The sequence below is a fragment of the Carassius auratus genome, chromosome 16 (genome assembly GCF_003368295.1).
Source record: "Carassius auratus strain Wakin chromosome 16, ASM336829v1, whole genome shotgun sequence".
NCBI lineage: Eukaryota > Metazoa > Chordata > Actinopteri > Cypriniformes > Cyprinidae > Carassius > Carassius auratus.
This window is the reverse complement of record NC_039258.1, coordinates 2038662-2092500: the sequence shown is the minus strand read 5'-3', so window position 1 is coordinate 2092500 and position 53839 is coordinate 2038662. Positions and strand designations below refer to the sequence as shown.

Below are 53839 nucleotides of genomic sequence, written 5' to 3'. Positions count from 1 at the left end.
ATATCCATATAATTCTATTCTATCATAAAGTCATGTGAGTTTTATGTGCAAAGGCTGTGCCTCATGGCTAAACAAATATATAATCTATAGAAATGGTATCATTTTCTGTGAGTTGGTGGTGATAATGTTAACAAGGCCATGACTGCTGACACAGGCTAAAGGTTCCCCAGCAACCAGAAGCTTATCAGGAGCACACTCTTACTGTGATCACAGTGGCCTTTAGCACAGCACTTAACCTCTGCTGCTGGAGAGGAGAGTCTGCTATTAGTGCACTGCAGATCGCTCTGAATGCAAACTATCCACTGCATGAAAACTGACAAGTAAAAACTGATCAACAAAGAACAGAAATGTCATTTAATTTTCTGCAGTCAAGAAGGGCTGTTTCATTGTTGTTTCCACAGCTTAGCTTCCCATATTGCTCATATATCAATTTAAAAACAGTTTGCATGACTATAAGTAAGGATATTTTAATACAGTAGGTTACTGACAATTCTTTTTTTTAACTACTTTACATATAAATAACGAATGTATTTACAAATTAATGAATTAATTAAATAATGAATTGTCTTTTTACATTTAATTGTGTAAATATGCAAACTATTCAAAATGTTCGTATTAACTTTTTTTGCATTTAATCATAAAGTTAGAACTATTAACTTACTATAACACCAATAAGACTAACACTATAAGCATATGGCGTATTAAACCATGAAAAAACACCATTCAATTAATCAGCATTAAAAAAAAATAATAGTTTGAAAACCGTATCATAAATACTAATTGCATACATACTCACATTTTTCTATGCATTCAGTAACTTTACCATAGCTTATCAGTGTGCAACAATAAGGAAAATTCCCAAATAAAGAGGAAAATCAGACATTAATATCATAAAAGTGGCCAGAATTGGGTGCAGAGAAATCTTAGTAGTGTTTTTTCGCTGTTTTCGCTCATGCAAGAAAGAGCCAATCAGTGACAGAAAACCGAAATTGGTTGACAGTGTAAATGTGACCTGTGTATGAACATTAATACTTCAGGTTGACTGTGATGCATCGAAAATGTCTTATTTGAATAGCAGGCTGTGCTGCTGGCTCACCGCCCGACCGTTTTTGTGTATTGCTGAGTTTCATTTCGCTTGAGAGATCGAAGCTTTTCTTTATGGCTTGAGTGCGACCTTTGTCACCCCCTGTGAATTAGCTAGAAGCGTATCAGCTGCGCCGGGCTTTTTCTCGACTGTCCTATTAGCTGAGTAAAGCAAAGCGGGGGTCACCTTTAAGTAACCTTATCTTGTAATTGGGTTCAAGGTTAAGTGACCTGGGAGCAGAGAGGTCCAGGGTTAAGGTTGGGGTGACAGAGAGGGAGGGAGCATTTAATCACAATTGGGGGAAAAAAATCAAGGAGCAGGATTCAACTGTCTGGGTCAGACCAGATCTGACCGCGGGGTGAAGGGAAGTTGTCAAGCAGCCCATATTCAAGCCAAGGTCCTCGAAGCTTTTAACCTTAGCACAAATCGATACGGGCAGCGACGGGCTAATATTTATCTTGCAGATGGGAGTATTAAACGAGGCCTTTGCCAGAGCTTCCCTCGGTGGACCAGTAGCATCCTGAAGCTCCTCTAATTGAAATGTATGCGGGAAAACGGGCGGTGAATGAAAAACAGCCCTGACAGCTTTTCGCTCCAGCAACTGCCCCACATTAGCTGCCCTCGAGGAGATGAATGACCAGCGGCGCAGGCTCAGCTGAAGCGGCCCATAGACCCGTCCACTGCCAAGGGCAGGGAAATTGGCCAGAGTAAAGAGCTTGTAAATAACCAGTCATAAACATCTGCCTTATAAGCACGGCCATCCACATGGAGTTTTTCATCTACCCATCGAGCTTGGATAAGCTGTGCAGTATGACTATAAAGAGAAACATACAAATATATATTTTTACATTGTGATTTTGAATGTGTGTTACTGTATAAGTTGCATCCTCTTTTTCCTCATTCCTCATTTGCTTTAAAATTAAATATAATATAATATAATATTTCTAATAAGAATAATATAATATAGTATAATATATTATAGCATAATATAATATTCCTAATAAAAGTTTTGAATAAATGTTTGAAAGTGCCAGCTTGATGAATTTTCAATGCATATTAATAATATAATTATTAACTAAAACTAAAATCATAAAAACATTTCCATTACTTGAAATAAAACAAATATTAACTGACATAAGATAAAATATAAAAAGCTAGTTTATTTAGCTAGTTGCTAATAGTTTATCACTTTCATTTAGTTTGTACTAATGTACTAAAATAACTAAAATAAAAAATAAAATAATATTTTCGAAAAAAGTATATAGACATTTTAAATTACATTTACAAATTACAAAACATACAACAAAATTAATACAGCTTTAAAAATCAAAATGAAAAAGGAAAATATAAAAACATAAACTAATTCAAAATATAATAAAAATTAATTATATATCAATGATATAAAATGGCTTAATTATTTTCAGTATTTTAAACATTGTAATATTTTGTTTTTTGCATTGTACATTTAAAGCAATAATAGTGTGGTCTAAACTATTACTGATTTTTTTTTAAATGCACAAGGATTGTATTCTTTGCACCTATGCTGGTACTTCAGATGTGGCTCTGAGGGAAGATGTGCTTACTTTGTGTATAAATATATATGTGGATAGCTCTCATATAGCTGTTGCAAGGCATGCAAAACTGAACGCCAGCTAAGAGCTTTAAGAAAACACTTATTGATTTTATTGTAATTCACACTATTCTAAAGACACATTGCCTATGCGACAGCAGTCCAATATTAATGCACATCTGCAATGCATGTTTACTATGAAGCAAAGTTATTGATTGTTGTGTTTAACACACATTTAACTGTACATTGTAAAAACAGGCCCTATAATCCCATAAACTGTTTAATAATTCAGAGATGTTATTATGTTTGTGCAAATGCAATACTTTCGATTATTCTGTCCTCTGACAATTTTCTTTAAACACCCTCTCTCTTCTTTTTCCCCTTCAATTTATTGGCTGCCATCTCTGACCCGAAAAGTGACCCCTATCTTAAACACATTTCAATGCAGCCAACAAAATTAATCTGACAGATAAATCACAGTCTAACAAATAGCGGGGAAGACAAGGTCAAAGTCACAAAGGGAATATAAAATTAGGCTAGAATCAGTGTAGCATTAAAAAAATCTCCTCCATCTGAAAATATCTGAAGGTTAAAAAATGATGAGACAGATATTCTGGACTGGTAGTACCGGTTTGCCGTCTGCTGTCTCTGGTCTGTTAATAGGCTGGGTCATTTTAAACCACTAGTACAGCTAGCAGCTGATTTGATTTGTATGACAAGTCAAGCAATCGAGCATATTTTCAATGACCTTTGAACTGCAAGCTTTCCAGTTGGCTGCGTGGGGATGCCACCTTCACTTGACCCCTCACTCTACACAGCCATTTCATGCTCATATGAGAAAACAGGGCCCACACAGCACGTCTAAAAGAGACGGTGTTTCATCTATAAACCTGCTTCTATTCGTTAAAGGCACAATATGTAATATTTTTTTATTAAACTATCTAGAACAATTATTAACATAACTATCTAGAACACTTCACAATATTTTGAAGACTTGTGTAGTTATATAAAATATCCCAAATGTTTCAAAGACCGTTTAAATCTAGAGAAATAAGCCATTTTAACTAGTGACACGAACCATGTCGATTGTGTCACCTGCCAATGACGTCATAACCCCTCGATTTCCGTTTTTGTTTGTAGAAAACATTGAAACATCAAAGACACTTTAATACGTTGTGCGTTTTAATAGACCGGTGACGACCGCACAGAGTAGTATTAGAACTTTCAAATGTATCTAGTATGATAAAACAGCGCTGCTTTTTCCGGTAGGAGCGGAAGCGGTCGATTGTGGCATAATAAAAGCTCCGCTGCTTTCGAGCCGTGTCACGCACTCACGTCTCACCCGGCTTCATTCTGCTATATTAATAAATCATTAGCTCATCCATGAACATGATTTTTTGCCCGAGTCCCTTCGGGTTGCATCGACTGTGGGGATGAAGACGACATCTCCTATGATTCCACACTCAGTCACTGCGTCATCAAACTACGCCTTTGTTTCTTTGTTTTGTTTTGAATACGCACCCTCTAGTGGTGAAAAAATGTCATATTGTGCCATATAAATACTTTTTACAAAAAACTTTAGTACACTTTTTCATTGTTATCTTTCAAAGGTTTATAAAACAAAGATCATTGCAGTACTTAATTTAATTTATTTAAAAAGAAAATATGTGCATGGCTGGATTTTAATAATAACTGCACCAGCCAGTGTTATTTTAGCATGAGAGAGAGTTTTTATTAATATTTTTATGTGTGTGTCAGTGTTTGTGTGTATATATATTTTCTTAATTCTGTTGTTTTTTTATATATTTAGTTGTATTTCTATTTAGTTTTTATTCTTTTATTACATTTATTATAATATAATTAATATACGTTTTAATATTTTAGTGAATTTTAAGAACATTTTGGTCAATTGTCCTTGATTTTCAGCAATTTTTCATATAAAAGCAACAAAAGTCCAAAAGTCTGTCAACTAGATTACTAAATGGAATATAAAAATAAATATCCTCTAATAATTTTCTACATTTTAAAATTTTAGGTTTTGTACAAAATGGTCAAAATTATTATTATTTTATTTTTTGCACCAAATATCTAGGTAGACCCTACACTTTATTTGCAAAAGATGGACTTTGTTCCCATTTCATTCACATTATTTAGAACATTTTGAACAATATTTGAAATGCACCTGCACTTAGAAGTCATTTCTTTAGGAATAAAATTTTAGTCTGTTTTTGACAAAGCCATCTTATATTCATTTTATGTGAACTATTCCAAGTTAATGAGGTGATGTGCTGTGATGAGACAGGACTGTGTGCAGCTTCTGTTCAGCAACCCAAAGAATACCCTCCTCACTTTACATCTGAAGGGATTAAAGGGGCTTCCTGTCCCATGACTGACCTTAAAAGCCAATCCAGATGTCCTACAGCCCTCGAGACAAAGAACTCAGGTGACATGTCTTATCTTGAGGGCACTCGAGCTCCTCTTTTAAAGAGGCGGTTCTTTTAAGTGCTCCGTCATCCTGGCAAATGCCTTTTGAATTATTGCACAAGTTTCTCACTTGCTTGTCTGCAAACACCGTAATTGTCCGGGAGACAGCATTATGCATTCAGAACGGCTTCGGAGGTTTTGCTGGGTTTAACAGTGACACATCTCTGAATATTAGATAAAGGGAAAGGCCACACAAATAGAAGCTCAAAGAGCAGTTAATGCTCATGAAGAGATTGAGGGATTAGGTGATCCTCAGGCGCAGATTTTATGCTGAGCTCATTGTTTAGTTTCTAAAAAAAGACTCATAAATGGAGGACACAAAGACAAATATGTAGAAACAAATCTGCAGAATCTTTTATACACTTTTCTTCTTCAAATGTCTCTTATAGTCACTAAGGCTGCATTTATTTGTGCAAAAAATGCATTAAAAACAGCAATATTGTGACATATTTCTATAATTAAATATAGCTGTTTTCTTTGGAAACTTGTTTTTGCCATGGAAAAAAAAAAGTTAACTGCAACTTTTTATCTCAGAATTCTGACTTTTTTTTCTTCTCACAACTGTGAGATATAAACTTTTAATTACAGTTACAGTTTACAGCATCATTACTCCAGTCTTCAGTCTAATATGCTGATTTGCTGCTTTAGAAACATTTTTTATTATTATCAATGCTAAAAAAAAGTTGTTCCGCCTAATATTTTTCTTTTTTGCCACAATATAAAACTCTTAACTGTCACTTTTGATAAATAGAATTCAGGCTTGCTAAATAAAAGTATTAATTTCTTAAAATAAAATAAAAAAAATCTACTGACCCGAAAATTTTGTATATCCTTCTCAAATCATGCAAAAAAAATAAAAACAATAGATTGTTTTTTTTTCAAGATTTTGTTTTCAAGTCTTTTTTTACCGTTCAGTTTATGTCGATGCCATTTTTTTTATTTTAATATACTGTTGCAGTTACACATTTCACATTAATATTTCAATTAACATTTTTGTTTCTGTGAACAATTTCAGTGCTGTTTCGAGTGCTGTAGTTTTCCTCATCCCACATATTTCTATTTTCCCGGCCCTTCAAATTCCCCTTGTTCAGTTCATAACATCATTCTACCCCTCCAATTCTCCTCGCTTCTCTTCCTTTCTCAGTATAAGGTTGTCAGAGTTTTTTGGGATCCAGTGAGCTGTGAAATCGCACAAATTGCTGTTGCTTTACGTCTGGCCCGGTGACAGAAAGAGAAAGAGGAGGAGGAGAGAGAAGAGAGATTTTCTGCTCCAACACTTCTGAACCTTTCCTGCCCCCCGTAATCACACACAGACACAGAAGCACACGCACAGCTGCAAAACTGCATCACCCATAACCCCCCCCACCTCCATCTCTAATCCACTCCATCATAAGAGCCCCCCCTCCACCCCTGTTTCCACTCCACAACACCTCCACCACTTTGCTTTAGAATCCGGGTCACTTCACTGAACAACCACACGAAGCCTGGAGAGTGATAAAACCTTCTGACATGCTACGGCATCCTCTGATAAGACCAACACTTCCACCAACTACAAGTGTCACTAGCACTAACACGGGGGAAAGTGTGATGTTTCAGATTTGTATTTGCGAAAAAAAAAAACATTTGTAAATAATGAGGCTGCTGGTGCATTTTGAAAAGAAATAAGAATTAACTCACCAAAACAAAAACATGTATTTAGTCACCCCCAAGTTGTTACAAACCATTATGATGGTATTATTCTTATGTCGAACAAAAAATTTAATGCTAAAAGTACTATGGCATGTTGTTTTCCACACAATGAAAGTGAAATGCTATTGAGCTCCAAAAAAAAATAAATAAATAAATAAATTAAAAAAATAAATAAAAATACATGAAATTAATACAATTACAATGAATTAATAAAATGCATATAATTTTTTTTTTTTGTTTGACAGCTATCTGTTATCATTCACCATTATATCAAAGGTATATGGAAAGCTCTCTCTGGTAAACTTTTCCACATGAAAAGGGTTTTTTTTTTTTTAAATGACATGAGGATTCATTTGAAATGTACATATTTAGTGAAGCAAATGTCTTATATTCTTCATCTATATTACTACCTGTTACAGTAACACAATAACGCATATATTCAGTACCGCAGAATGCACGGGCCAAGTGGGTCTGTTTGCATCTGGTACATATTCTCAAAGTAATCTGCTTTGACAGCTGTTTGGACGATGCTATCGACACACACTCAAAGTAATAATCAATATTTGCGAAGGTGGAGGAATGAAGATTTCAAACCTGCAATAGTTGTATGTCCGTGAGATGGTCAGCTTTGTGTCCACTGCTCTCTGGTCAGATTTATACTTCCCTCTTGTGGTGGATTAGCGACACTGCAATTGCAACTTTTTTTGAGTGAGATTTTTTTTTACTTACAGCCTACTTATTAAGGTAGTCTTGCTAACTACTGTTTAAAGAGGTTTCAGAAACTCTTTATCGTTGTAAACTCAGATTAACGTCTCTTGGCTTTTTAGTTTTCGTTAGTATCTTTCTTAACGCTTCTCCTCACCTCAAACGTGCGAACCTCGCACGTTACACTCCGTTTGAACATTTATCTACATTTGACGTATATAAATTTAGCTTCAACCTTTCTCCTCTGTGTCCCTGATATCAATTTAAAACAAGTTTAAAATATCCAAATGAAGTGACTATTTCAAAGTTCTCCGCTGGGAGGCGCTGTGTTGTGGCTCTAAAACTTCTTTGTGCCTCTGATCAGGAGAGAGAAGTTTTTTGTTTGTTTGTTTGTTTATTTTTAATGCATCAGCTTTACAACCAAACAAGGAAAATAATCACATTCCAAAAAAAAATCCAATCTTATTCAGTCTTGCTTGAGCATAACAAAAAGTAGCACAACAACACAAAAATAATTAATTCATTCATAGTGTCAAAATAAACCAAACTGAGCCAGAAGGAAAAATAAAAGGAAAATAGACCTAAATAGGCTACATAGGATACATAAAAAAGAGCTTTTAAATTAAATTATACTAATCCAAAAGAGAAGTCAATTTAAGGGCTTTCTTGTTTTTATAAAATTTTAAAGATTTATGTAAGATTTTTACATCATTAGGCTATACCATTAAATAAAGTTGGATAGAAGAAAGAAGTTATATGCCGTTTGCCATAAGAATGACACAATCGTTTAATTATATATAGCCTACATGAGCTCTGCACTTGTTGCATGCTGAAGAGTACTTGAAAGAGACGGATTTTCTCTGCAGCTTTTTTTGAAGTGACTCTAGAAGCATGTGTGAGGATAACATAATCAACTGAACGTTAAGTAATCTAACAAACATAAAGTAAAACAAACTACACGATCTACGGTAGTTTCATCTTTCTTACAAACCTACCTAGAATTCCAAGAAAAAAGGTAAGAAGGAAGTCACAGATATGCTACAGCACCATGGACAGTACCCAACACACAGACAAAGCTCCGATGATCCGTCAGGAATTGTCCATGTATGTCACATGCCTTAAATGCAGCATATGTTGTATGAGTGAGTACTGAAGATGTCTTTAGAGACTTACAGCACTGAATGAGTCATATCATGAGAAGTCAAATGTTCCCTGATCTTTTTCCTTGCAGTTGTGGTGCAGTCATGAAAAGCGGGATATACACATTTTTTCCTAAAACACCAGAAAAACATATCATTACTCCAGTTTCTAATGACAAAAGAAAGATATGGGTATAATGCACCAAAGGATTTAATCATCAGGCATTAACCCTAATAACACACAACATATGGGATAATTAATCCTGTTACATACACCACCAACAATATGGCTTTTTTTCATACTTAATTTTCACATCAATGTGGTTGTGTTGTGCAATCACAACCTTGTAACATATGGAGAATATATGGAGAAATGCCATATAGGTGAAGACAACTCCACATAAGGTGGAACAGGCTTTATTTGGCATTTCATAGTACAGTATGTTGTGTGTCAATAGAATATTATACACAACATTATACACAGTGATACATATTACACAACTCAGTGATTATTATTGTAATCTGCCGTTGAATATAAGTTGTTCCAGTTGTTTGACTTTATTGATAAAATAATGTGGGGGGAAATGTGTCAATTTCTTCTCTTTTTTTGCACGTCTGGTAATAAGAGGGAGCTGATTTAAAATAAATAAATAAAAATCCTTTAAACAACAAACGCAAAACCAACAAAAGAAAGAAAGTAAAGTAAAAATAGTAAATTAATCTTTTATGCAAGACTCTTTCACGATTTAATTCATGTCTGACCTCAGACAGAATGAAAACCTCATCAAAGTGAGATTTTACTCACTTTTGAGTACAAATTAGTAACGCTGTGCTGACGTCCATCACAAGAACTGAAGGACGCGAGTCACGCGACAAATCAACGATATCTCTGAAAGCGATCCATGACATTAAGCGTGTCTGTGAGTCTCGGTTTGACATTTATGTTTTTATCCTACCTTTATATATTGTCTTAATTGCTGATGTCATACCAGAACCAGTAATCATTTGTAATGATTTCGCGATGTTTCGCATTAGATCAGATTTCACAGTCCTCGTGCATTGTTTGTTTGGGATAAGAACACACGTGGCTCAGACAGTCAACGGATGCCTGTCTGAAAATAAGCCTATACTTGGATGTTGTTGGATACTTGCTCATTCTAAATGTTTAAATGACTTAATGCTTTGTTCTAAATTAGGCCTATTTTTTTTTTTTTTTTTGGTGCTCCATATTTTTCCTTCAGTTTTGCACAAAGCCGGTAAGCTTTCTTATTATTTCATTTCATTCAGTTTTGTTTCTAAGCATGTTTAAAGCTAACTCACACACTGCTACTGCACCAGTGACTGTTGCAGGAGACCAGTTTACCCAGATAAAAACAAGGAATAGAGTAAAATCATAGGACCACCACCTTCCCAACCTTATCATCTTAATTTACAGGCTCTTTTGTTTTAGTTTATATATAAAACTCACACAAGGTTTTCATTTACATGCTAAATAATTAGAAATTGGATGGCTGAGCAGATGGGGAGGGTTGTAAGACTTACCAATGTACTTCTGGACTCTTTTGTACTATGCACAACATGGCACAAAAAAGAGGGAAAAAAAAAACTATGACAATAGTCAGGGGCTTTTAATTAGCTCTTTTAAATTGCATTGCATTCTAAGTGTTTAACATTGAATTGAAGTGGTGATATAATGTATGCACACAATTTATTCCAAATACAAACCCGAGATTAAAACTAGTACATAGTTATTTGACATTAGAAATTAAAGTACATTAATTAGCAGATAATATAAAAATATTATATGTGAGACATTCATAGCAAAACTACAATTACAGATTAAAAATAACAACCTTATGTAGGCCTATATATACCTTTCAATATCCAGATGTCGTCTTTTTTTCAACATCTCTACCTTATATACTCATCTTTGACTTCACACCTTTGTGCACTCAGCTGTGTTCCTGCAGGGGTTATTTTCAGTTTCAGTAGACTTTACATTTTGAGACGTCAGAATGTCCTGTGTTTGCACCATTTTACAGAAAAATGGCCAGCTTTTGTGTCTCTGCATGTCTAGAACAAATATAAAGTACTTGCAAGATACAGATTATGATGCATGATCCCCAGAAATGTAATGGTTTGTTTATAATATCTCATTTTATTGTATGATGATTGTTATTGTATGCTGATTCGTGCATTAAAGATATAACTAAACTGCTCATTTTAGAGCACATTTGTTGTGTTTAAAGGAATAGTAGTTTGGAAATTTCTGCCATCAGAAATGATGATAAAGATGCACTTCATTTCATTTGTTTATTATTATCGCTAGAAACAGGTGTCCTATTTGGAAAAGCATTGACACCATTGAAAGGGTGTCCTTTTTAACTTATTTTAATACATTTGGTTCATTCTTACATTTAATTCATTATTTAAAGCTTTATTTGCATAAAAAGTCCCCCATGAATAGCTTTGCACCAGCTGTAACCAATGGCAGAGTTTGGCAGCTGGCCTGTTTAGAGCCTGTCAGCTGTCTCAGCTGCCCCCAGAAGTGACAGTCGGCTCTCTGTATAGACTATCTAACTGTTGCAAAATATTTTAATGTCATTGGGGGAGGTCATCTTTAGCTTGATGAGGGGGCTGGTCAACAGGGGTTCATATATGCCTCTGCAATGGAGCAAGTGGAGACTTGCATTATATGGTGGACAAAGGGCCCTTTTTGAAGTTCTAGAGCTATCTGTACACCAATTTAAATGGTATAGTCCAATTTGAACACCCCTCCATATCAAGTTTAAAATGGAAGTGCCTCTTTTGCAGTGTTTGCTGGGAAGAAGAAGTACAGTCAGGATTGGGGCTATGAAGACGAAGTTGGCAATCTGAAGAGGTAAGATGAGTTGTGTTCTCCAATGCCCAGGTCACTAATGGATGCATGGGTTCATTTGGGCTGTACACTGGCCCTGATGCATGCCAGTTTTTGGATTTTTCAGATCATGGCATGGTGTCTGTATAGGGTGAAAATAGATATCATGGTTAGCATAAACACGGAGATATGGAGGGAGCTGCTAGGGGGCGCTATAACAGGGTGGACAGCAGCTGGCTGAAGGCTGCTCCAAATGGGCTTCAGACTCTTTAAAATACTCACATTGGTTGGGAAAACACAGGAAGATGTTCTATTTTGTGTTTTAGCTTGATAACGATGGTCTGCAATTGTTTTGACTGTATCCCTTGGGCAATTTGACATGCAGGCAATGCTGTAGAAAAGAAAGAGAGGAAGCATGTTAATGATGGTGCTTGATGAATAAAAGCATGTAAGTTATAGATACTATTATGTATTTGTGTGATTTTGGAAGACAATTTTGATAAATTAGCTTCTCTGAGTGAACTGTTAAAGAGCTTTAAAGATGGCCGCTCCTCAGAGTAGAGAATGCTGTTGGGACTGGTTTCTTCATGAATCATTAGACGCACTGTGGTGGTTATCACTGTGTTCATGGATATAAAACAGTTTTCAAATAAAACTTCAGGGGAAAAATTAATATTTACAGTTAAGTAATTAATAATCAAAGTTATGGTTTTGTTAACTGAAAGGAACCTTGAACCGATTTTTATTTATTTATTATTTATAAGTCTAGAGAATGGGACTAGTTAATTGCATAGTATGGACTAGTCTCCGATTAGTAACTTTAGAGGGCCTTTGTTCAGTTTTTGACATGGACTATACCACTTTTTACAGTACCTCCACCACCAATGTCTGGGTGACATTTAAAAAAGACGTATTAAATTCAGCGGCTTCAGTGGTGTAGACTGAAGAGAGTCAGTCTCAGCTAACCTTTTGATGTGATAGTCCCGGGTTCAAGTGCACCACTCTATGGGCCTCATTCATGAAACGAGCAGAACAAATTTGTGTGTAAATTGTTCATAAAGCCGTTCTGACACAGACTTTCGAACTCATGAAAATATTCATATTTTCAAAATGTTAGTTGGTACGAAAGAGATGTACAACTGCTCATGTGTTAATGGTGTGTAAAATGTTCTGTGTTCTTTTTGGCAAACTGATGACACTGTGTTTTGATGCACTGCCATCATAACATTTTTATTTGCTCCGTATTTCTTTTTTTCTTTTGGAGCTGAGGCTATGGTTGATTACTGTTCATCTTTGGGTAAAAAAACGCTGTTTGTCACTGTCACCAGCCATCCATTCAATGGGACGAATGCTACACTGACCAACCATCCTACTTGTGCAATGACTGAGCATCAATCAAGAAATTAATATTACGCTTAACATTGATTTATGGTTTGTTAAGATGGGACAAAATTTGGCCGAGATACAACTATTTGAAAATCTGGAATCTGAGGATGCAAAAAATTTATTACGTTTTGATATATTTACATTTAAGAAATTTACAAAATAACATCATCTTGACTTAAAATGCTAAAGATTTTTGGCATAAAAGAAAAGTAAAAAATTTTGACCCATACAATGTATTTTTGGCTATTGCTACAAATATACCCCAGCGACTTATATACTCACAAATATACTGGAGCTAAACCTCAGAAAGTAGTCCAGAATGTTCCTGGATTTGTAACACGTACACATGTTCAACTATCGAATATGATGTTTATGAAGCATTTGTGAATCTGGAGGAGAGTTTTCAGGAAGGTCTGATTTATGGGCAGATTACTTTGATTTACTAACATTCACACAAGTTTCATGAATAACTCCCTATGTTATTATACTGTTAAAATACAAAAATAATGAGGTGCAAATAGTGTCCGAAATATAATAAGTTACACTTATTGCAAAGATTGCTGCTGGTCCAGTAAAGCATTGTTTCAGTCATTTGATGTAAATCCTGTATGGTAGAGGATGTGATCACAGGCTGTAACCTGTTAGTGTAAATCCTGGATAAGCTAGAGGTGTTTCCAACAAATAGTACCCTATCATTTAAAACCTTGATTGTGCACATGTGTGTGGATGTGGGAAAACATTTAGAGCCCCCAAGGATTCCTAGTCCAGGCCTGTCTACTGTACTATAGCCATTCTTCTGAAGAATAATGCTGTAATATTCCTGTGAAGTCATATTATTTATTGAGCCATAATGTACTTTGACATCAAAAAACATTGATAACGTGGATGTCACTGTTTAATTGCTTTAACTTGTAATTCTTGTATTTTGCCATGCCAATATATATATATATATATATTTCATAACCGTTTATGCTTCTTCAGAGTTATAATTCCATAGTATTGGCTTTCATAAGAAGTCATATTCTTTGAGCCATGAAGTGATATAAAAAAACTTTGATAACCTGATAAATTGATACTAGATCTTGCTTGTATGTTTTTACAAGAAAAAAATAATTTTAACAGATATTTTAACATTAAATGTTCATTTTGTTCACATTTTAAGTAGTAATCCGTGTCACTGGAAACCTTTTGTCATGTCTTGATTTTTTAATAATATTTTTTTTTTAATCTAAAAATGAAAATTACTGCCCCCTCTGGATGAATCGAGGTTAAACATATTGGGAAGATGTCTATAGACGGTCAAAACTGTGAGGTATGAAGTTGCCGAGAGGTGGAAATGGGGCTTCCGGATTCGTTATAGCCTGTTGCTTCTCTGAAAGTTCTTTTCGAGTTTTAACAAAAATTAACTATAACTAATACAGGTGCTTCTCAATAAATTAGAATGTTGACAAAAAGTTAATGTATTTCAGTAATTCAACTAAAAATTGTGAAACTCATGTATTTAATAAATTCAATGCACACAGACTGAAGTAGTTTAAGTCGTTGGTTCTTTTAATTGTGATGATTTTGGTTCACATTTAACAAAAACCCGCCAATTCACAACAAATTAGAATACTTCATAAAACCAATTTAGTGAATTGTTGGCCTTCTGGAAAGTATGTTCATTTACTGTACATGTACTCAATACTTGGTAGGGGCTCCTTTTGATTTAATTACTGCCTCAATTCAGCATGGCATGGAGGTGATCAGTTTGTAGCACTGCTGAGGTGGTGTGAAGCCCAGGTTTCTTTGACAGTGGCCTTCAGCTCATCTGCATTGTTTGGTCTCTTGTTTCTCATTTCTCCTAGATTCCTTCTGGGGATTTAGATTTCTTGGTAAATGGGTGCAGTGACTTTGGTTTTCAAAAAACACAATGAACAAACACAAGCAGATGACACTGATCCCAAATCATCACAGACTGTGGAAACTTAACACTGGACTTCAAGCAAATTGGTCTATTAGCTTCTCCACCCTTCCTCCAGACCTTGGTTTCCAAATGAAATAGAAAACTTCCTCTCATCTGAAAAAAGGACTTTGGACCAACAGTCCATTTCTTCTTCTCCTTAAGATGCCTCTGACGTTGTCTGAGGTACAGGAGTGGTTTTATAAGAGGAATTCAACAACTGTAGCCAAATTCCTTGACACTTCTGTGTGTGGTGGCTCTTGATGCCTTGACCTCAGCCTCAGTCCATTCCTTGTGATGTTCTCTGAAATTCTTGGATCCAGTTGACAATCCTCATAAGGATGCGGTTCTCTCGGTTGGTTGTGCATGTTTTTCTTCCACACTTTTTAGTTCCACTCAGCTTTCTGTTAACATGCTTGGATACAGTATTCTGTGAACAGCCAGCTTATTGGCAATGCATTTTTGTGAATTACACTGTAACCTGTTAGTGTAATTCCTGGATAAGCTACAGGTGTTTCCAACAAATAGTACCCTATCATTTAAAACCTTGATTGTGCACGTGTGTGTGGATGTGGGAAAACATTTAGAGCCCCCAAGGATTCCTAGTCCAGGCCTGTCTACTGTACTATAGCCATTCTTCTGAAGAATAATGCTGTAATATTCCTGTGAAGTCGTATTATTTATTGAGCCATAATGTACTTTGACATCAAAAAACATTGATAACGTGGATGTCACTGTTTAATTGCTTTAACTTGTAATTCAGATATTTATTCCCATGCCAAAAAAAAAATAAAAAATTATAATCGTATGCTGCTTCAGAGTTATAATTCCATAGTATTGGCTTTCATAAATTATATTCTTTGAGCCATGAAGTGATATAAAAAACTTTAATAACCGATGAATTGATACTAGATCTTGCTCATATAAAATGTGTTTGTACAAGAAATAATAATAATAATTTTAACAGATATTTTGACATTAAATGTTCATTTTGTTCACATTTTAAGTAGTAATCAGTGTCAGTGGAAACCTTTTGTCACGTCTTGATTTTTGTAATTTTTTTTTTTTAATCTAATAATGAAAATTACTGCCCCCTCTGGATGAATTGAGGATAGTCAAAACTGAGGTATGAAGCTGAAGTTGCCAAGAGGGTCTGGCTGCAGACATATGGGCGAGTGGAGCTCCACTCAAGAGCGGAAATACGTCACCTCCACTAGGGACGCCGCCGCCATGTTGGACCGGGCCACACTTTCCGTAGAATTACGTCGCCTCCACTAATGACGCGGCCGCCATGTTGGTCCGGGTAACACTTTACGTAGAATTACGTCGCCTCCATGGGGGCGAGTGGAGCTCCATTTAAGAGGGAAAATATGTCACTACCACCAAACTTTCGTTTTGTATTACTTGTTATATACACGTATAAAGGGTGCTTTGCCAGTTATGTCACCTCTTTGTACGTAATGTTAATATGTTCTGTACTTTTATCTTTGTTACTTTTACCTAGTAGAAAAAAAATATATATATATACTAATCTTTTACGGTTTATGACAAGACAGCATTTTTTTTACCCCCCCCCCCAGCAATTTGCACTACAGACATCAATTTGTTCATGTTTGTTTTACCAGTGTACAACTGCCAATGTAACATTCCATACATTTTAGAAAGTTAACCTTATGTTTTTAATATTTAGCAGTGACAAATAAATGAAATATTAAATAAATTATTTAAATAATACCTCAACCAGAATTATGTGTGTTGAATTTTGTATTTTAATCAAAATAACAACATATACAAAATAACCACAGTAAAATAATGAAGAATAACTTCCACAATTTAGAAGTTTTAATGGTTTTTGAGTAATAATAATAATTAACACATCTTACACTACATTGAAAACACATGAACTGCAAGTGACCATAATTGTTACTTTAATAACACAATGTGTTCACATGCACGCACACTTTACTCTTCAAGACCTCCATTGTCTGTGAAGCAATCCCAGCTACAGTAGCCAGGGTGGTCATCTGAGGAGTAAAACCCCAAAAGCACTCCCTGTTGCCCATTTTCCTGGTGACCAGCCCCACAGTCTTTGTGAAGCTGGCTGCACTGTAGGCGACTGCACCTAGAGATTATGTACGGCTTTCTGTACTTTAGATAGTGTCTCTTTAAATTTCTTCACTGCACCGGTTCAGTATCAACAAAAAAAAGGGTAATGTTGAGGAAATGGAAGAGAGTGAGATTACTTAGTCTAATTATTATAGCCACAAAACAAGAGGGTCAACCACACTTACTGAAGTCACCATCAAGCCAGCTGAAGTGTGCCTCCTGTTAAATATGCTCCTGACTGACAGTGTAATTAAATCTCTGGCATGAACAATTACGTCAGATGGGTCAAGTTTAATTACAATATTGACATTTAATTATCATTAATGTTAAAGCAATTTACTTGTTGCTAAAGGTGCCTGGTCCACCACAGTTGTGCTTTGTTGTTCTGATGCATCTGATTGCTGGGCTGGGGACACAAAGAAGACATGAGCACAGCAAAACTGGAACAATACTATGTCTGTGTGCTGACGTTAGGTAAATTCAACACAGAATAGTACTGCATCATTCTCCTACGACAGTCCCAAAGCAGACAAGGTGATGGTGCTCAGAAGTTCCAGTCTCTATTTGTGGAGGTGTTATGAGGATGGATAACACTTGATATACATTTGATCTGAAACAAAAAAATAAAACAATAGAATAACAGAACAACAAAATAGAAAAAATAAATATGTTAATGTCACATGTAAAAAGACCTTGACTTCTAAGGTGGCAACATACATTTAAAATGTAAAGAGTGCTGCATCTTCCATGCCAATCCTATCCCTGGAGGTGAATGAAAAATTAAATATGAAAACAACCACCTCATATGACCTTTTTAAAATTATACAACAAATGCTAAAGGAATACACATACAAAACGATCGTGTCCTTTCATTATCCACTACGTTATTTTACCACAAGCCACCAAAAACTAAGTTACACCTATGCTATCCATCATGTACTGAAGGTAAAAATGTAAAGAGCAAAAAATTAACAAATAAGTTTATCAGAAATGTATTATCCAAACTGTACTTCCCCAGTCAACTGAAAAGAAAGTATGTTCTTCAAGAATTTATTGAAGAAGAGGCAAAGAAAATAAGGAAGCTTTATTTTACTTATCCAGTTCTTCCTAAAGCCAAAGAAGTAACATTTAAAATTCTAAAGGACATTTATCCATCTAATCACTTCCTACAAGAAAGATTTAATTGGGAGAACAATTCATGCGGGTTCTGTGAGAAAGATATTGAAACTGTTGATCATATGTTTTTGAAATGTGAATCTGTACAGACTTTTTGGCTGGAATTTCAAAACTGGCTTCATTTCAAACAGATATCAATACACCCTTTGACTGTGATCTCAGTTAAGGTTGGAGTATTGTTGAAGGAAAAGATCCTAGACTTTTTGATAAATAACTTAATTGCTTTGTGCAAATACTAGATTCATAGATAAGTAGATAAGTAAGATAAGTATGTTTTTAAAGGTTAAACCTCACTTCAGCGGATAGAAGAATGAACTAAAGATATTTGCAAAGTCTCTTCATTACAGGATTGACAGGAATGCCCAGAAACTCTTGTATGCTTTGAACTTGTTTTTGTTGTTAGAATAAGACCCTAAGACATCTTTCTTTTTCTTTCCGTTATTTATTCTGTTTTATCTTATGGTGTGATTATTGTTATTTGTTATTTTTTCCATCTTTTTTCTTTCTATTTGGCTGTATCGACACTAATAATATGTGTTCAGTTGTTGAAATGTGGGGTAAAGGTTTGTAATTGAACTTGATAACTTAATAAAAAAACACATTGGACAGAAACATTGATCTATAAATTACTATATGTGGTGATATATGATCAGTGGCCAGACATCAACATTGCTCGCGATATAAATCTATAAATCCATAGTGTTTAGTATTCTTATGTTACTAATTTCACGTAAGCCCTGTGCGTTTTTCTTACACTGCGCGTTACAACAGCGTCAGTTCACCATTTTAGCGATGCAGAGATAAAATTACCTGAGTTTAAGTTTGAAGTACTCCCGGCGACGCCATCTTGATGTTTTCAAGTGGAGGTGACGTATTTCCGGTTTGAGAGTGGAGCTCCACTCGCCCATGGTCTGCAGCCAGACCCTTCTCGAAGTTGCTGTGAGGTGGAAATGCGGCTTCCGGTTTCCGTTATAGCCTGTTGCTTCTCTGAAAGTTATTTTTGAGTTTTAACAAAAATTAACTATAACTAATATACTTTTATGACCATACTGTTTAGCTTCTGACTATGCAATAATATTCAGATGAAAAGTCATATAATTTAACAAGCCAGAATGTACTTTGACATCAAAAAACCTTTAACCTAACAAGGTTTAGAATTTTTTTTTTCTCACCACTCTCTACAAAAAAGAAAAGTAAAAAAAAAAATTCTAATAATAATATTTAGAATGCTGTGTAAAACATCTGATACTACCAAGATTATCAGTAGTCATTCTTACAAATTAAACGGACATCTGATCTGGATCTTTCCGAATATGCTTTGCTAGAAGTCACTGAATTAACTAAAAGTTCTTTCCTTTTTTCCAGGTACTTGGAAAAAGAAAACAAGATCTCCATTTGGGACATCCATTTTTCTCACTGCAATGTAAGAATTATTTGACACTCATTCATTGTTAAAGTGAAAATATGACCTTTTCCTCCAAGCACAATGCACATTATTTTGTTACCTACTGAATTAAATCTGCTGCCATTCTATAAAAAAAACAAACCCACACAAAGCCCAGCTTGCAGCACGCATCTGTCATGAACTTGACTCTCTCACAGCTGTTCAAATGGCAGCTGACACGCACAGTTGCCCGACAGCCTCTCCTTTCACCGTACAATATATACATCCTTAGCTCATTCTTCAGTGGGGTTTTCTCACTTAACTAGAAAAGTCACAACAAGATATACCTGCTTCCTATATTTTTACACACTCACCACCTCATTCATGAACCACGAGTGGAATGAATAGAACATTTTTATGTGATTGCCTGTAAGAATAGTTTTACTATCTACACACAGTGTGTTTGGTGTCTGAGGCCTATAAACTATTTTTCACGCGTATTATATTTTTTTTGACTCATGCATTAATATTAGACTAGTCAAAGTCAGAATTTCCTCTTTTTTACACAGACAAACCAAATGATCTTTAATTTACTCATCTGCTTCCCTAGTTATTCATTCTTGTCTACAAGTGACAAGATCCATAGCTGAACTTGGCAGAACGCATTGCAGCCATTTTCCATGCAGGGTGTGTGCGTGTTCTTCAGAAAGAGGATTGCGGAAAAGCTGCATACTTTTTTTTTCCCCTTCTAAACCAATCAGCATTGCTGTGGTATGAGTCACTCCCACACCCTTCCCTTTTATGACAAAGAGGGGAGGGGCTGTTTCTCAGACCGGACAGTGAAATGGTGGCTGCTTGTACAAACAGCAGCAGCACCACTAGGAACTGAGCAGCTACAGACACATTTACAGGTAAGATGCGTAGCTTAAAACATTCTCCTGCTTCTAGGTTTTACTAAACATGCATCCTGACACATGAAAATGAAATTCTATTGCTGCCTCATGTATCTGAACGATGCTGTTTGTCTAACCTTGCTCTTGAGCTAATTGTGTTAGCCTGTTTACAAGCCATCCTGCCATTCATTCAGCCTAGAAACCTATTTTACCAACCCGACAAAGATGAACTGAATATTATAGAAAAACTCTTGCTTTTAGAAAATCTTTTCATTTATAGAAAAGAAAAACTTGAGTGAACCCACAAGTATGACATCATTCATTATGCCACATGGTTGAATGGGTATGACAAGCACAACATGCTTATCAACTGCATTGTTTTAGTTGTAGAATTACAAGTTTAGTTTGTTTTCCTGTGCAAACCGGTTTTTGATTACTATTAAATCATGTGTGGAATTGAGTCAGTTCTTCCTGTGAACTTCCATTCCTAAAGCACAAAGATTTATAAATAAACCGAATGTTGCTATATAAGTAGGATTAGATCTTTTATAGTATATAACTTTGTATAGTTTAAGATAGAACTTTGAAAATGTTGAAAACTTCCACCCCGGACACCGCAGATTCAGAACTGGACAGCAACCTTTTACAGTCAAAGAAAGAGAAAACATAATCCTATTAGAAAACCTACCACGGTCTTTTAAGGTGGAATTTAATGATCAGTAAACCTCACAAGTAACCAATTTAGGACACTCTTCATAGGCTTCTCAAATAAAAGTTCTAGAGAATTCACTCATTTCCAAGCTAACAGCATGATACACTAATATGCATTTACAATAAGAAATCTGCACAAATACTAAGTAAAATAGTCCGTTTGAATTGCACTGAACTTTTTTATAATTTAATGAAATGGAAAATTTACTCAAAAAGATATATCAGTATAAATTTTAATAAATAAAGGTGATTTCACAATGCATTTCTCACTGCAAATTCAGTGTCAAGATATTAGGCAATTATGAGGTATGAGATTTCAGTACATTTTACAAGAAAATACTATTTTAGTTCCTGCTTTTATTTGCAGTATCATTATGGTCTGTGCTGTTTTTAAATGGTTTATTAAAAACAAGTTTTCCTTTCATTTCAGTATCAGCCGAGACTGAAAGCCTAGAAGAACCAAAGATTCAGACCCATCTATGGCAGAAAAACAGCAGATCAAAGCGACTGCGGTCAAAGTGCTGTGCTATGTGGAGAAGATCTCCTCCTTCGCCTCCAACATAGACCCTCTCTTTGGGATTGTGACCTCAGTGGTTGGGGTGGTTAGGAAAGGCCTTGGGGATGAGGAGGACAATGAGATGGACAAGGACTTCAAACAGATCCATCAGAAGCTGGAAACCATCTCAGAGAAGAACAAGCAGACCCTGCGGCAGATCCGCATCGACGAAATCAACGAGACTTATGGTAAACATGAGGAAATCATCAAGCATCAGTACACGGCTTTCAACAACATGCTGGAAAAGGTTAAACTGGACCCTGACAACTCAGATCGTCACATGAAGGATTTTGTGAAGATCTATGAGAATGATAAGATGGATCTCAGCTTAGATACGTATTACCGTGGAGTGAAGGGTGCCGCTCTGTTTGGGAAGCCCATGCTGCAGGTTTACCTGGAGAACTGCCAAAGAAACAAAAAGGTGATGGAGGCCCGTTGCTCTCACATCGCACACCTGTTCTACATCGGTCTAATGGCACTGATGGCCTACTACGCCGTCACTGAAGATGACGAGGATGAAGTGAGAGACAAATGGTGCCCGAGGGTCACTGAAATTCAAGCCAAGATGCAAGAAGTTCTGGAACAGTGCACTGAGGAAAACTGAAGTGGGAACATTGCACTGAACGATTGCTGAGACTATTCATTTCATATGCTGAAAGTCTTGAATTAGGAAGTTTAAATAAATAGCGTGGGGTGTAAAATGGGTGAATCTTTTCCTGCTTGCCAATGGACTTTTCAATGCAATACTGAAGTAGTGCAAAGTTCTTAACACTGTATATCGCAGTTACAGTTTTTTTTTTTTTTTTTTTTTATGTTAAGCATGTTTTGGTCATAACTGTAGCTGAATATATTGCAAAAAAACAAATCATATGAGCCTTTAATGCGAGTTACACATGTTCATATGAATTATTATATAATTGTTTGCTTATGTTTTGTGGAACATCTCTGATTCTTTGCACAATAAATGAATCTATTTTTTTCTGTCATGTCATTGCAGTTAGTCTCTTTATTTGTCAATTTATATGACCAAATGTGATTTCTGCCAAGTCACTTCATGATGGGAACACACTAAAGCCTGAGTGCAGACTGCAGGTGAATATGGAAATTGCACGGGTTTGCATTAAATGCAAACCTGTCAATGTTTCAGAGGCAGAATGCTTGATCAGTCTAATCTGAAAAAGAAAATTAAAGAAAAATTCCACGTTTAATACAAGTTAAACTAAATTAACATCATTTATGGCATAATGCTGACTACAATTTCCACTTCTTTCTTTCTGGGTTAGATTGATGCATTTGCTGTACAATGGTAGTGAATGAGGCCAATCCTTACACATTTAATACTCACGGTTTAGACCATAAATACTCAGTTTTACAAATATAGCCACAAGCATGCATGTTAGCATGATTTTAGTGTAAACAAATCACTTACTATTTTTTTTTTTTTTTTTTTACAACTTAGTCATCATTACAACATAACGCCTAAAAAAAATCTAAATATACAACTTTAACAGATTTACAACACAAATAATATGCACATTTTAACAGAATTAATGTGAGCGTTCAATAAAAAAAGCTTTAAAACTCATAACCTCATAAGTGCTTTACTGATATCTCATTTTTTGCATTTTTAAGAAGCAAATTGATTGTGATAATCAACATTATCCCACAAATGCTGATTGAGCTTAACCTGTTTTCAACCCTTTGTTATCTTTTGTAATTTTTATGAATAATTTATTAATAGTATTGTTTCATTAATATTAGTTTCATTAATAAGATTTTTATTTGTATATTTTCAGTTCTCAAATTCATTTGAAATATTAAAAAAATTATTTTTAGTTTTTGTCATTTTTTGTCTATATGTGTAGTTATTTTAATACACCAAGTTAATCTAAATTAAAATGACAAATTAGCATATATATAAACATATACCATCTACAGCCGCAAGAGGGCGCTCTGTGTTTTCAGTGTAGGCTACAGGAGCACTGAGCAGCAAAGAGCGCCCTCTCGCAGCTGTAGATGGTAATGTTTTCTCTTGGTTCATTTCTCTTGATTCATGTCAAATTAATTTTGATAAATAAATCGAGCTCGACTATAAGTCGCACCAGCCAAACTATGAAATAAGTGCATCTAACAGTCCGGAAAATACGAAATATATATATATTTTTTTAGTTTACATTTAAAGTAAACAATTTATTATTTATTTTTTAATGATTTTAGATTTTGTTTCACTCATAGTTATTCGTATTCGTATGATCCCTGACTGACCCCAGAATATTCTTGTAACAGCAAGAATGCATGGTAAATACATATTTTTTTTATGTATTTAGATTCTGATTAAATTTAATGTTTCCTTTTTAAGGTGAACTAACCGGTAAGAATCTAACTGAGAAAATCTTCCTCCGGACACAATGGCTGACAATGAGATATTTGATGACCCAGAGAAGCTGAAGAGGGGTCTAGTGAAGGTTCTGGAGTGCGTGGCCACCATCTCGTCTGCAGCAGCGGTGGTCAATCCCATCTTCGGCGTGGCTGGTTCTCTCATCCGGGTGGTGCTACACCACGTGGACGATGAAGACATCCAGAAACTCAAACATGAGTTTGGCAGCGTGAATCGAGCCCTGGATGAAATCTCACAGGAGAACCGTCAAGCCCTGCTGCAAATCAGGAAGGAAACAGTGAACAAACAGTACCACGAGGTGGAAGAAAACATCCGCAATCAGTTCCGCAAATTCATGGAGATCGTGGAGGCCAAACCAGAGCAAGTGCAACGCAAGAAGGATGATTTTGTTGAGAGTTTCATCAATGATAAAGATGACCAGAACCTGTACACGCTTTACGAAGGCGTGATGGGGAAGCGCAAACTCTTCAGTCAGCCCATCCTAGACATCTACATGAAGCATTCGCAGGGTGACCAGCACGTCATGGAAAACCTCTGCACTCGACTCGCGTATCTGTTCTGCATCGGTTACATCGCTCTGATGGGCTACTACGGCATCCTGGGGGATGATCTGGAATCTCGAAACAAAGAGTGGGAAGAGAATATGAGGAACGTGCAGGAGAAAATGCAGGAGGTGCTGAGGAGATGCAAGTGATTGTGAAAGCTTTATTGCCTTTGTGCTTTGCCTTTTCCTCTTACACTAATAGAGTTCATCGACCTTCAGCGTTATCTCCCTGATGACCGCAGGTCAAGCTGAAGTGTACACAATCATTTCCTGTAATCTATTTTATGTAATCATGTTTTGTTTTTTCTATATGCCTTGCCTCAGTTTAACTACATGACCAAGATATGTCACACTAACCTAAAGAATGCTGGTTGTGGTTATATAAACGTTATTTAAGCTAATAAACAGTTTCACCTTGAAAGTTGACTACATGATGAACAATTGTTTCCTGAATAAATACATAGCATATACACATGTATTATATAAAATACATATAGAATATCTATATATATATATATTCATAAATGTTGCAAAATAAAGAGCATGCAATTAACTGTCTGTGCAAACCAAGATCAAAATTTAGATCTGAAATGTTTATTATTCATCTTTTTGCCACATTAGTGTACATTTAATTATATCTTGTGTTTCATTTATTTATTATTTTTGCCATTAGAACAGATTTTCAGAGCATATATTTTTATATGAAATGTGAAATCTAAATAGAAGGTTACTTTTTGCATTCCTTTGTCCCGTTTGTTTTGGATAAATTGAAAAATGGGCATGCTATACTGTGGCACAATGTACAGTGCTGCACGTTTAGTCAAAAAAATGTATACGTACAATATACGTAAATATAGCTGAATTATGTGTCTGTGTGCTTTGTGTATATATATATATATATATATATATATATATATATATATATATATATATATATATAATATTAAGAAATAGAATAGAATGTTAAAGGCTTACATTTTGACGTAAACGGAGAGACCTTTGAAGGAGCTTTTTGTTGTTAGATGTTCTTCTGCCACTAGATGGCAGTAAAAGAACATAAACTGAGTTTAGACCTAAAAATATGAAAACAAGAATACTGCTACTGCTTAATGCATATTATGTGTATAGCACCTATTATTAATATATGTAAAAACAGCATGTAATATGCAGCTTTAATAAGTTTAAATTGCCATATGATCTGACTACATCTGGTTATATTGCACGTGTCAAAAAAAGTGAATATAAACTATGTTAAGACTGAATTTAAAGTAGGCTATCTATGTATCAAATGCCACAGACACAAAAGGTATACAAGGTAATTTCAGCCTTTTGAAACTTTTGAAATGGACTCTGGTAAAACATCTACTATTCTATATAAAAACTGAATTAGTTTTGCCTCAGGTTAGAGGCAACATCGAATTTTAACGCGAATAAAAACAAGACTGTGAGGGATAGTGTTTACAATGGCATACACTGTTAAAAAAAGACTAAATCATGTCATTTTCACAACTTTCATAACTATTTTAAGTTCATTGTCTACTGCCTTTTCCAGTAAGACGTTTCTTACAATCATGTTGTTAAATATCAGAACAATCAATGGTGTAGGCTTTCTGGACCACGTGCAAAACTGTCTTTGAATGGTCCAAATCTATGGTCTTTCACACAAATAATACATTTCCCTACCAAAATATTCAGGATTAAGCCTAAGTAGTTTTGGAGATTTTACTAAGCTAATTTCATTTAAGAGAACATAAACATTAATGAGTTTTACTTTACCTCTTGTGACATCACAGAAGAACGGTCTCAAGTCTTTTCATGCCATCAGCCAGAAACACTTGCAAAGACACTTAAGACAAGTGGGAGAGGCAATCATATGGACATGATTCTGAAAGAAAGAAAGAAAGAAAGATGTTAAGGATTTTCTGGAGAAGTTGTGATCCACAAAAAAATTCAAGAAACAGCCAAAATGGAAAAGAAAACAGCAATGTTTTAGCATTTTACTTGAGGAAAAGGAAAGTGCAGGCCTAATTAATGAATTTAAGTAAAATATAAATAGATAGATAGATAGACAGACAGACAGACAGACAGATAGATAGCAGTTTGTCAAAAAATACGTTTCCAATTCAACTGAATATATACCAGTTTGGTTTTATTGTGTTGATTAAACTATTATTGTGTAATTTTTGTTTGGTGGACAGAAAATACAAAAATGTCTAATATTAGAGGTTTTATGTGATTAAAATATATATATTTTTTTTTTACTTTAGACTCAACATAGTAACTGAAATATGAAAATGGCATCCCCAATAAAAGAATCAGAATATGACGTCATCTAATTGGACCTTCTGAATATTTAAAGCAGTAATTTATTTAATACCAGTCAGGAGACTACAAGGCTGAAAAACATTAGAGTGCAGACACCTCCTCTGTCCTCTGTCGGGTCTCATGGGAATAAGTCATCATGTTCAGCAGTGTCCGTCGTCTATGACGCGGTCAGACACACGGTCACACCTGACTTATTTTCACACGCTTATTTGTAGATTGTCAGCAAATAAATGTACAGTATATCCAACACTTGATTTGCATATACGTACAATAATCCATTTGACTTCGTTTTTCTTTCCTTTTAACCCGCGCTTGATTTCATAAGATTTGCATTTAAACCCTCCTTCATCAGCACAGATTCAGAGAACATATGCTACTAGCTACAGAATAGCTACTAAAAGATTTCCCCCTGGATGAAGGTGGTATATAATATGCTATTTCTAAATAAAATAACCTACAATACGTTTACGTTAAACACTTAAATACATCAGTAGTGTGTGAAATACCTGCCATCCCAGAATGGAAATATCTGCGCATGTTTCTTGTGATCCACCGGAGCTGCTCCATGTTGCGCATTGCGCGCGATTCATTTTGATGAACAAACATCACGCGCCATTTCTCTCTAAAAACAGTTCAGAACACTTCTATCTGTTGCCATTTTGTGAAGAAAGCGCAAGGTCCAGCCAAGCACGTCTAATATATAGACATCTATCCGACTGTTGCCAAGTACTTTCCAAACCAAAATCATCCTTACGCATTCTCAGCGCGCGCAACTTCCTCTCTGTCGCGCGCACACTGCCTCTCTGTTCATTCCACACTAACTCAGATCACAAATATCCTCCTCGAGCCAATACCTGAGGGTAACCTGAATTTCGGACAGCGGCTCTTCAACCTGCCAGACGTGAGAAACCTGTTTGAAGTATTTTCTGCTGGGGTAAATTACTGTGATGCACATGTAGGGTACTTATGAGGGAGACTGCGCTTTAAAACGCTTTTCGAGGTGTGTCCTTGATGGCACATACAGTTGTGCCATATCTAAATAAAATAATTTTAGGCAAAACTCGTTTTAATTCTGCTCTGAATGTGATTAGAGGTTTGCCATGTGCTTGCCATTTTTTTCTTATTAATATGCATGCGGATTTAAGATGAAAGAAAATGATGATGGCACAGTAGGCTATCGTGTAACATTAGCAATGTGAGGAGTTTCGTGTATTCTCAATACGCTCGACTGTGATGAAAACACGAAGGACTATGATTTAGTTTTTAAAACAAAATCAAAAAAAAAAAAATCTTACATTTTACATTAAAATATTATTATAATTTTTCTGACCGAATGTACTTCAGCTTTTTTGTCTCTCATATCTCTAAAGGTTTTCTGAGATTTATTTACAACTTCAGCGTCTCAACAATTAGAATATAAAACAAATGGAGACGATCAGTCTTCTCAGGCAAAATTATTCCATCTTTATGAAAGAACAATCTCTGACCAATTAGCTTGCATTTGCAACTTTTATTTTACATTATGCACTTTGGGATAAAACAGACCAATTGTTCAAAATTTTTGTTTTTGTTCTTTCTTATTATTTTAATAGTACCACAAACTAAGGCATTTGTTTTTGGTTGTTTTTAGAAATGTCCAGTCCACTAGAGCGGGTTGTAGCCCAGAAGAAGGAGGCCATTGAAGCTGTAATGGAGATGTTTGAGAGAGGAGCTGAGGTGCTGGCCAGCGCTGTTGGGGAGCTGTGTCCTCTTTTTGAAGCTTCCCCTACTTTTTTACGGCTGGTCTTGGACAATGTGGAAAGCAAGGAGATCACATATGTCAAAGATCAGTTTCTAGTTGTGAGGAGCAAATTAGATGTCCTCTCATCTCAAATAGAGGACATCAACTGTGAGATTAAAAAGGGACGTTTGGATTCCCAGTTCTTCTCTGTGGAGGAAAATATATGCAACCAATTTAGAAAATACATAGATATTCTGGAGGCCAAACCTGAGTACAGAGAGGTTAGAAAACGCTTGTTCTTGCAGCATTTTCCCAAAACAGGAGGAGAGAAGAACCTCTACATGCTTTATGATGCTTTGATGGGGAACAGCACATTTGGGGAACCGATCCTGGATGTCGTGGAACAATACGAGGCCAGAAACAGAAGGGTCCTGGAAGACTTCTGCGTCAGACTGAAGGAGCTGCTCTGTTTGGGAATCATCGCTCTGCTGGGATACTGCTTCCTTACTCAGGGTGAGGAATCAGAGCAGGAGAAGATTCAAGTGTGGAGCACAAAGATCCAAGAAATTGAGACGAAAATGAAGGAAACGATAGAGAAATGTGTGGATTCATTTCCAGAGCAAGCTGAACTAGATATCAAGAGGCTTGTGAAGGAGAAAGAAGATGGGAACCTTCAGGAAACGGCCCAGGAACTGCTGGACTTCCTGGTGAAGAAGTACGACTGGGTGAGCTGGTCCATCAGAGTTATTAGTAACTTGGGCAAATTTAGCAACTTGAGAGCTGGACAAAACTTTCAGTGTGTGGCCGGACAGAATTATTTTGAAGTATCTCAAGGAAATGACACCAACCTGGTGATTTCGTTCAGCAGCAACCCTCAGCCTGTGCCCAACGAGAGCGTAAAGCAGATGATGGAAGGCCCTGCGAGGAAGGGAGACGCCAAAGCTGTTGTGGAGCTTCTGGAGAAGCAGTTAGCTGGGTTTCTGGTTCACGCCGTCAGCCGTCACAAGGACAGCTTTGCTCTGTCGAGTTTTCCTGAAGAATGTCACTACTGGGAGAAACATAAGAACATGAATCTCTGTGTGCATTCAGAGTAGATTTACTGCTGATAAAAATCTACTCTAACTGAATTTTACTGTATCCATGATCTGTCTTGAAAAAAAAAAAACTGTATTTAATTAGATAATTGTCTCTAACAAATAGTTAGTGCATTTATTGTAATTCTTCTTTGTATTGTTCTAAACTAAAACCAAAGTAATCTTGTTCAGACTAACCAGTTTAATTAACCAAACTCCGTATGCACTTTTTTGAGCAATTATATACAATGATAATACTACTTTATATTACAAAGCTTAATGTATCTGTCTAAAATCATCCCTTGAGAGCCAAGAATTCTCAACCAGGGATCCAGGGCCCACTGAGGGGCCTAAACAAAATAAGTATCAAATAATGTACAATAAGACAAAATTTGCATTAAAATCTAAATTTAAAAAGTCTTTATATTCCTTATTTTACTGACCCCCTCAACAACTTTTTTTTTTTCTTTAGTTGAAGAATCAGTATTCCCACAGGAAACATGGATATATGTGAGAATAGTTTAAAAAGTATAGTTTCCAGACCTGGAAAACTCATGGAAAACTGGCAAAAAATATTGTAATTTTAACTTTTAAAATGTCATAAAATATACAAGTAGAAATTGAATAAAAAAAATTTTTTTCTTACTCAATCCATATCCAAACAATTACACGTTAAGGGGCTTTCTAATGTTGTGGAGGACAACAGTGCAGCCTTGGAGACAAAAAGGTTGAGAACTGCTGCTTTAAACAATATCATGTATTAAAGATTTTGTAAAATGGTTAAAAGTAGGGAAAATGGCTTTTGGACCAAGTACACTGTATTAGACTGGTGCCAGAACTGGCAATTTGTCTTTTGTGAGTGAATGACCTACATAGTGCCGGCACAATTCAAATGCCCTACCAACCCTGAAAAGAGGCAATGAACACATCTCAGTCTTTTTGCCTTGTCTCAGTGGCCCACACAAACTGAGCCTTCAGTAAAAGTAAAATGAGGACCTTTACAAATGTTTCAATATCTGACATACATTGCTATGATATACCACCCAAAGCCATATTTAATTAAATTACTGTTTTAGTACACAGGTCAGCATTTTCTGGCCAAGGGCTGCAGAAACATGGTGAGTAACGCTTCACTTTGTTAATATAAAGCCGACGAGCTCTGAAGTGCTGTGATCAGCTGGATCCAGTCATTAAAATCGCTGAGGTGCTGAGCGAAGGAACACTCCAGAGGGAGGATCCATTTCCATTGGGTTCTTGTATTCCATTCTATGTGTTTCTATTACGAGTCAATGAGATCGTAAATGCATATTGTTTGAAATTATATTCATAACCAATATGTAAAAACTACATTATTAGAGGCCCATTTGACCTTATGGTGCAAGATCATTAAAAGCCAAATTGTGACCTTACCATGGGTGATGACCTTTGACCCCTACACACTTACTCCAATAAGACTCTTCTCTTTATATGCCAATAAGTGTTTTAATTTATGAAAAAACATTGCAGTTGTTGAAATTTAAAAAAAGGCATTTTCATGCCTACAAACAGCCATTTACGTCACCAAAGCAATCCTCTCTCAAAAAACACCATTCTGAAAAAAAATTATTGTTCTGAAGGGTAAACAACCATTATTTCCTTCATATTTTTCCTTTGTGATTAATAATTAATGCATTATTTTCTTTCATGCATTATTTATTTGTTTGTTTATGAAGGTGGTCAGCTTTAATAAAAAATAAAAAAAGGTGCATCCTTGAATATTTTAAGCTGTTTTTAAGTCTGGATGGAAATGCATGTATGGCTCAGCCTGTATTCATTAGCGGTTGAGGCTTCTGTCTTGATTGGAGCTATATTGATCCATGTGGCTTACATCTCCGAAAACCGACTGAACCTTAAACCTGTCTGTTACAAGACCAAAACAAACTATTATTCCAGTTTGATTTCTTGTTTTGCTGGACTACTTTAACATTTTTAAATAAAGACAAATAAAACCACAACCATCTCCAGGAAAGGGCATCAGTCAGTATCAATATTTAATATATAAATGAGTGACTTTATGAATCTCAGCATCACAGTAGTGCCGAGGCGGTCGATCAGTCCCATGATACCTCACTCTGGCTGCATCTGCCAATCACAGCCTGAGCTAATGACATTACCTTTTCGTCAGAGTGGACTATCGACCGGCTTCCTGGCCTTAAGTGGCCTGATCTGATAAAAAGCATTAAAACATTTGTACTGTGACACACACCAGCTCACCCTCAGCCTCTGCACTGGATTTATCCTTCTGATGTGTCTGACTGTGCTTATAAAACCTTTGCAAAAAGATCTTACTGTACAAAATGAGTAAATATGATGCTGCAAATAAACTTTTAGTGCAAACTTAAGCCCATCTCACATTCAATATTCCTAAAAAGCATTTTAGTAAAACATACTGATTTAAAATAAAACATTTAAAACATTAAACATTTTAACAGTATTGCCAAGGACTCCATACTTAAATATTCATGAGATCATGGCCACGCCCCTCAAACTCAATGCACAGATAGGACCTCATTTTTTCTGATTGCCATAATTGAAATATGTTTGTTGAAATTGTGTACATCAGGGTTAATAAAGTAATAGAAACTACAAAAAAATAAAATGAACTTTAACGGAAATAAAAAAAAGTTTTATATTTAATTAAATTTGAATTGTATTCAATTTTATTGCAGCTAGTTAAAGCAACATTTCTTTTTTTCATTTAACTTGATGTACTAATATAACGATAGAAAAATTACAAAGAGACTTAATTTACTAAAATGTTAACTAAAATTTTAATTAAGACAATAATATAAAAATAAAAACATTCAAAATGTTAATAAAATTGTAATAGTATTTAGAGATGTTCCGATACCCTTTTTCTCTTCCCGATACCGATTCCGATACCTGGGCTCAGGGTATCGGCCGATACCGAGTACTGATCCGATACCTGGGTGTATATCTGTATATACAGCTGTATATACTACTAGCCCTGTGTAAATTGCTAGAATTTTTTTATGGTGTGCTTCAGACAGATCCCTCAATAAAACATGAACAAATACATGGTGAACTACTGTATTTATTACAGTATTTTTATTATCTAACATGAATTTGACAGTATTATTTATTTTCTTATGCAAAAAAGAACTTCAAATGCAGCCAAAAATCTAACACCGCAAACTAAAAAAGGTATTTAAGTTTTACAATATAACTGTATAAAAAAACTGCAACAAATAAGTCTAGGAATATAAAAAAAGATCTATTAATCAGATAATCTCTTTACAACAAAACAAGTAAAAAACAAGTAAAAAACAAGCAACCATCTAGGCATAATTATTATTATTATAGAGATGTATTATTATTACTGTAGGCTACAACAGTAGCTTTATATATTGTCAATTTACTCATGTAAACCAAACATTTATTTTAATGGGCTGCCATGAAGATCTTTGAGTGTCTGTGTTTATGATATGACAGTATTCTCAAATGAAACGGTAAATTCTCATGAAGTGGCGGTTTATGCGTTCGTGTCCTCATGACACACAGCAGAGACTACAAAACAGCGAGCTCTCGCGCATCTGTGCCAGTCACCCACAGAGGTGTAGATTTTGCGGGAGTAATATTTAAATAGTATTTTGCAGTTTAATATTCACAGACACTAGTATATATTCGGCTACTGTCTGGAGCCCTGCTTTTTGACTTACACGGAAGCGACTGAACGCAGTTGCCGGTACTGAATATACTCGAGAGTCTGTAACTACCGGTACTACAGAGACATACTGCTAACCACTGATCTATAATATAGTAGCGGCTTCACTGTGTTTTGGCAGTTTAGAATGTGATGAGTGATCCAGTCATATATAGATCAGGGCTGCTAACGCGTTTTCATTTCTTCTTCGCTGCTCTAAACAGGGGTTGCTTGTGGCAACACAGCACAACTTCCTGTGTTTTCAATGCATTTTGAGCAGCGAAGAAGAACCGTGCAGCGGTTAGGCAAAGCTTGCGGTCATAACTAGGTCTTTTTTTAAGAAAATGGTATCGGATCGGTATATGGGTTCATGTACTCGCCGATGCCGATGCCAGAATTTGTTGTGGTATCGGAGATATTTCCGATACTAGTATCGGAATCGGAACAACTCTAATAGTATTTCAATAACACTGGTGTATATACATCAATAAAATGGTTTTACATAAAAAAATAATAACTGTTATTTGTTAAATAATTTAGTAAATTCAAGTTCATTTATTGAAATAAAATTAAAATGAATTACAATTAGTTCATTTCTGCAAAAAATTTTTCGTATTTTCCCCCATTTTCAGTAATCAGCAACATGTCACAAAAAATGCTACATGTATTTTGAGATCATGTACACAAAGCAATTTTTATTATTCTAATTATGCAAAATAATTATTCATTTTTAATGATCTCAGCAGGCAAAGTTTATGTTAAAGTCATATTTGTTTGGCACACATGAAAACTTCATTTTAATAAAGGGAAGTTGATTTAAAGAAAATAAAGTGTCAGTTTCAGTCTTTGGGAGCAGGAGGTAAATGACACTCTAATTATGCTCATGGGTTTATTTCTGTCCGCTCGTTCACCAAACCATTAGCATATTACAGTTCTAATCGGTATATTGATCTTGTTTTGGCTCCATCTGCACTCGCTCTCATTTCACACAATGTGTGCTAGCCTCACAGTGTAATGCTGTTCTCTGAGTTTCTCTTCCTTCTGAAGGTCAACAGCATGTGTTTGTGCATGAATGTCACCAGCAGTAATATTATGATGACAGCAGTTACGATAGATTCAGCTATTTTTCTTTTGTTTTTGTTTTTGTGATTGTCACACAAAATTTCAAAAAGATTCCTTTGTGTATTTTGCTCGACCAATGTTTCAGATAACTATCTTAGGCTAAATGTTTTCTCTTACAGTACATGAAGACTAAGATCGGATATTATTGACTGTATTGACTGATGATGTCAACATCTGACTGATTTTGACACCTGACTAATTTGTATATTCAAATTGACATCTTTTGTACTTTTTCTGAAAAATTCTGTATAACCGTGTAAATAGTATTTGCATAGGATTATAATTGCTTATTGATATTTTTAATTCGCTTTTTATATTTTCAGTTTTCATTTTGATTTGTAAAAAAAAAAAGAATTTTTGTAATGCATGTTTGTCATTTTATTTAATATTTATATTTAGGTTTCATTTAATTTATTTCAGTTTTTTAGTTTTTTCATTATTCTATTTCTTTTTATTTCCAGTTAGTAATTTTAGTGCTTAATTTTTTTCTTAAATTGTTTTTACTTGATAAGGCACGATTTCTAATTTTAATATATTTAAAGCTTTCATCTGATATTTATTTTAATTTTTTCCACTTTATTTCAATTAACACAAATTTTTTTAATAGTTTTAGTTAACGATAATAACCCTGGTCTACAACCAAAGTGACGTGATGAAGTGAATAAAACATGTCCGATCAGACATAAAGCACAAGCAGCCTCACAGCTCAAAGACTGGAGAGCTCTGGTGTTCAGTGTTAATCAAAGTCTTGTGGTGTAAGGTTTGAGGTTTCATCTGTCGTTTTTAAGAGCATAAAAAAACACGCTTAGGTGAAATGGACTGCAATCCATAGAGTCTCCAACAAGCCACTGAACATTTGCCTGCTTCCTGTGATCTAGACGTCTATCGATCTCTTGAGTCTAAAGAATGGACTTAATGTTTGGAGTGGCAGGTTGCCTGTAGACTGTTATTAGACAGATCAGTACTGGAAACAACAGTATAGCACAAAATCAGCTGGCAAACACTGCTGCTTTATATATAAGTAAATCAGCAAACACAGCTGCTTTATATATAAGTAAATCAGTATTAGTATAATTACTTGTATTACTAAAGTCAAATTGCATGTGATCTCAGCATGGAGGACATTGCAGTTAACTTTATAATAAATATCTGTTCTAGGAAATACAAAAACAACTTGACTTGACTTAAGTAATTCAATTCACCTCCTTCTCCTAAAATCTGCCATGTCAATCAAGTGCTTCTACAAAATAAAAGCCAGTCTGCCTTGTTATTTATGAAACACATTATACAGGCACAAAACAAGCTTTGTTAACTGAAAGTGTTTAAAGAACAAACCAGGATAACCTGATTTTCACTGACCCCACTGGTCATCATCACAAATATCTGAAAGCATGCTGATCAATGAAAGTATATGTATTTACTATGAACACCACAGCATTAATTATGAGCTGAAGTGACATCTTGTGGCTACAGCCATACATAAACCATGGTGATGCACCAGATCATACTTAAGTATAGTCTAACACAGTTTCTGATCATAGTAATCAAACTGAAATTACTATCTAAAAGTAATATAATACAACTCAACCACGTTTATTAAATTAAGGTATTAGTGAAGGGAAACAATTAAACATGTACAAATATATCACACATATATAACATTATGATTGTAAAATAATAACAATATTATTTTATGCCAGGAATTTTCATTATAATTACATTTTTATTTACACAACGCAATGTAGTGTAAAATTTAAAAAACAGGTAAAACACCTCTCATATTAAAAAAAATTTTTTTAGAGAGTAGTTTCAATAGTTTCAATCTCTTACTTTTTCAGTCCTTGTCTGTGTCTTTACGGTCATCTGATTGTAGGTTCTCCATTTTGGAAAAGCCATTTAGACTTGATTTGATTCATTTTACGAGTAATCTTATTCGATATGTAGAGAATCATTTTCTTACAATAACAGCAGAGAATCAAGAGTCCTACTTGACAAACTGCTCTTATACAGTGTTATCTATGGACATAATAGGAAAATAAAAAATCTTTCAGTACTTTGTCTATGCCGTCTGTGTCATAGTGCTGACAAGCACTTCCTCATCATGCCTGTGTTTTGGTGCACAAGTAAGAGAACAGGAACTATGTTTTAGGAACTGACTAAATACATTTTGCATTACTCCATAGACAGACAGACAGACAAACAGAGAGATAGATAGACAGACAGACAAACAGAGAGATAGACAGACAGACAGACAGACAAACAGAGAGATAGACAGACAGACAGACAGACAGACAGACAGACAAACAGAGAGATAGACAGACAGACAGACAGACAGAGAGATAGACAGTGAGACAGACAGGCAGATAGATAGATAGATAGATAGATAGATAGATAGATAGATAGATAGATAGATAGATAGATAGATAGATAGATAGATAGATAGATAGATAGATAGATAGATAGACATTTCATTACAAATTGATTGCATCAAGAAAATTTGAAGGTCATTGAATGAGCAAATCTCTTTCCTTTACCAGGACCCTGTATGATAATGGTATAGTCCATCTGTACACCCCTCTACATTGAGCTCAGATGAAACTGGCCATCCTGCAGTGGCTGCTGGGAAGACGCAAACCAGAGGGAGGTGGCAAACTGAAGAGGTAAGAATATAAATATTTTTCACCGGAAACTAGATAGTGTTAGTCTGGCAAATGCCAATATTCAGATTCTTTTAGGCATTGTTTGTTAAAATGTGAGAATGGCAGAAAGAGGATATGATTCTCAGCATGAACGAGGAAATATGAAGCAGCAGCTAGGGGGAGCTATAACAGACAGACAGCATCTGACTAAAGTCATCTACTCTAGATGGGATGAAGACCCTTTCACATACTCACATCGCTTGAGAAAACACAGGGAATTGTTGTATTGATATGCTTTTGGCTTGATAAAGTTGTAAATGTTCTGTCTTTTCATCCCAGAGATGCACACAAACATCCAGCACTCTGTAAAATGAGAAGGCTTTGTATAAGAAAAATTGACATGAAATACAGGAAGGATGTATATAAAAAAAATGACTTCAGTCCTAAATCTCACAATAAATTGTTGTTTAGTCATAGCCTGTAAAGTGATATAAGATCTTTTTGATATTCAAGTTAAGGTCTGAAGCTGGTCATTTTTTGTAAACCTTTTTCAGTATTTAACATCTATATGTTTTGTAGATATAAGCATGATTATAATTTATATACATTTATACAACACAACAACAAACTACAAAAATAACAACAACAACAAACGAAATCAAAGTTTTGTTGTGGTTTTTAATTATTGCGGTCAGAAATGTCCAGTTATGATCATGGATAATACAATTAATTATCTATACTTTAAATGAGTTTATATGATTGTATTGGACATCATTTCAGTTCAGATTTTGAAAATACTGAGGCAATATCACAAAGCAAACATATTGCCTTTAGAAGTCGTTTAAAAGTAGGAGCTAATTTTAGCTAATTAAAGGTGATATTAAAAGAACATTTCAATTAAATTACCTTTGTGTCATTCCATTATGCATTACTGTTTCTGCAGTTGGTATTTATTTTTCTGTGGAACACAAAAGAACAAGAATTTAAGAATACTTCAGATCTTTTCACATCCGATCTCAAAAAAGAAAGAAAAAAAAGGTCAAAGTAGTCCAAGAAGGCCAAAAGCTTTACACATGTGTTCCAGACAGGCTGTCAGTCTTCGCATAAAAGGTGGAAACTTTTCAGTGACTCATTCTGCAAGTTACATAGACACGTCAGTAGGTGGCGATAAATGACAAGTGAATCATTCATTCAACCGATTCATTCAAAATGTTGATTAAAGCTGCAGTCTGTAACTTTTGACGCTCTAGCGGTTAATAAACAGAACTGCTTGCGTCTTGCGGAAGAAAACATTGTAGCCGGAACTACTTCTCTCTGTTTATGTCTATGAAGAATCACAAAGGTACTGGGTTACTCCGCCGCGGTACCCCCGAAGCAATCTAAAATAGTCCGAATATAAACACTTATTATAGGTGCACCCTAGTGATTCAGGACAAGCTAAAGACATGGTTTGGAAAACGGATTCATGGTGTACTCGCTTATTATATACATTTTTCTACATTTTGAACACAAACAAAGTTACGGACCGCAGCTCTGATTGGTTATTTTTTAACGGGAGCAGATGGATTTCTGCAAATGGCAATAGGAGCACTGGGAGAAGCCAGAGGAGCTTGATTTTTTCACAGATTATTTGTCTCAAATTCTACTGTCAGGACATAATGACAGGTTTAACAAATATGTAAAAAATATATTTTTACAAAAGTTACCTACTGCAGCTTTAATTGAAAAAGGAAACAAATGACCGTCCTCAACAGTGAGACATTGAATGATTCACTAAAATGATTCATTCAAAAATGTTAATTTAGAAACAAAACATGTCAATTTTTTTGAGCAATCACTGAAGCATTCCGCCAAAAGATTTATTCAACAAATGGTTGCTGCATCCAAAAGCTCTAAAATTCTGTCTTCGGAGGCAGCATTCCAAGGTAGGAAGGCATCAAGGCACATCCGAATACAAATTTTACTTTATTTAAAGTTTACTTTATTACTTGGTCAGTTTGTGTGTAAATGAATATTTCAGACTAACTTTTTGCAATTTTTATGTTATTTCTAGTGAGAAATCAGTATTATAGTAATTAAATATTTGTTTAGTTATCACCAAAACTATCGCTGCCTCAGAAGCCTGTCCAAAATTACTTTCATGAGTTGTCTTCATGCAAAAATGCAGCATGCAAAGCCAGCTGCCTATGCTTTGGATGCTAAACAAGCGACTGTCTTTATGAGTGAGTCATAGAACCTGAATCAGATTTGCTCAAAATTCTGATTAATTTATAAATTAAACAATCGAATAATTAATTCAATCGATTTGTTCAAAAATACTTACTTAGCAATGAAACAGGTGTCTATGTTTATTCAGATGATTCGTTCAGTCAGGAATGAACCAAACGTGTGACTTTTTTTTTTCGAATCACTGAATCATTCCACCAAACGATTCGAGAAAAAAAAACTAAACAAGCGACTGTCTTTATGAGTCAGTCATAGAATCACACATTCAATCAACTTGCTCAAAAACACTTGGCATGTCAGAATGAAAGACCACCTACTGAGTGCTACTGAGTGCTAACAGCCTAAAATTAAATGCACAATTGATGAATAAATAAACATAAACAAATAAATTACCGCATTTTAGGTGATAATATTTTGTGCCTTTGTATCTTTAGTTTCTTCTTCAGGTAAACATCACTGGGAAGGGCTCTTCCTCCGGACACAATGGCTGAAAATGAGATCTTAGAAGACCAAGAGAAGCTGAAGAGGGGTCTAGTGAAGGTTCTGCAATGCGTGGCCACCATCTCATCTGCAGCAGCGGTGGTCAATCCCATCTTCGGCATGGCTGGTTCTCTCATCCAGGTGGTTCTACATCATGTGGATGACAAAGACATTCAGAAACTCAAACGCGAGTTCGGCAGCGTGAATCGAGCACTGGACGAAATCTCACAGCAGAACCAGAATGTACTGCTTCAGGTCAGGAAGGAGACTGTGGATGGCCTGTACTGTCGTGTAGAAGAAAACATTCGTAATCAGTTCTCCAAATTCATGGACACTGTGGAGGTATCAGCAGCACATGAACAGCGCAAGAAAGAATTTGAAATGAGCTTTGTGATCAATCAGTGTGACCAGAACCTGTACACGCTGTACGGCGGTGTGATGGGCGAATCCAAGCTCTTCAGTCAGCCCATCCTAGAGGTCTACATGAAACATTCACAGGGTGACCAGCGTGTCATGGAAAACCTCTGCACTCGACTCACATACCTGTTCTGCATCGGCCTCATCGCTCTGATGAGTTACGCTGCCATCGTCGGGGATGATGAGGAAGCTCTGCGCATCGAGTGGGAAGAGAAAATGAAAGATGTGGCCAAAAAGATGTCAGAAGTGTTCAACAGTAATGAGTGATTCTACCTCATGTGACCTTTTCAACAGCTTCTCTTTTATCTATCTTTCTATGCTCTCTATCTATTTTACCCTTGCACTGCTGTCATAGATGTCGATATATGCATCTAGTTGTCCGTCTCACTTAAAACAATGTAGCAGCTACCTTGCATCCACCCTGAACAACCTGTTAACACATAACAAAAGTTATGTGGAACTGTAATACTGATGTTATTTTTTGAAAATGATGTACTCGTCTTTCTGTACAGTGCACTCAAACTGAATGTGCCCAATCCATTAAAATAATAATTTGTCTTTATGCAAACTAATATTGCAAATCTCTAATTCTAATCCCATGTAGCCTTGAAATTATTTTCTCATGAATCTCTATCTCTCTACAATGTTATTGGTATATTTATATTTGGCACTGTATAATGTACTCTGCAGTATTATGAATAAACAAAGATATGAGGAATACACATACTCCTGATTTCATTTCAAGGCTCACAGTTTAAGTCAGCCAAAGGTCAAAGTGTTTTGTCCAATATGTTTATACAGAGTGACAATTTACAAGCAAAATGTTTAGCAGGTGGTATAAATTACATAAGTAAATATGCTTTATTAATAAACATAATGAAATGCAATGCATCTTTTTGTCTTAAAAATATTGTATTTAAATATGTATGCACAGTATATTACTTTCACTCAAATAGTTTTTGGAATTGAGGAAAAATATGACACTTCCCATAATTCACTGAAGTAGCTATATTTTGTCATTATTTTTAATCATTAAATGTATTATATAATTTAAATTATATAAATTATAAATAAATTATACAATTTTGCTGCTTTTCTATGCATACCCTAATGAAACGTCACCTGATTTTTGAGTGTGTGCAGCTACTCATCCTGACACTAGATGTCCCAGATAACATACAAGATTTATACACACTCTACAAACAAATACATTGTGATCGAGCTAGTAATAATGGCCGTTTCTTTTTTATCATGAAGGGGAAAAAATAAAGTGAAGGTTAAGAAATTCAGATGTTCACTTTACCCACTGTGACTCTCTGTCGGACAACTCTTCAGCCAAATCCTGAACCATAACTGGCCAGAGAGAGAATCCTACAACTGGATACAGATGTCTATTAGAAATAATAGATAAGAAAAATAAATAAAAGCCATTAATGTGTTACATTCAACCTCACCATCCTTCTTCTAAGTACCAGAGACCAGGGCAAGTTGTCGTAAAGACTTTATATAATGATATAAGACATAATATTGAGTAAAAATCAGTTGGATACATGCTTTTCTCAAGCAGTGGTTATCTGTTTTCAAACGCTATGCTAAGCTCTAAAATTAGGACATTTTATAATCAAAAATAAAATTACAATAACATCATAATGTTTTATTGGATAAACAAGATGCCAAACATAAAAGCCACGCTGAAATACACACAGTAATGAATTTAGGCTTTTCTCAAGGTCAGATTTCACGTTGGGGCAAGTTGTCACATTGATAGTCTCTTTATCTCTTGCTCTTGATGCTTACATAAAAATATCATAAATGTTGCTGCCTTATTCAGTATTATTTTATGCAACCACTTTTGTTGCTCAAAACTATTTCATGCTTAAAATTATTAGTATTATTATTTTGTAACTGTAAACCATTCTAGAGACAGAGAGAGAGAGAGAGAGAGAGACAGACATACAGAGAGAGAGAGAGAGAGAGAGAGAGAGAGAGAGAGAGAGAGGGCAAAATCAAATCAGCATAAAAAACCAGCAGGATCATACTGTGACAACTTACCCCATAGACTCTGCCAGATACAAGATTTTATACCTGGACAATTATGGTCGAAACGTCAACATTTTTATAAAGTATTTCTATAAAAACATTATTTGTAAAAACAACCGTATATCCTAAAAAATAACCCTTACACACTTACGCACAATCTATTATACACACGATTATCGTGTTATGTTTCACGTAATAAATGAAATACTATAGAATAGTAGGCTATAATATTATCAGAGATGCTCACAAGTCTCTGAGCTAGAGTCCAAGTCAAGTCTCAAGTCTCTGAGCTAGAGTCCAAGTCAAGTCTCAAGTCTCTGAGCTAGAGTCCAAGTCAAGTCTCAAGTCTCTGAGCTAGAGTCCAAGTCAAGTCTCAAGTCTCTTTATTATATTAAGTCTCTGGTTATAATAAATGTTGCATCACGTACAGCGACCCATCCAAGCTGCTTAGAACACTGCATAGCTATATATAAGGAATTCAAAGCATGTAATATGTTATTATGACAACTCTATCTATTAGCATACAATATCAACTTTGATTTTGGTATATAATCAGTGTAAACAGGCTATTGCAACATGACAAAAACACCAAGAATGCTTTACTTTTAAGTTAATATCTGTATTTTGCATTTATGGATTCAGTAATGGCCTTCTGTCTGTCCTGGCTGTATAGCTGCACACCTCTTGTCTGGCTTAAGAATGAACAAAGCTATGCTGACTTATGTTATTCATACAATACCTACTCACAAATAAACATCAAAAACAAAGCCGGCTGCAATGAATTTCTGTGCAAAACAGCTTTTACTACAAACACTTCCACACAAGAACATTGTTTTCACACAAGAACATTGTTTTCACACAAGAACATTTTGATAGAGAACCAAAAATATTTAAAGTAGATAAAATTAGAATAAATAAAATGGAAATGTCTACATACTATTACTACTGTAAACTTTGCAAATAGGACATCAGCCCCTTCAAGTCAATGAACAATAACAAAGTGGGCGGCAATGAATATCTGTGCAAAACGTCATGGCTCCGCTCCTACCCAATGACAGAGGCACGCAGGTTTTTTTCCACTGGAGTACTCATGTGAAGGATGCGTGCACAACTAATAACTAATATCATCACGCTATAAAGGGTTGGCCTGCGCTGGGTGCGCCCCTCCCCCTATAACTGTTCTGTCTCGCGGAGGAGCTCATTTGTGTGCATCTGTATGAAACACGCGCTCAGAAACACGCATAGGAAAAAAGAGCGACAGAAAGAACGGTTCCCCTCCAGCCGTGACTCGGCTCCCATCGTTCATGTTTATGAGCCGTTCAAAAGAATCGGTTCGTTCGCGAACGTCACAACTCTAACAGCGAGCTCATCTGACGTTTACTAAAAAATAACATTGTTCACGAGTCCCGGAGCTCGAGTCCGAGTCGAGTCTGAAGTCTTTCGAGGACGAGTCTCAAGTCGAGTCTGAAGTCACTGTTTGTGCGACTTAAGTCGCACTCGAGTCCGAGTCTCAAACTCGAGTCCCCATCTCTGAATATTATACTATATAGTATACAGTGTGTGATATAAATAATGTATTAAACATACCTTCTTTGGGATACTGAGATGCGAAAACCCCAAATCTGCGCAGGTTCACGTTAATCCAGTGGCGCGCGATGTTGCGCACGACGCAAAATAAACTGCAATTAAACAGTCTCGTCTAAAAACTGATCACATTACACATCCATCTGTAAACAAACTAAAAAAACATACCGCAGTCCAATATGAAACATAGATCCGACAGTTACCAACAGCTTTCCAAAACCACCCCAAACCTATCAGTGCGCGCAACTCTCTCTCTCTATCACAAACACACACACACACACACACTCTCTCTCTCTCTCTCGCAAACGCACATCTTTTCCACACTGAGCATATGATCACGACATTTTGCCTTGAAGTCGAACCTGAAACTGTGGGAATAATTTGGAAACTTGGAGGTCATTCCGGCAGCTCTTCATCCAGAGAGGTGTGAGAAACCTGTTTTACATGTATTTTTGCTAGAGACGATGATGTGATGTCAAGGATGCGCATAATTAGGACAGATTCATGTGAGGCAGACTGCATTAGAGCTTTAGACAGACTAGCAAGGTGTGTCCTGAACTCTGAACTTACATATAGCCTAAATAATTCATTATGGTGTATTTTAAAATCATGTATTATTATTTCAGCTCCACAGTTATTTATCCTTATTGTGCATGGTTGATCTTTAAAAGCCACATTAACCATTTAAGCGTGATGTTAGATTCAAACCTTAAACCTTTTCTCATACTTATTTATGACTGTCTATTGTATATATCATTGTACTTTAAATGTATGATGATGCCTACAGTATAACTATAGATAGATATGCATTAAAAGGGTTCATTGGGCCTTTTTAAATGTCTTTTGACACTGCAGTCCCATCATCTAATTTAAAGAAAAACTGAATAAAATAATATGTCGGCATGATTGATTTTTTTTTTTTTTTTACACTTTTTCTATCCAACTCAATTAAATCACATGACCTTTTGCATTTACTTGAACACAATACAAAATAAATCAAATCATTCAATGTACCTGATTCAGTGAAATATGAAGACACATTTACAAATATAGCCTAAATTATCATTTTTTACTTAAACATTTAATTTTTAATAATTATGCATTAAAGGGTCCATTTGCCTACTTTAAATGGCTTGATTCAATCATTTAATTTGATGAAGAAAGCTGAACAAAAAGCTGACTGACAACCTCATTTAAATAATTTGACTTTTCGCATTTATGTGAGAATAAAACAACAAAAATCGAATTATTTATATTTGCAATGTATCTAATTCAGTGCATTTTGAAATCAAAAAGAACAAAATGTACATACATAATGCAGATGTATAATGTATAATGTATCACATGCTTATAACTACATCACTGTTATGTTTCTTAAAATATGTTTAAAACATACTTAAATATATTTTAATGCAAATTGCATACATCATTTAAAAATTATAAATCACATTACTGTGGCTTTTCTTTGTGTGTGTTGTGGTTTTGCTTTTAAAGAAATGTCCAGTCCACTAGAGCGGGTTGTAGCCCAGAAGAAGGAGGCCATTGAAGCTGTAATGGAGATGTTTGAGAGAGGAGCCGAGGTGCTGGCCAGCGCTGTTGGGGAGCTGTGTCCTCTTTTTGAAGCTTCTGCTCCAGTTTTGAGGCTGGTCTTGGACAATGTGGAAAGCAAGGAGATCACATATGTCAAAGATCAGTTTCTAGTTGTGAGGAGCAAATTAGATGTCCTCTCATGTCAGTTACAGGACATCGACTCTGAGATAAGAAGGAGACGTTTGGATTCCCAGTTCTTCTCTGTGGAGGAAAATTTGCGGAACCAGTTTAGAAAATACATTGATATTCTGGAGGCTAAACCTGAGTATAAGGAAGTCAAAAAACGATTGTTTTTAGAGCATTTTTTCATAACTGGTGGAGAGAAAAACCTCTGTGTGCTTTATGATGCTTTGATGGGGAACAGCACATTTGGGGAACCGATCCTGGATGTCGTGGAACAATACGAGGCCAGAAACAGAAGGGTCCTGGAAGACTTCTGCGTCAGACTGAAGGAGCTGCTCTGTTTGGGAATCATCGCTCTGCTGGGATACTGCTTCCTTACTCAGGGTGAGGAATCAGAGCAGGAGAAGATTCAAGTGTGGAGCACAAAGATCCAAGAAATTGAGACGAAAATGAAGGAAACGATAGAGAAATGTGTGGATTCGTTTCCAGAGCAAGCTGAACTAGATATCAAGAGGCTTGTGAAGGAGAAAGAAGATGGGAACCTTCAGGAAATGGCCCAGGAACTGCTGGACTTCCTGGTGAAGAAGTACGACTGGGTGAGCTGGTCCATCAGAGTTATTAGTAACTTGGGCAAAATTAGCAACTTGAGAGCCGGACAAAACTTTCAGTGTGTGGCCGGACAGAATTATTTTGAAGTATCCCAAGGAAATGTCACCAACCTGGTGATCTCGTTCAGCAGCAACCCTCAGCCTGTGCCCAACGAGAGCGTAAAGCAGATGATGGAAGGCCCTGCGAGGAAGGGAGACGCCAAAGCTGTTGTGGAGCTTCTGGAGAAGCAGTTAGCTGGGTTTCTGGTTCACGCCGTCAGCCGTCACAAGGACAGCTTTGCTCTGTCCAGTTTTCCTGAAGAATGTCACTACTGGGAGAAACATAAGAACATGAATCTCTGTGTGCATTCAGAGTAGATTACTCGATTTAGACATAAATATATAATTACTATTATTATATTGCCAACATTTTGCAACTGCAGCACTTGTCCTTTATTCATGATCTATATGTCTTGAAAAACTCGTTGTTCACTCAAAGTCATTGTTATTTGTTCATTGTAAGGTTGCTATCACCTGTCTCACTGTACATTAAAAAAATATTATTTAAAAAACAAATTTACTCTACAAAAATAATGCATTTGTACATTTTAAAGGAATAGTTAACCTAAAAATTCAGCACATTCAGTGGAAAAAAGGGTATTTATTTAACACTATTTTGGACTGGTTTGTAAATGGTGCTTGTTCTGTGAATACTTCTCTCCTGATTAACACAAGTTGATTTTTTTCACCAGAGGAAGAAATATTATAGATAGAGGACTTGTATTTTAGATGGAAGCAATGGTTTGAAATTAGAAAGGCCTTAATGATGTATTTGCTTCTTACAAACAGCTTTTGGCTTTACAGAATGTTAATTGAAGGACTGGAGTGGTGTGGATTATTGTGATGTTTTTATCAGCTGTTTGGACTCTCATTCTGACGGCACCCATTCACTGCAGACGATCCATTGGGAAGTAGATTTAAATTTCTTATAATCTGTTCAGATGAAGGAACAAACTCATCTAAATACTGGATGGCCTGAGGGTGAGCACATTTTCAGCAAATATTCATCTTTGGGTGAACTATTCCTTTAAACATATTAAGCAGGGTGTAAATTCAACTGCCATATATTCAAACTTAATATGTTGAGTATTTATGTATTATTACTATGCATGTTTGCATCAAAATGTTATAATCGAACAATGTCTATCTGAAAACATTCCGTAGGCAGCAAACGTGTTAAATGTTGTGTGATGTTGTGTAAACAAATGCTTTGTAGTAATAAAAACTGAAGCAATGCAACTGGACAGTACAGTGTTTCCCCATTTATCCTGAATGATAATAACGTGAGCTGACAGCATCTGTTCCTCATCAGCCATAAAAAAGCCCAGGGCAAGACGTCTCAGGAAACTAATGCATGTCTTGCACAGCAGAGAGCGAATGATGTACTAAAATATACCCTTTAAAAATTCATGTTGGTTCAATTTGAACTTAAACACTGCCAAGAAATGACTGAGATTCAATTGTTTACTGATTTAGCGTTTTTCAGGATTATATGCAATAATAAATCTAATTACATTTTCCTGTTTTGTATGAGATGTTTCACATTAACATGACTTACAAGTGATTGTTGACATTCATTGCTATTAACTCTATGAAGTGGACACATATAGCACTCAAAGCCACATAATTAAATTACTGCTTTTGTACATAAGTCAGCAGTTTCTGGCCAGGGGCTGCAGAAATAGAGGGTGAGTAACCTTTCGCTGTTAATACACAGACGACGAGCTCCAGAGTGCTGTGATCAGCTCTCCAGATCCACTCATTAAGATCACTGAAGTGCAGAAAGAGGGAACCATCCATCATTTAACACTCACGAAGGCCCCAAGTTAGAATGTGATTCAATTTTATGCTGCTGTTACAAAAATGATGTCTTTTAAAGCAGATCAGATGTTATGATTTGGTGTCTGGGACAAAAATAAAATGCAAGAAATAATAATAATATTTTCTTTTCTGTTTCATTAGTATGTTTCCTTATTAATTTTTTTAACATACAGAAAATAAATATAGATAAAAATTTTAATTTTTTTTTTTGATAAAAATGGGAAAAAGTGCTCAATAAAGGGTCCAAAAAAAAAAAAAAAAAAAAAAAACAGTTGTGAGATGAATGAAAACATGACAAACTGTATGAAAAAAAAACTATATTTTAAATCACTTAAGTTAAATTGCAATTGGAAATTGTTAAATTTATTAAGAACTTTTCATCTCAAATACAGTAGCACTGAGAATAACGCAAATCAAAAATAATAACACAATGTAAAACTACTGATTTAACCATTTTTTATATTAATATATAATTATATTTTTGTTGATATTTTGAATTGAATTAAAAAATTTACTTATTTTTATATTGTTTTCATTTTCATTTTAAGTTTTAGTTTTTGCCATTATAATTTTTTTGTATAACTTTAGGTTTTAATTTGTAGTTATTTTAGTAATATTTATTTCAAGTAATGAAATTTTTAATCATGAAATACCTGATTTATTGCAAAATATTCATTATAGTCTCCACAAAAACAAAAGTAGGCCTATTTAAAGTTTGGGGGCTAGGCGTGGTTATTTCACTTTTAGGCCTAGCCTATTATTTCGCAGATTTGAAACTTAAATGTGCGAAGCTTCCGGTTTCATTTGCTTCCAGTTATTTTACATATTCAAGACTGTACTGTATTTTATAATCATGTTATTTCGATTCATCAACATCACAGTGGTTTGTAGTGCAAATAGTTTTACCGTTTACTGCACTTGGCTATTCTTCAAATTATTTGAAGTCTTTCATATTAAAAGAAAACAGCTTACTTTGCTATTTTTACTTACGTTGCAAAAATAAGGTGGATGGAAACTCCTGGAGGCTATTCATTAGCGGTGGAGGCTTCACTCATGGTTGGAGTTATATTGATCCATGTGGCCTGATAAAGTTTTTATTTTAAATTACACTCTTCTGTTACTAAATCAAAAAGAATGACAAACTGACAATACAGTTGAAATACAGTACTTTTAACACTAAATAAAAATAAATATTGTTTGTTGTCATGCACATTCTGCTGGCAGATGGCGCTAAAATACATTGGTACTAATGAATAGATGTTTTATTTCACAACACAGAACTCAGCCAACTAATGACAACTACATAGTGAACCACAGAAAAAAGCTTTTCAAAATATTGCTATATAGTTTTTAAAAAAGTTAAATCTATACTTTAACCAGTACTTTACTACAAACTGATCTGACTTTGTTTTTACATATTGAAAATAAAGGCCCTACCTACTCCAGGAAAGTCAATATCAATATTTAATAAACCAATAAGTGATTTTATGAAGCCCAACATCATAGTACTGCCAGGGGTGGTGGATCAATCCCATGATACCTCACTCTGGCTGCATCTGCCAATCGCAGCCTGAGCTAATGTCATTACCTTTTCATCAGAGTGGAGTATCCACCGGCCTCCTGGCTTTAAGTGGCCTGATCTGATAAAATGCATTAAAACATTTGTACTGTGACACACACCAGCTCACCCTCAGCCTCTGCACCAGATTTATCCTTCTGATGTGTCTGACTGCGCCTCTAAAACCTCTGACTATGTAGTTTTCTTCACAGAATGGGAATCGCATGCATTCTTTCTCCCAAGAAGCTGTATTTAAATGCTCAGTAATTTCAAGCTCAGTGCTTTACAGCGTGTCATTCACTGTCTGTCTCTGAGGATAAGTCAGCACTCTGGAATCTCTCTCTGTCTCAGTGTTTTCTGTCTGGTGGTGAGATAAGCTCAACTCCTCCGCTCTGTTGACTCTAAACAGTGTGAGTGTCTCCTCAGCACTGCAGTATATCAGACTGCCGATAAACCTCCCTCCCTTCTGCCTGATTCATTCCCACAACACTTTCAACTTTGACAGGAAGTTACTGCTTCCCTTCCACTTTCATGCCAGTAATATATATAAGTTTTGAGAAAAATGTAACAATCTATTTGAATGAATTGCACTGAAGATATAAACCATTTTTGATCAATTGTTTTTACTGATATACTCACACTTTTCCACTATCCATTGCTGGTGATTTAAAACCAGGTCTGCAGATTGATGCCATCTAGTGGGTCTCTACAAAAAACACCAATGATAGCAATACAAAATATTTTATTAATTATTTGACTATTAATTGAATAATAACATTAATATCAATATTCAGATTTTTTTAAAGTTAGAACCTGATTTGCTGTTGCACAAAAGTAAAGGCAGCTGCTATTTCTTTGTTTATTAAGTGAGAATAGCATATTTTCTTTCCTTTTTGCATTTCCGATGTGAAAAAAAAGTCTATCACGTCAAAAAGACTACAGTACACACTTTTCCATAACTGGACAACAAGGCTGGCTATTTGCACCTAGTGTATATACACTCCTAAAGTACATTTATTTATACAAAATAAATAAATAAATAAATTCTTGCTGTGTACATGTATACTTATGTGCACAAAAAGTGTTTTTTTGTTTGTTTGTTTTTTTGCATAAATTAATTTACTTTGTAACAGCAAACCATGCTCTAATAAAAACAAATGTTCTGAATATTGGTTACAGTATCAAAACTGTACTGAAAAAATTGTAAAAAATAAATAAATAAATAAAAAACACTTGATGAACAGACCATGTCATGAGAAGTGATTAACACAAAGGTTATGTTGCTTGCAACACAAAGGTTATTTATTTTGGGTTGCAAATTTACTTTAATCTGAATGTGTAGGTCAACAGCGTGAGAAAGAAGAAGAAAATGAACATCAATGCAATCTGCAAAACACCAGTAAATTGTTGGGAATAATAAACTGCAGAATAAAATTTACTTTATAAGCAACTCTCTGTGTACTGCAAAGGATATGCAGTAAAAATAATTTGTTACCTATGGGTTCGTACTATGGTGACCAGGAGGTGACATGTTCGGTTCACTTTTTCGTGGCCTTGACATAATTCTAATATAATAACTCATAATAACTCATGGGGACGTGATTATATATCATATCTACGAGATATACATTTGGGAATGTGATATTATTTCATGGCCACAAGATCATTTTGTCGAGGTAAGGACATCCTTAGAAGTTTTGCAAAAACAAACCTGTTTAACCATAACAACCCGGGATTATCAGATTATGGATTCATTCATATTTAATTTTGAATTAATAAATTATTATATTACTTTATATAGAAATTACTACATTATTAAATTATTATATTAATCATAGTCCTTAACTCCTGGACTGTATTACGTTCGATAGTCAGCATTCAAATGAAGTTTGTCATGAATAAATGTTACAGAAAGTGCATAATATAAAATGGGCCTACAAGAAAGCATTTGTATCCATCCTACAGTCTTGTAAATCTATTAAATGATTGTATTTTTCCTGTAATATTTGTATATTATTATTATTAGCCTATTATCATTGGTTAGCCTATATTTTAACATTTGTTTATATAAATTTTTCCCTTAATTTCGACCTCATTAATTAACATTCTGTATACTTTTGAAAATACTCAACATACCAATAAAGCTTTGATTATGCTGACTGGAATTTTTACTGGAATGCAGTTTAAATGTAGCATATATTTAATTTTATTTCAGCAAATTTATAGACCATAATTATAAATAGTGTTTCATTGAGGAATTATTCATTCACATAGTTTCATTTGTAAATGAAAGCACAAGACACTCAATTTTCATCACACATGAGCATAAATACAATCATAAGTCAAAACTTTATTGCATAATTGTCAGGGGTTTATTTGCAAAATATATGAGTGGCTAGCAAATACTAGCATAATTATACAAAAAGTTAACTAGGTAAAACGATATACAAATGAAAGGGGTAAATAAGAATATATAACAATAAATATAAAAATATATCTCTAAGTTAATTAAATAATAATAATAAAATAAAAAAAGGGTTGCTATGATCACGCAGGATTGTTTACACATTAAACGAGAAATGGATGTCGTTCCCTCGACATAACATCTCAAAGCCACGACATAAGGATGACGTTATACTGACAAAATTATCTTGTGCCCACAGCATAATATCACGTTCCCACGAGTTAATATAATGTTCCCATTAATTAATAACTCTAATATATATATATATATGGCCACAACAAAACTAATTGAACCAAACATGTCACCTCCTGGTCACCGTATCATACAAATGAAACTTCATCCATAAAGAAGGCTGGTGTGTTAAAGCTTTAAAATGGTGTGTTGATCATGCTTTGGCTAACATGAGACAGATAAATGCTTTCTCATGGATTTCACAACTGTACCCCATTTCACAATACATATACAGACTGTAGATGTCTCATACTAAATATCCCTACGATGCACTTTTATAATGTCTGTATTTCAGACTACCACAAACAAACATACTGTATGTGAAATTTGAAACCAACTACCCTTTTGGCTAAAGTACACAGTGAAAACTTGTCTGACAGGAAATTATTAAACAAACAAGGTCATTTGGGAATAGTGGACAGATCTGGTGTGGATTCCTGTGAACTTCATCTCTAGACTGGGAATGGTTTAATAAAGACTTTTATCTTTTAAATGATTACCTTGTCATTTATCCTGGACTGTCTTCCAGATGCTCTTTATCTTTTAGATGAAGGTTAATGATCAATGATTTATACACTTATACCATTTATATATTTATACAATGAAAAAAATATTTTGTGTACTAAAGTAATGTTTAAACGTATAACAGGGTGGGGGGGATTTTAATCATAATGCTTAAATATTAAGTAATATTTAACCAGCTGGCAATGAACAATCTGCTTTTTATAGCTTCTTTCCTGTCAAAACCACAAGAGGCATCTGTAACACACAGCCTTCCTCTAGTTTTTGTCTGTTGCGGTGCTGACAGTCTAACGTTCGTGCCGATACATTTTATCTCTGAGTTCTGGGTGGAGCATCACATGATCACCAAAGTGACCCTGTACTTTGAGATAAAACCCAAACAATGTGGATGACAATAAACGTCCTTCAGGCAATGACACTGCATTCACATTACGATCCTGTGCAAATGGTCAGACGTTACATTTTAAATTCACAACTATGAATCATCTGTGTTTCTGAGCGTGAGGACAACCAGAACAAGAGGACAAATTAAGGTTGAGTGGCAAATGATCATAAATTAACTCCAATGGCCTTCACAGGACAAACAGCCGCACATTAAAGAAGAGCTGCAAAGCGGTGACCTTCTCTTTTCATCGCTGTCTGGGCTCTAATCACATCTCCCATTTGCATAAGGTTGAGGTTTTTAAAGGGCAGAGAGAAAGATGCTTTAGGAAACCTGACTGAAATCAATACAGAGGTCGGCCAAAACACTGCTGAACAAACTCACCATCAACTGGGATGGTCAAGATGGAACGAAACAAATTGTTTAGTCTGGTTTATTCAGCCACTTTGTTAATACAGCTGATACAAAATAAATAAATAATTTATATTATATATATATATATATATATATATATATATATATATATATATATATATATATATATATAT

The 53839-nt window shown here is 35.2% G+C and overlaps 4 protein-coding genes and 2 long non-coding RNA genes across 9 annotated transcripts; 4 read left to right on the top strand and 2 right to left on the bottom strand.

Annotated features, from left to right (window-relative positions):
* Positions 1-10278: 10278 nt before the first annotated feature.
* On the top strand, positions 10279-25050 carry LOC113115720 (uncharacterized). Of its 3 annotated transcripts, XM_026283277.1 has the most exons (4): positions 10329-11552; positions 19504-19561; positions 20133-20433; positions 21557-22668. In XM_026283277.1, the coding sequence occupies exon 4, from the start codon at positions 21606-21608 to the stop codon at positions 22284-22286; it is 681 nt and encodes a 226-aa protein (XP_026139062.1). In that variant the 5' UTR covers positions 10329-11552; positions 19504-19561; positions 20133-20433; positions 21557-21605; the 3' UTR covers positions 22287-22668. The 3 variants fall into 3 exon arrangements, with proteins under 3 accessions (XP_026139060.1, XP_026139062.1, XP_026139061.1); XM_026283275.1 differs by lacking the exons at positions 20133-20433; positions 21557-22668 and adding an exon at positions 24042-25050 and having other exon boundaries at positions 10279-11552; XM_026283276.1 differs by lacking the exons at positions 10329-11552; positions 20133-20433; positions 21557-22668 and adding exons at positions 14684-15211; positions 24042-25050.
* Positions 16670-36809, bottom strand: LOC113115722 (uncharacterized). Of its 2 annotated transcripts, XR_003293933.1 has the most exons (5): positions 36398-36809; positions 29518-29717; positions 26401-26509; positions 18949-19125; positions 16670-17572 (listed from the first exon to the last, which is right to left on the bottom strand). It is a non-coding gene; the product is annotated as an uncharacterized LOC113115722 (long non-coding RNA). The 2 variants fall into 2 exon arrangements; XR_003293934.1 differs by lacking the exons at positions 29518-29717; positions 36398-36809 and adding an exon at positions 27456-27740.
* LOC113115723 (uncharacterized) lies at positions 22493-24168 on the bottom strand. Its single transcript, XR_003293935.1, has 2 exons — positions 24052-24168; positions 22493-22854 (listed from the first exon to the last, which is right to left on the bottom strand). It is a non-coding gene; the product is annotated as an uncharacterized LOC113115723 (long non-coding RNA).
* On the top strand, positions 27739-32452 carry rpz6 (rapunzel 6). Its single transcript, XM_026283273.1, has 2 exons — positions 27739-27850; positions 28580-32452. The coding sequence occupies exon 2, from the start codon at positions 28582-28584 to the stop codon at positions 29761-29763; it is 1182 nt and encodes a 393-aa protein (XP_026139058.1). The 5' UTR covers positions 27739-27850; positions 28580-28581; the 3' UTR covers positions 29764-32452.
* A 3074-nt stretch (positions 36810-39883) lies between the features above and the next one.
* On the top strand, positions 39884-41051 carry LOC113115721 (uncharacterized). Its single transcript, XM_026283278.1, has one exon. The coding sequence runs from the start codon at positions 39916-39918 to the stop codon at positions 40594-40596; it is 681 nt and encodes a 226-aa protein (XP_026139063.1). The 5' UTR covers positions 39884-39915; the 3' UTR covers positions 40597-41051.
* Positions 41052-44256: 3205 nt separating this feature from the next.
* On the top strand, positions 44257-47741 carry LOC113115718 (uncharacterized). The gene is made up of 2 exons (XM_026283274.1): positions 44257-44377; positions 45448-47741. The coding sequence occupies exon 2, from the start codon at positions 45450-45452 to the stop codon at positions 46629-46631; it is 1182 nt and encodes a 393-aa protein (XP_026139059.1). The 5' UTR covers positions 44257-44377; positions 45448-45449; the 3' UTR covers positions 46632-47741.
* Positions 47742-53839: the final 6098 nt, after the last annotated feature.

Bases quoted from the DNA above. Each gene is read 5' to 3' on its own strand.
- LOC113115720 (XM_026283275.1), top strand. From the start codon at position 24,091: ATGGCTGACAATGAGATATTTGATGACCCAGAGAAGCTGAAGAGGGGT.
- rpz6 (XM_026283273.1), top strand. From the start codon at position 28,582: ATGTCCAGTCCACTAGAGCGGGTTGTAGCCCAGAAGAAGGAGGCCATT.
- LOC113115721 (XM_026283278.1), top strand. From the start codon at position 39,916: ATGGCTGAAAATGAGATCTTAGAAGACCAAGAGAAGCTGAAGAGGGGT.
- LOC113115718 (XM_026283274.1), top strand. From the start codon at position 45,450: ATGTCCAGTCCACTAGAGCGGGTTGTAGCCCAGAAGAAGGAGGCCATT.